Source organism: Pelecanus crispus, chromosome W (assembly GCF_030463565.1).
Source record: "Pelecanus crispus isolate bPelCri1 chromosome W, bPelCri1.pri, whole genome shotgun sequence".
Lineage (NCBI taxonomy): Eukaryota > Metazoa > Chordata > Aves > Pelecaniformes > Pelecanidae > Pelecanus > Pelecanus crispus.
Genome location: NC_134675.1, coordinates 1,673,340 through 1,745,428, shown reverse-complemented (window position 1 = coordinate 1,745,428; position 72,089 = coordinate 1,673,340). Strand labels below are relative to the sequence as shown.

Here is a 72,089-nt window from a genome sequence, read left to right as displayed (position 1 = left end):
GGTGTACAGGTCCAAGGGATTGGTATGTTCGCAGTTCATTCATTAAGGTTTTCATAGCTTCGTTATGCTCTTCCGTCCATTCCCATACCTTTCCTTTCCATAGGAGGGAATAGAGGAGTCTGGCTATAATTGAGAATCCAGGTATGTGTTTCCTCCAATATCCTAACGTTCCCAATGTTTGTTGGAGTTACTTTTTGGATCGGGGAGGCTATAAAATTTCTATCTTTTCTAAGGTATCAGGTGGAATTGAAGCACTACCAGCGATCCACCAGGTTCCTAGAAATTTTACTTCTTGGGCAGGTCCCTGACACTTGTCTAGTGGTATGACTACTCCAGCATTATTTAAGGTTTCCCATACAGAGGCAGCTGCTGTTCTTACTGCCTCTGGGGAGTCGCCCCCAATCAGAATGTCATCTATGTATTGGTAGAGGTGGGTTTCTGGTGGAATTGATACTTGTAAAAGTTCTGCTAGTGCTCCATGAGCGTTAGTAGGGGAGTGTTTGTAGCCTTGGGGAAGTCTGTTAAAGGTATACTGTATTCCTTCCCAAGTGAATACAAAACGGGGTTTATCCTGTTCTTGCAAGGGGACCATAAAGAACATATCTTTGATATCTAAAACAGCCATCCATTTATGGGCAGCTGCTTGTAGAGAGGCAGTTAAGTTTGCAATATTAGGAACTGCTGCTTTTAAGGGTGTAGTGTTGGCATTAAGACACCGATAATCAATCGTAAGGTGCCATCAACCATCAGGTTTGCGCACAGGCCATACAGGAGAATTGTATGGAGAATGCATTCTAAAAATAATTTGCCAAGACTCCAAGTCCGCAATAACAGCCGAAATTCCATCTTTGGCAGCAGCCGGCACCGGATATTGAGGAACATTAGTGAGACTGGAGTCAGGGAGTGCAGATGCCACTCGCAAAAGGTGGATGTTGGCAGATTCCACCCCGAGACTTCCAGATCCAAATGACCATATAATACCATTTGGTAGCTGCCAGGTTCGTCCCATCAAAACATCGAACCCCAATATGTTTTCATAGTGATTTTTTACTGCAAAGCGAACTGAGGTTATTCATTTTTCACCAGGAAGCCAAATTTTTACCTTAACAGTGGGGCATAGTTCGCTGCCACCATTAATGCCAGTTAATTTAACTTTAGGTCAGCCTGGTTGTAATCCTAAGGTGATTGCATTGGTTTGAGTAAGCATAGATATTTGTGCTCCTGTATCTATTAGTAATTTAGTTGTTTTTTGTTGAGGACCTACAGGAAGCATAATATAAGGGCCATCATCACTTATCCATTGATGAATATCGATTTTCCGGACAGGCAGGCCCAATAGCCGTCCAGGGTTTACCTGTTTTTTGATTCCTGTTTCTGTGATTCCTTTAACTCCCTTCCCTGAGGGGAAAAAGAATTAGGAGGTCCTGCAGAAGCTGGCTGAGGGGGGGGGGGGGGGGGCAGTAGCAGATGACAGTGCTATGTCTCACTTTTGAAAAGCTTCTATCAAGCTTAGAATAACTCCAGCCAGTTGTCTATGAATAGCAACTCTGGGAATACCCATTGCCAGAGCTTGTTTCCATAACTCATTTCTCTCTTCCCAGGCCCTCGATTGTTGATTAGTGGGTCCCGGTTCTCGAGAGTCACTCTGAGGTGTTTGCTTAACCTGTCTAACATTTCAACCTATATTTTTTGTTCCACTGGACACATCATCCCATCCCATTTCTCGTCCATGATTTATGTTGTTATGCATTAGTCCTGCCCAAGTGGGGAGGTTTCTTTGAAGCAAGGTTGCTTCCTGGTCATCTTCATCACTGACAACATCCCTTATGGCTAACAGAGCATTAAAATTTGTGTCCCTCTTGATCTCATCTCATTTTGCAATAAGATAAGGTTTGAGCATGGCAGGGGCTCCCCTTATCAATGGCTTTAGCATAGCGTAGTCTACAGTTGCAGAGATGGGAACATCAAGGGAACTACGCTCGTGCATGGCCTGAATACAGGCAGCTTTTGTAATAGCTGTGGAGAGCTCACCCAAAGATCTAATGGGTATTAACAAAGGCTCTCCTCTCTCCAATATATCTATTCCACCAGCCCAGTATGCCACCGTACTTGTTATTGAGTGGGGATCATCTGGGGGGTCAGGACCAGCATTCAAAAAGACACCAGGGCCCCAGTAGCCATTAGCCTCATCACTGTTCAGTAAAATCCTATCTCCCCCAGTAAGACACACTCTACATAGGTACTCAGTTTCAGTTTCTCCTGGCTTACGGCCATAACATTCTTGCAAATTGGCCATCTGAATCGGGTCAAAAGGGATTGTTTTGCGAGTACTTGGACCTTGCCCTCCCTGGGGGCCTGTTTGCAGTTCAGTTTTTATAATGGGTCTAGCCATAAACTGAGGAGGTTCAGGAGGATATAGGGGGTCATCCTCGTTTGAGCTGCTACTAAGAGAATTATTCCAAATATTACCATCCCAGTCCTCAGGGATATAAATTAAAGCTATATTTTTATATCTCTGTCCCTGATGGCTACTCTGGTAAAAGATAGGTTATTTGTTATTAAAATATCTTGAAAAACCAAGCTAGCACAGGGCAGATTTTTTTTCCTCTCAGCTGAAAAGCTATTAGTATATTCCTCAGGGAACAGGCAATTAGTTTGTATTGGCAATGTAGTAAGAGAATTCTCCTCTAAGCTCTCTCATTAGGCAGAAGAAAATATAGAAGTTTGCCCCAGAATTATGATGCTGGGACTAGTTAATGACTAAGAAGTCATTTGAACAGAGACGTGACAGCAAGTGGCATTACACTTTCATACTACAGCATTCCTTATGTGAGTAGCTGGGTTATGAGCATCATTACAGGTATGAATAGCAACTTTTAGAAGTGTTTGTGGACCATCTGCAGTGAAAAAGAGGGTTGCTGAAAGATTTGGCATAGTCAACACTAACAGCAGGGAACAGGAGAGTAAAGAAAGAGGGAGAAAAAAGCTAGTAGCATCATATATAATTTAGGCCTTCATTCAGTTTTGGTACTATTTCAAAGTTGTTTCATCATCACTAATTCAGTAGCTGGATCAGGTATCAAACTCACCAGTAATGGTGAGAAGTTTGGTTTCCTGTTGGTCTCCCTTGTAGCCAGTTTCTGAGCAAGCATACTCCTTCGAAAACTGGGCTTGCAAATTGGCATTCTGGAATTTGAACAAGTCCAGAAAGTGAGTTTTGGTGTGGTTAAAAACAATTAGCAGCTGTAATACTTTTTAGCTGATGGGGATCTTAACAGAAATTTTGTGGTAGACTTGCATGTACATAAATCGCAATGGAGGTTTATGAGAACAATATAGTAGAAAACAAGCAGTATAGGTTATTCATTATCAAGATAATTCTAACAAAGGAATTTAGTGTTTCTGTATTGGAAAAGAGAGAAAATGGCCATTACCACCTGGGGAACAACTTTCTCCTACCCTACATGTTCCTTTTCATCCTCATCCTGAGTTGCCAAGTAGAATGACTCAAAAAAATTGCATTTTGTATGATAAAAGCACTAAACCATCTTACATTCAAATGTGCATGTGTGACATGCAAATACAACTCTACAGTTAAATGCAGAGACAAGTTTCTACAGTCCATCCACAAATACCTTTTTTAAGTTTATACTGAAAGACCCCATTTCAGAGGGAAAACTCTGAAAAAAGTACAGCCTGAATGTTCTCTTCCAGGACACACCAGCGCCCAGAGAAGAAACCACAGGAAAATCATAGGGGCATAATTGGGAACAGGATATCATGTTGAACATTGCTTATTTGATATAACTTTTATTCTGTTCCAAAGAGATGGAGGTTGTTCTGGATGTGAGGAATGAATCAGACTGAAGAGGCTGCTGAGAATGATAAAGAGCTAAAAACCTGCAACCCTAAATGTTACTTTTTTTCAATCTCATTTTCTCCCTGGCTGTCCTGCTGAGGAGGGGAGTGATAGAGCAGCTTGGTGGCACCTGCCGTCCAGCCAAGGTCAACCCACCACAGCGACATTTTACATTAGGCCTAAAAGTATATTGTATGCTAGCGACATTTATATATCCAGCTATAGCTTAATTATTAGAAGTGCAGTAAGTAGTAGAGTGTTTGACCGCCATCTAATCATCGTCTAATCACTGTCTAAATTGTCTAAGTTATCATTTAAATAATTGCCTAATCATTGTCAAATCAGTTTAATTACCATTCAATTATTGCTTAATCACCATTTGATTACAATTTGATTTTTATTCAGTCATCGATTAATTACCATTTGGTCATTGTTTAATCATTAATAAAATCCTTTTAGTTAACCCTACAATGATGACTTCTCTTAATAATTCACCTGCGACAGACTGCGCATGGGTACCTGGAAAGAGCAGAGTGGGAAGGCATGTGCCTCGGGTGCAAACGTACCACAGGTGTTGGACACTCTAACACCATACCCCAAGAAGGGATAAGAACAATCTCTCCCACTACTGCACTGACAAAGGAGCATGACACAAGCTAGCAAATCCACCATGATGGTAATGCCAGTGGCATCCTCGTTAGAGCAGGCTGTAGTATCCCAGAGAGGGTTAGCTGCAATAATTTTGCCATTGTTAGCAGCAGATGTTCCTCATTCTGGGATCTCCAGCCTGAACCCCTGGTACTGAGCTCTGCTCTCTTCAGAGAACAACCTACATTTACCACTCCGACAGTTGCCTGCATAAATCTATTTTTGCCTTTGCAACTGAGCAAAGTTGTCAGAGTTTATTTGTAATCACTAAGTGAAGATGCCAGATGTTTGGCAGCTTTATGCCACGGGAACAAAGTGGAATAGCCTTTATAAAACACGGAACCAGTGTGAGCATCTAAGCCCAGGAGTTTAGGTTGGTGCTGCCTCCATGACCTGCCCCTGCTGGCAGGTGGACGGTGACTCACAGCAACAGCTCTGTATGTGCATGTGCTGTTTGAGATGAGCTGCTCAGGGGGTAATGAGAAAATGCAGGCAATGCTATTGCTTGTACAGCAAGAAGGGGGCATCCATATTTATTCCTCTGCAGTTAACATCAATAACAAGTTTAGAGAAGAGTGTTCCAACTTTGGAGCAACTTGGATGCCTGTGTTAAGGTGTCTGTTCACTCGATAGCACTAGAGATACGGATATCTCCTAGGAGCAGTGATTCCTAAGAAGGGTATAAAGAAGCTGACTGTCTCTTAGATGCAGGTGACTCACTCTCTCTAGGGTACCAATTACTATAGAGGCAACAGGCAAGCCTTGCTCTATTATTGTGCTAGCGCCCCTTAGATCAGATCATCTCAAGGGACAGCAACAGGCCGTTTTTGGTGGCTGTCTCCAGCACCAGTTGATTCAACAAAGCTAAGATTTGCTATTTTTTTGCACGCACTGCTTTTGCCCAGCTTTTTAAGAAAACTTTGGTGAGATTGAGAAGTGTAAGGCAGGCTTCCACAACTCATTCAAGTCAACTTTATAGCCCTGTTTGTGTACTTCTACACTGATAACTCACTTGTGTGCCCAAGCCCAAATTGTGTGGGGAGAGGAAGAAAACCAGGTTAGAAATCCATCATTTTGCCTAGCTAGGCAGTTTTCAGGACTGTTTCAGGGCATTTTATAAAACAATCCTTAAATGCCATCTAGTGGTAAAAGCTACTTTCTTTTTAGATTTCTGCTTTACAGAGAAACGCAACTGGAAAAGGAGCACTGCACAAAGTCATGGTTAGACTTGTTTGGATTTTCTGAGTTTCCTTCAGATTCTTATCCTTGAATGTAGTAAGGTCAGAAGCACTAGGAATACTGGAAATATGTTCACAGGACTTAAGCTCTGCAGTGCCGTATACTGTGGTGTCTCACTTTCGAGTGCCTCTACACAGGAGCAGGACCCCTAGTTGTTGTCCTTGCAGTAGGACAACAGGTAGGTCTCTTTGATGCAGTAGGTCTCCATGTGAACCCAGAAGCCTCAGGATGCTGGGAATGCAGACGGCTACACACTATGCAGGGACAAAAGGAACCTCACATACAGAAACTTTAAAGACAAGATATGCTTTATGGTATCTTAAAACTGATTCAAAGATGCTGCAGCTAGACTGTAGCAAGCAGTACCAAGCAAAGCACCAAGATGTAGTTTGCTGATACTATTTAAAATCCCTGTGCTGGCTCAAAACGAGCTGTCAACATCAGCTGAAACAGTCTACATAGCGTGAATTCCAACTAAAATTACTGAACTCTTGGTGGTACCTTGCAGCCTTTTGCACACACTTCCTGGTTCTGCTTGCCCCAATGTCCTCATTGCCCATCAGAACAGAGGTCACTGACCAGCTGCCTCCTGTTTCAATACGCAGTGTTTTGGGGCTGCAGCTCCACAGAAATACACCTTCCGTCTCTGTTGTGGTTTAACCCAGTAGGCCGCTAAACACCACACAGCCATTCGTTCACTCTGCCCCTGCCACCAGTGGGATAGCAGAGAGAATCGGAAAAAAAACCCCACTTAAAATTTGTGGGTTGAGATAAAGACAGTTTAATAGGACAGAAAAGGAAGGGAAAAAAATAATAATAATATACAAAATAAGTGATGCAGAATGCAATTGCTCAACACCTGCAGACCAATAAAGTAAAATAGTAATGATAATAACAACAACATGATAATAATATACAAAGCAAGTGATGCACAATGCAATTGCTCACCACCCACCAACCAATACCCAGCCAGTTCCCGAGCAGCAATCGCTGCTCCCCAGCCAACCCCCCCCCCCAGTTTATATACTGAGCATGATGTCATATGGTATGGAATAGCCCTTGGGGCAGTTTGGGCCAGCTGTTCTGACTGTGCCCCCTCCCAGCTTCTTGTGCCCCTGGCAGAGCATGGGAAGCTGAAAAGTCCTTGACTGGCATAAGCAGTACTCAGCAACAACTAAACCATCAGTGTGTTATCAACATTCTTCTCATACTAAATCCAAAACACAGCACTGTGCCTGCTACTAGGAAGAAAATTAACTCTATCCCAGCCAAAACCAGGACAGTATCCACCCCTTATTCTATACCATCTACATCATGCACAGGTTCTACCCTTTCCAATACATTCCAATTAATCACCTCCACTTTTCCTGTCTTTTGATATATACACACAGGTATCATTCCCTCTGTCTATGGACCATCCCTCTAAAATGTCCATTGAGATCATTTAGCCCAGGACTTTGGGTTCCAGCTGTCATCACAGTCTTTCAGGGCAGGAGAGATGGTGTGTGGTGTTGGATTGTTGCATGCTGAAGCCAGTTCCATCACTACTGCACTTTGCTTGGTTTCATCAAAGTTCATTCTTCATTAATCTGGGAGATTCTTACTGTAATACCATTGATGTGGCATATAGCACCCATGAAAGAGATAACATACAGTATTATATAGCAATTAACATCATACCATTCACTTCATTGGCTATTTTCACCCAAAATCAAATCCCCTTGAGGTACACATTGGACTTCCCCATCCTTTCGCATCACCCACCAAATACACCCAGGTCCTTGAGCAAAAGCAATCCCACAAATGGGTTTGCCTTTGCCTGAGGGAGGAACAACCCAGACTGTCTTCCCCATCATGTTTTTTTATGTGCACTACAAGGACTTTATCACCTTCTACAGTACGTAAAAGTTTTGACTGGGCAGGGCCAGCTCGATCGGCAGATCCCCTGGTGTTGACTAACCAGGTGGCTTTTGCTAAATGCGTATCCCAATGTTTGAATGTCCCAGCACCCATTGCTCTCAGGGTAGTCTTTAACAATCCATTGGATCGCTCAATTTTCCCGGAGGCTGGTGCATGGTAGGGGATGTGATACACCCACTCAATGCCATGCTCTTTGGCCCAGGTGTCTATGAGGTTGTTTCAGAAATGAGTCCCGTTGTCTGACTCGACTCTTTCTGGGGTGCCATGTCGCCACAGGACTTGCTTTTCAAGGCCCAGGATGGTGTTCCGGGCGGTGGCATGGGGCATGGGATATGTTTCCAGCCATCCAGTGGTTGCTTCCACCATGGTGAGCACATGGCGCTTGCCTTGGCAGGTGTGTGGGAGTGTGATATAATCAATCTGCCAGGCCTCCCCATATTTGTATTTCAGCCATCGTTCACCATACCCGAGGGGCTTGAACCGCTTGGCTTGCTTGATTGCAGCGCATGTTTCACATTCATGGATAACCTGTACAGTAGCATCCATGGTCAACTCTACCCCTCAATCACGAGCCCATCTATGTGTTGCATCCCTTCCTTGATGGCCTGAGGCATCATGGGCCCACCGAGCTATAAATAATTCACCCTTATTTTGCAGTCCAGATCCACCTGAGCCACTTCCATCTTAGCAGCCTGATCCACCTGCTGGTTGTTTGCCTGTTCTTCAGTGGCCCGACTCTTGGGTATGTGAGCATCTACGTGATGGACTTTTACAACCAGGTTCTCTACCTGGGCAGCGATATCTTGACACAATGGGGCAGCCCAGATGGGTTTGTGCCTGCGCTGCCAGTTGCTCTGCTTCCATTGCTGCAACCACCCCCACAGGGCATTTGCCACCATCCATGAGTCAGTATAGAGATAAAGGACTGGCCACTTTTCTTGTTCAGCAATATCTAAAGCCAGCTGGATGGCTTTCACCTCTGCACACTGACTCGACTCCCCTTCTCCTTCAGCAGTTTCTGCCACTTGTCGTATAGGACTCCACACAGCAGCTTTCCACCTCCGATGCTTTCCCACAAGACAACAGGACCCATCAGTGAACAGGGCATATTGCTTCTCATTTTCTGGCAGTTTATTATAGAGTGAGGCCTCTTCAGCACGTGTCACCTCCTCCTCTGGTGATATTCCATAATCTTTGCCTTCTGGCCAGTCCATGATCACTTCCAAGATTCCTGGGCGACTGGGGTTTCCTATTCGAGCCCGTTGTGTGATCAGTGCAACCCACTTACTCCACGTAGCATCAGTTGCATGATGTGCAGAGGGGACCCTCCCTTTGAACATCCAGCACCGGCAGTCGGGGTGCCAGCAGGAGCTGGGCTTCAGTACCAACCACTTCTGAAGCAGCTCGAACCCCTTCATACGCTGCCAATATCTCTTTCTCAGTTGGAGGATAGCGGGCCTCTGATCCTCTGTATCCCCGACTCCAAAACCCTCGGGGTCGACCTCGAGTCTCCCCTGGTGCTTTCTGCCAGAGGCTCCAGGTAGGACCATTCTCCCTGGCTGCGGTGTAGAGCACATTTTTAATATCCTGCCCTGCCCGGACTGGCCCAAGGGCTACTGCATGAACTATCTCCCGTTTAATTTCTTCAAAGGCTCGTTGTTGCTCAGGGCCACTTGACAGAGAGGGCTTACAATCATACTGTAATTTGGAATATGCATTCTCCAAAAACCCACAATGCCTAAGAAAGCTTGTGTTTCCTTTTTGCTAGTTGGTGGGGACATAGCTGTTATTTTGTTGATCACATCCATTGGGATCTGATGACGTCCATCTTGCCATTTTATTCCTAAAAACTGGATCTCCTGTGCAGGCCCCTTGACCTTACTCTGTTTTATGGCAAAACCAGCCTTCAGAAGGATTTGGACTATTTTCTTTCCCTTCTCAAAAACTTCTTCTGCTGTGTTGCCCCACACAATGATGTCATCAATGTACTGCAGATGTTCTGGAGCTTCACCCTGTTCCAGTGCCGTCTGGATCAGTCCATGGCAAATGGTGGGGCTGTGCTTCCACCCCTGGGGCAGTCAGTTCCAGGTGTACTGAACACCCCTCCAGGTAAAAGCAAACTGGGGTCTGCACTCTGCTGCCAAAGGGATGGAGAAAAACGCATTAGCGATGTCAGTTGTGACATCCCACTTGGCTGCCTTTGTCTCCAGTTCATATTGAAGTTCTAGCATGTCTGGCACGGCAGCACTCAGTGGTGGTGTGACTTCATTCAGGCCACAATAGTCCACTGTTAGTCTCCACTCCCCATTAGACTTTCGCACTGGCCATATGGGACTGCTAAAGGGTGAGCGAGTCTTGCTGATCACTCCTTGGCTCTCCAGTCGACGAATCAGCTTATTGATGGGAATCACGGAGTCTTGGTTTTTGCAATATTGTCACTGGTGCACAGTTGTGGTAGTAATCGACACCCACTGTTCTTTGACCCTCAGCAACCCCACAACAGAAGGGTCCTCCCAGTGACCTGGCAAGGTGGACAGCTGTTTCATTTCCTCTGTCTCCAAGGCAGCTATACCAAAAGCCCACCGGTACCCTTTTGGGTCCTTGAAATACCCTCTCCTGAGGCAGTCTATGCCAAGGATGCACGGATCTTCTGGGCCAGTCACAATGGGGTGCTTCTGCCACTCATTCCCAGTTAGGCTCACTTTGGCCTCCAATACAGTGAGCTGTTGGGATCCCCCTGTCACTCCAGAAATACAGATGGGTTCTGCCCCTCTATAGCTTGATGGCATTAGGGTACACTGTGCACCGGTGTCCACTAGAGCCTTATACTCCTGTAGGTCTGATGTGCCAGGCCATGGAATCCACAAGTTTTTCTCTGAGAGGATACCACTGGGACCTCTGGCCAACCCAAGACCAGATCAAGGCTGGGCCAGTCATCTGCCCACACTTTGAGGAATTAGATGGAGAACTCTGGCATGACATGCTTTCCTGTACTTTCAACTCCACGTTACAGCAGAGGAGCCTTTAATCGATACCCGGCAGTTTGCCTCCTGCAAAGCAGAGCCATGGCAAGAGGTAGACAATGTGATCCCAGTGGATTCACTAATGTCAAGCACTTGTTCTCTGAACAGTGACACTTTATCTGATGTTCCCACCCATAAGAAAGCTTGGTACAACACCAGAGAGCCTAGATCAGGTTTGGGGGTGTCTATTTTCCAAGCAATGTACATCCAGATGTAAAGGAGGGTGGTGGGATGGGAGAACAAGCCAGTCTCTGGATTCCCTACTGAAAAGAACTGCAGCTTGGTCTGCTGCAACTGATTTTCTCTGTCATTTCTTTTCCCTGTACCTGAGTTCTCTTTAACACATGTGCATAGGTGGTGGTGTGTACAGTAGTGTTAGTATTAGTAAAATAGGTTGTCAAGGCACTGAACTTGGCATATGTCAATGCCTGATCAAATGCTGATGAAAGAATCATTAAGTTCCAGGAGGACGTCTGAGGATTTCCCTGTGAAAATCCACAGGTCAAGGCATGTCATCACTACCTGAATAACTTTTTGGAGAACCTGCATGTCACTGCAAGGCTAGAAACAAGTAGCAGTCAGGCCCATAATCACCGCTTCTTAAGAAACCCAGGAACAGAAAAGAGCAGCCAGAGATCTGCCCCCAAAACCTGCAATGCAGTGGGGCTGGCTCCAGCAACCCACATGGAGAAGACGCACAAGGATATGGGATAATGAGCATCAAACCTAGAAATCGCATGAAATTGGAAATCACTATGTTTAAGCTCACTTTTACAACAGAGAACACGTGCATTGGCACACACATGGAACCACACTCACAGAAGCCTTTAACATCTCAGATTGCTTCAGTCAAAAGAGGCACATTTGATTGGCACATGACCTTCTACTTGAAACACCAAACAAAACCATGAAGACCCATTTCTCTTCAGAGATTCCCTCATTTTCCTCATCCCAAAGCAGCATAGGGCACAGTCAGGACAGCTAATTTGAGCCAGTGGGGAAAAAGACCAGCCTGGCTGAATAGAGAGCTTTGGCTGGAACTCAGGAAAAAAAAAGAAAAAGAGAGTTTATGACCTTTGGAAGAAGTGACAGACAACTCAGGAGGACTACAAGGATGTCGTAGGTCTTTTCCAACCTAAATGATTCTATGATGCTATACATAAAGTGACAGATAATGCAGGCAAGCAAGCTGCACCTGCACGAGTGAACAGAATGTGTGGAGGGACAGAAAGCTGAGCAAAGCAGCCAAGCTGCAAGGGATCAGCAGGGGGTCCACAGTTCATTGGCAAATGCAGATTGTATGAGACGTGCAGTGGCAGACAGCAAGAGAGGACCAAGCAGGTCCATTCTTGCAACTCACTGTAGAGGAAGATGAAAAGGCCTTAATAATTTGCTGCTGTAGAAGGACTGTGGTTTGACCATACCATGAAGACTGTGATGGCAAAGATAGCTTCAAGCACTCCTCCGCCTTGTTTGTCTCCTTGCGCTGCCCCTCAGGAGAAGCAGGAACCTGGAAACAGCCACAGATGAGGACCACATCCTCCACTGGGGTAGGGGAATGAGGAAGCAGGGACAGTGTCGTGGTTTAGCCCCAGGCAGCAACTCAGCACCACGCAGCCGCTCGCTCACTCCCCCTACCCCAATGGGATGGGGGAGAGAATCGGAGGAGTAAGAGTGAGAAACACTCCTGGGCTGAGATAAGAACAGTTTAATAATTGAAATAAAGTAAAATAATAATGATAATAGTAACAATATTATAATAATAATAATATCCAAAGCAAGTGATGCCCAATGCAATTGCTCACCACCCGCCGGCCGATACCCAGCCAGTTCCCGAGCAGCGATCGCTGCTCCCCAGCCAACCCCCCCCAGTTTCTATACTGAGCATGACGTCATATGGTATGGAATAGCCCTTTGGTCAGTTTGGATCAACTATTCTGGCTGTGCCCCCTCCCAGTTTCTTGTGCCCCTGGCAGAGCATGGGAAGCTGAAAAGTCCTTGACTAGCATAAGCAGTACTTAGCAACAACTAAAGCATCAGTGTGTTATCAACATTCTTCTCCTACTAAATCCAAAACACAGCACTGTGCCTGCTACTAGGAAGAAAATTAACTCTATCCCAGCTGAAACCAGGACAGAGAGCAACCCTGGAGCCATGCATGCTGTGCTGGCTCATCTCCCTGCAGCTCTTGGTTGTTCCTGCATGGCATCAGCCTGGGGAAAGAGCAGACAGCGTTACAGCTCTGTGTCTTCACCCTTCCTACCCCTCCAGGCCCTCCCCACAGACTTTGGGCTCCCGTAATTTGCTCATGCAGCATGCAGAGTGGCGTTTTCTTTCATGCAGGTTTGGGCTTGTGATAACTGTGTGGGGAGGAGAGCTCTCCTGGACATCTTGCCCTTAGCCGAACAGTCCGTGTTGCAGCAGCCTTGCTGTCCATGCCTCCTACGAGCCATTTCACCTTCCTTCTGCTATCCCCCACCCTTTGGTGGCAAACACCCCTGCGACTGAAGTCCTCCCCTCCCTTTAATACAGAAGGTGCAGGAACCAGGCATCTGTTTTCTGTTTAGCTGGATTGGGATGCCACCTATACTTGCAAGTGTAACTACCCCATCCCAGAGGACCAAGGAGGATGGACAGGGGCAGCTGCAATAGCAGCTCATCAGTCCATATCAAGAGCCCACCGAGAACATGGGCGGCAAAGGGGCAGGCACCGATTGGCCAGACTTTAGCTTTGTCATGAGATCAAACAAGAGCAGGGCTGAGACCTTATACCTGTGGCTGAACCATTCACCAAAAGATCTGTCTGGTAGTTGGCCAGCTGTGGTGAACAGCTGCCACCTCCTCCTCCTTCAAACTTAATGCCACTGCACATGGATGCAAATTATACTCTGCATATCCTGTTCCTCCATCTGGTCTGCTGCTATTCCCTTCTGCTGCTTCCTGACAGCAGGGCATGGTGGAACAACAGCTTGTGGCGACAGCCAAGGCATTCCAACACATTTCCCCCAGCTGGCAGGGATATACATCTCCACTCCCTCAATCTTCATCTGCTGCAAACCTTTAGGAACACGCACTGTTTTAAGTGCTGGCATCATTTTTCATCCTCTTTTCTCTCTGCTTAAACTTTATAATCCATTATTTTTTACAATGAAATATATAACTTGCAGATCAAAGGCCTGTGATTAGGCCAATCTTTTAATAAGAAGATAGTGCAATTCTCTGCACTAAATACAATATAATACAAGAGAGCGGATGAAATCTCTGCTCTTTCAGAAAGTATCTTCCTCCAACTCAGCTCTCTTGTTTATTTATACACATTAAGTGAAACCATCTGTATACAAAAAGGAGAATTACATGAAATGAAAAAGTTTTTGATACAGACAATACACTAATTCTCAGCTGGTAAGACATACCTTTCCGATGAGAAACTATGGAGGAGCAAAACTGAGCTCCGAAACTGTGATTTTGGTTTTCACATCTCTTAGGACCTACAGTCTATACTGGAGTATTATCCTCTCTTACAAAAATGCTTTAAAGCAGACAAACTACATATATGTTTTGCCCATTTCCTTTCAGTTCAGATATGAATAGATGCATATTTGCCTGTTGCCTGCTCATGTAGGCCACTCTGGATTTCAAGCATTTGGTTCTGCCAGTTTCTGGTCAGAATGGTACTTAATGAGCTGTTGTCGTGGTTTAGCCCCAGCCAGCAACTAAGCACCACGCAGCCGCTCGCTCACTCCCCCTACCCCAATGGGATGGGGGAGAGAATCGGAGGAGTAAGAGTGAGAAACACTCCTGGTCTGAGATAAGAACAGTTTAATAATTGAAATAAAGTAAAATAGTAATGCTAATAGTAACAGTATAATAATAATAATAATAATAATGATACACGAAGCAAGTGATGCCCAATGCAATTGCTCACCACCCGCCGACCGATACCCAGACAGTTCCCGAGCAGCGATCGCGCTCCCTGGCCAACCCCCCCCAGTTTCTATACTGAGCATGACGTCATATGGTATGGAATAGCCCTTTGGTCAGTTTGGATCAACTATTCTGGCTGTGCCCCCTCCCAGTTTCTTGTGCGCCTGGCAGAGCATGGGAAGCTGAAAAAGTCCTTGACTAGCATAAGCAGTACTCAGCAACAACTAAAAACATCAGCATGTTATCAACATTCTTCTCCTACTAAATCCAAAACACAGCACTATGCCTGCTGCTAGGAAGAAAATTAACTCTATCCCAGCCGAAACCAGGACAGCTGTGCATGACCCAATTGACTTTGCAGTATAAAGTAGTGTTCATGCTAAAATAACACAGCAACACACTGTGATTTTCTATCTTGCATGTCTTTGGGCTTATTATTTATTAGAAATGGGTCATTTTAACCACTTGCAAGAAGCGAGTGAATAAAGATACTTTTATTCACTACCTCAGCTTCTAACTCACAGACCGAAAGTGTTGTATTATCTGCTCTCCACAAGAGCTACATAAGGTTCAAGCTTGATTGTGTTGAGCAAGATCTAACCTGAAACCTATTGTAGTCCTATGTTGCTACCAAGCTTTATTAAGTAATGGCATGAGGCCAAAGTAAAAACATTTCAAAAGTGCCTCGATAGATTGCAGTGGCAAAAATAATCACTGTTTTGATGCAGAGACAAAAGTTTGACAGGCAATAAGCCACCCCTTTGTATTCAGCAGCCAAAAAGCAGGCCACAGAAGCATGGCTACAACTTTGTGGCCTGCATCATTACACACTGCAAACTTTAAAGCCCTCATCCCTTTGGAGACTCTTTCAGCACAGCAAGAACCAGCACTCAATGAAAGGCCAAAACAAACAAACAAGTTACACCTTGTGTATATATGAAATGTATACATTACTTAAAGTAATCAGGTGAACTCTTCCTCTAAAGGTGGTGCATTATTCAGGACATACCTGCTAGCAGTATTGGGTATCCACATATGTAATACATTCACTATTGTCAGGTTGAAAAACTATTACCTACCACAATGTACTTCTTGTTTCTGGAGCAAGGCACAAAAGTGACAAAGGATACCACGTTTACTGTTTGTTAGCAACTGAGAAACATTGTGCTCATCAACAGCAAAACCCAGTTAAGAAACAGAAGCCTGTGAGGTAAAGGTTTGAATATTATCATATTGAGATGGGGCTGTAGGGAAAAACCCCAAGAATCTTCTACAGCTGTCTCTAGAAATCTGAGTAACAGAAATTTATACAGGAGTGCAAAACTGCAATTCTCTGCACAGATTTAACACAATAGCATTGAATGCTGCTCAGACCGCTATAATTGCAATATTCTCCACACACTGCAATTTCTAGCCAGGACATAAAGTGGTTTGCCACAGTATAGACTGAGAAATCTCAAAAAAAAAAAAAACCAACCCCCAAAAAAACCCCAAAACCAAAAAAACACCCCCCAAAAAAACCAAAAAAAAACCCCAAACCACAAGCAAAAATACACTGTACTTTTGTAGAATAAGTGTACATGCTAGAATTACATTTCACTCTATCATGTGTTACAGGTGAAACCTTGGAGTACCCCAACAACAAGAAGCTCTCCCTGGCAGGACCAAGTGCAGATGTTGGGTTGAAGCCATTAACAGATTTCAAGCACTTCCAGCCCCAAGACTACCCTGTGCAGGCCCTGAGCTTAACACTCCAGTTCTCTTTAGCAGTTTCCAGGTATCCCTCAGCTTCTCTCTGACTCTGCTTCTCCATCTCGAACCTCACTAGCACGACTCTTCGAGAGTTTTTCGCCCACAGCTGGTTTTATCGGACTTGGGCCCTGGCCCGCTCCAGCGCGTCGCCTGGCAACCACAAGCTGGGGCCACATGCATGCGCACTCCCGCCAATGTCACTTCCTGTTTCTCCCGGTCCCTTCCGGGTTGCGCCGCATTTTCGCCCTGCGGGCAGGTCATCGTGCGCCGTGGGGAAGCTTTTCCCGCAGTGGTGTTACTGGGTGAAGCTTGCGTGTGTGTGGTGGGGGGTGCGCAACCCCGTTGTTGTTGCTGCCCTCGCGCGCGGCCGAGGCGCCATGACTGGGGCCGGCGGGCGGGGCCGCAGCCGCCGCTTTGTCCCATGTGCTGGGTGGCGACCGGCGGGCGGGCGCTGAGGCGGGCGGCCATGGCCTCCCCGCCCGGCGGCGAGCAGCAGGCTCTGCGGAAGCGGGTGGCGGCGCTGCAGGCGGACCTGGGCGCCTGCCGCGGGCAGCTGGAGCGGGCGCAGCGTCGGCTGCGCCGCACCGAGCGCCTCTACCGCGAGGTGCGGGAGGGCAGTGAGGCGCTGAGGAAACAGGTAGGCCCCCGCCCCGGGAACCGGCTTCCCCGCCTCTCTCTCCTCCGGGCCGGGCGGCATCCGGCCCCAGCCCTGTCAGGCATCCCTACTGCCGTCGCCCCACGATCGGGTACCCCTTGGCCCCTCCCACCCAGAGTTTGTCGAGTTCCCTCGCCGTGCCCCCTCCACCCGGAGCTGAGCTCGTGGATCCCGTGCCTCCTGGAGCCCGCCAGGCTCTCCTGGCCTGCGGGACTTCAGGAACCGGAGAAAGTGCTACTGCTGCGGGCTCTAGTTTGCTTTCCCGAGTCAACGTTTAATGTTTGGCTCTAGCAGCTTGGCTCGACAGGTGGTGGTAGGAAGAATGATAATGTCAGCCACAAAGTTGCTTTTGTGGTCAGAAGGAAAAATGACGTTTAGCAGAAGGAAAGAAGCTTAATAAAAGAAGTGAGGTAAAGGAAGAGTGGAAGAACTGTCCCACAGATGTTTATGGCAAAATAGGGAAGTCTTGTAAATGTCACAGTTCATCACCATGGAACAGTGGTTATTGTTTGAAATTCAACTTTTCAGGTTGGGTATCTTAAAAATAACCTTGGTTAAGCTTTTCTTTTTCCTCCTAAGTGCTTGCCTTTATTGTTATACCCTTTGTGAGCAGAAATAATGTTTTTCATCATAACAACCATTCACATAGAAAATAGTCTCCTGCAAATAAAGATTGATTGAAATAGTTACAATGCAATTATGTTTTGTCTGAATTATAGAATGTAAAATAGGATGGTATTCTTTTCTGACATAGACTGCTAAAATGCAGCTTTGTGTTCTGTAACATGCTGTTTTTCTTTCAGGTTGAAGAGCTTGCTAAGGAAATCCATAATAGGAAGGAGAAAGATAAGTCTAGTGTAGAAGTACAGACAGAGGACTATGCTGTATGGTCACAAGCAGGTAGAGAGCATGGTGGTTGCTTAAACAGGCATCTAGAACAGAGATGTTAACTGGTATCTTATTCTGAATTTTTTTTAATATAAAATACACTTCAAGTCTGTATCCTTAACTGCATTAAACTCAGTAACCTGACATTGTCTTTTGGACCATTTCCTAGATTTCAAGCCATTCCTTTTAGAACAGGATAAAATGTAGCATGGACTGTAGTAGAATTCATGCCATAGTTATCTCATACGTTACACACATGCATGTTTTACCAATTTTTAAAGTACATTAAAACAAGACATAATTTATTCAGTAAGAGTGGAATAAATTCAAAGTGGAGGCACTACCTAATAATTGATTCTTGTTAGACTACTTATGCATAAATTTCCAGTTTAAGATTTAGGATCCTTAAACTGCTTTGTGTAAAATATTGCTTTGCTAATTTATGCAACTTCAACTTTTTTTTTCCCCTGCAGATTATTACTCTTATGAAAATTATTACAATCACAGTGATACTCAAGATTGTGCATCTGAACTACTAGTGCAGCACAATCATGAGACTGAAGGCGCTGAACATAATTCCACAGAGGAATTGCAGATAGGTGCTAATATTCCTTTAAGGATGGATAGCACTCAAGTTGCTGAAGGTGGAGAAGAGGAAAATTTCATCCAGAATTCACAGGTTATAGATCTGTTTGGTGTTTTACCAGTTTTGAAGTCAATGCTCTATTAATATTTAATTTCATTTAAAATATGTGCTTTTGGTCTTGATGTCATTGTATGAAATGATTTTTTTTGTGATGGTCCGGTGCTGATGATAGCAGACAAACATCCTTGTGATTTGAAACTAGTTCTTTTTGTAGTATGTTCCGAGTGTAACATAGTCCTAGATTTCTTGTGGTGTGTGGGGTTTTTTGGGGTTTGTTTTTTTTTTTTTTTTAAATAGTATGCACATTCTAAACCATATGCCCAACATAGGCTGGAAGCACTTGAAAGCATGGCATTTTTTTATCAACAGAATGTTTAATATGGCCATGTACTTTTTTTTTTTTTTCTTCTTCTTTCCCCTCCATTGATATAACATATAAGGAGAAGAAAGTTGTTGGGTTTTTTTAATTTGTTTATTTGGTTGGGGGGGTTGTTCCTGCTATCCAGCCTTCTCTTAGATCATCTCACTTGCTTAACTGGTTTTGTGCCTTAGCATCTAGCAACTGAAGTGGAACAGAGAGCAGAAATCTTATTTTAGGAACATACTGAAAGATATTCACTGTGTACTTTTGATGTGAACCACTTTTGAATAAAGGTTGGGGAAAATAAAAGGCACAGGATGAAATGTTGGCCCCGCTGAAATCAGTGAGAGTTTATCAGTAAATTACAGCTAGATTTTTGCTGCCTTGTCTAATAGTTCTTGAAATAATCCAAGTCCATAGAGCGCTAATTTGTTTTATTTAAAATAGGGCATTGTAAAATGCTAAAGAACCAAGGAAGTTCTTTTTAGAAGAAAATTTAATTTCTTACTTTCTGGTCTTAGGAAGCAGAAGATACTTCAGTACCAGAGGGTTCTTTGGCAGAGAGCTTGAGAGCTGCTGCAGAAGCTGCTGTTTCACAAACTGGATTTATTTATGATGAAAATACAGGATTGTATTATGACCATAGCACTGGATTCTACTATAATTCAGTAAGCATAATTTTCAAAACCCTTGGCACTTTTTCTCTATTGCAAAAGTTTAAGTAGTAAAAGTTGATGTGAGCAGAGAACTAAGATCCAAGCTGACTTTGATTTGAAAAACATGTTACTGAAGACTAATAGTAATGGAAGTTTGTTAATTAGTTATTGAATTATTTCAGTCAAAAATATCAGGCTGAGAAATACATTTAGATTTTCATTCAGTCCTTCTTGGTGTCTCCTGGATCTTTAACTTGCTTAGCATTATAGAAATTTTATGCTCTAAAGCTGTTCTGTAACTCTTTCAAAATTAAAAGCTTAAGCTAAAAGATGACTTGTTCAGAACAAGACAGACTGCTGAATCTAAGTCAGTGGCTTCTCCACAGTGAAAAGTGTGTTGAGAGAAAATACATGAAATAGGTAATTTAGATGAGTGCTGCTACCAACTAGTTTGATGTTACAGGAAAGAAAATACTTCTTTAAAAAAAGGTGTCAGACAGTGGGTCAAAATTCTGTAATGGTTAATTTCTGCTATATGTTTTTCATGAGAGCACTGTTGGGGGGTTTCTTTTTGTCCTATGAAGTGTGTGTATACATACATGCATATACAGATAGATATATACACTGTCACAAATCCCAGTGGAACTACTGTGCTGAAAGCAGAGGTTTTGTTTGCAGCATTATATTCAACTCAATTTAAAAAAAAAAAAAAAGTATGTGGTGCACAAAACTAATTGTTTTGTTTTCAGGGATGCTTCTGGACTTAATTTTTTAAAGTCTTAAATGATGCCATTGCTTTTGAAATAGTTTGTGGATATAGTTAGATATGTAAATGTTTGTTTAGGGCTATAGATTACAGTTTATGATACAGTTACACAACAGAATAAAGTATATTTTCTTGTTCAGTAAGTGTTTTGAATTACAGGAAATGTTCTTGTATTGGGTTTACGTGGCAAGGTTTTAGTAGTGGGGCAGGGGGCTGCAGGGGTGGCCTTTGTGAGAAGAGGTCAGAGGCTGCCTAGACATAGCTGGCTCCAGCCAGCTCCACTGCAGGACACAGCTGAGCCCATCAGAGAAGCTGGTGATGCCTCTCTGAAAGCATGTTTAAGAAAGGGCAAAATGCTGCACAGCAGAGTGTGTGTGGTGGGAGGGAGTGTGAGTAACAACCCTGTGGACACCAAGGTTAAAGAAGGAGGGGGAGGAGGTGCTCCAAGCACCAGAGCAGGCAATTCCCCACAGCGTGAGGAAGAGGACTGTAGTGGAGCAGGCAATTCCCTGCAGCCCATGGAAGAGGACCATGCCGGAGCAGATATCTACACTGCAGTCTGGAGGACCCCACACTGGAGCAGATGCATTGGAGCAGACCCCACACTGGAGCAGCTCATTAAAGAGCTGTGGCCTGTGCAGAGCCCACGCTGGAGCAGGTTCTCTTGGCAGGAGCTGTGGCCCATGGAGGACCCACGCCAGAGCAGATTTATCCTGAACGACTGCAGCCCATGGAGAGGACCCATACTGGAGCAGTTCTTGAAGGACTGCATTCCATAGGGGGAAGAGAGGTAGAGGAGTTGGGAATGAAGGAGTGAAATTGAGCTTGGGGAAAAAGGGTAGGGAGAGGCGTTTTAGTTTTTGTCTTTGTTTTTCACCTTCCAACTCTTAACTGGTAATAACTTAAATTTATTTTCACCAAGTTGAATCTGCTTTGCCCATGATGGTAATTGTTAAGTGATCTCCCTGTCTTAATTTTGACCCACAAGCTTTTCATCTTATTTTCTCTCTTCCCCCTGCTCCTGTTGAGGAGGGGGGGTGAGAGAGCAGCTGGGTGGGGGTCTGGCAGCCAGCCAGGGTCAACCCACCACAGTCCCTTAGTACATTTGAGTATTTTTTTTTTTTTAAACTTAGTATGTGGTTCTTTTAACTGGGTGTGTTTTTTGAACAATGTATTTATTGAAGTAATGATAGCATTGTTCTTTATGTTTCTTATAAAGGCAAATCAACTGTATTATGATCCAGCAACTGGAATTTATTACTACTGTGATGTGGAAAGTGGCCGATACCAGTTTCATTCACAGGTGGATCTGCAGTCTTATCAGGCCTCTGGTACTCAGTACACCAAGGATAAAAAAGGGAAAAAGAAGAGAAGAGAACCAGAGTGGATGACTGAGTATAAGGTAACTTTAGAACTGATAGATAGGAAATGCAAAACCTGTTTGTGTGGGGGTTTTTGGTTTGGTGGGTTTTTTTTGTTTCATGATGCAACTTATGAGTTGTGGGGTTTGTTTTTTATTTAGAGGATGTATGCTTATTTTCTGAAGGATTCAAACATCTTTAAGCTATATACAGCAGGTTTCGAAGATGTAGTTAGTGTTAAAATAACTTTTCCATTGAGCGATTGTCCTGGTTTTGGCTGGGATAGAGTTAATTTTCTTCCTAGTAGCAGGCACAGTGCTGTGGTTTGGATTTAGGATGAGAAGAATGCTGATAACACCCTGATGTTTTAGTTGTTGCTGAGTACTGCTTATGCTAGTCAAGGACTTTTCAGCTTCCCATGCTCTGCCAGGTACACAAGAAGCTGGGAGGGGGCACAGCCAGAATAGTTGATCCAAACTGACCAAAGGGCTATTCCATACCATACGGCGTCATGGGCAGTATGGAAACTGGGGGGGTTGGCCGGGGAGCAGCGATCGCTGCTCGGGAACTGGCTGGGTATCGGTCGGCGGGTGGTGAGCAATTGCATTGTGCATCACTTGCTTTGTATATTGTTATTATTATAATATTGTTACTATTATCATTACTATTTTACTTTATTTCAATTATTAAACTGTTCTTATCTCAACCCAGGAGTGTTTCTCACTCTTACTCCTCCGATTCTCTCCCCCATCCCACCGGGGAAGGGGGAGTGATCGAGCGGCTGCGTGGTGCTGAGTTGCTGGCTGGGGCTAAACCACGACAGCAATTAAGGATGAAACCTTGAACTTGGATTCCCTCACTTTTTCAGTTTTATTACAGTACAACTGTATAGATCTCTAAATTTGAGTGTCAGTGAAGCTCTCTGATTAGCAAGCACACTGGAATGAATTTAGGCTACTGTGTAGACTGGATTTACATCAGAAATTCAGTGTTACCTCAGTGTCTTGATTTTGGGTTTTGTTAGTTGGGTTATTTGTTTATTTTATTTTTTTTAATTCACATAATGAATCTAAAAATGAAGGAAGGCTTTGAAAACTCACACACATACCCCCCTTCTCTGTGACTCTGTATTCCAAAGTTCATTCCATTGCCATTTTACTGTATCTCATTTGAGATTGATGAAATGTCTGTGAAGTTCTAATTCTTTGCATATTATGCTGTCCTATTGATATTTTATTTGGTCAATATATTTTTGTTGTCCATAGTGTGTGAATAAGCTGTACATCTTAATAAATGCCCTTTGTAATTAATTTGTATTTTAAGTTATAAAAAACATAACTTCCTTTCTGTTTTTCGATTGCTAAGCAAGCAGACTGCATAGTACATAATGAGTGCCTTGAAAAGTGTTGCTTGCTCCTAAATGCTGGAAGTTCTATTGTAACATAACTATTAAACCTCAAGAAGCATTTTCTTAATGAACACTATTATTGATGTTGAATCAAATTCTTATGGTCCTGTTCTGCAAATTTATTTTATTACTTAAGATTTAATTGAATGTTTTGATTCCTTTAGTTTGCAGTGCTCCTTAGTTTGCATTTTTTTTTTTAAAGCTATTGCTTTAACCATTGCATAATTTCATTATATAGGCCTCGGCCAAGCTGACTGGTTGAAATCCAAAATAATTGTGTTAGTGTACAAGTACTCTTACCTAATAGTTACAAAGCATCGATACAGAGTTGAAAAATTTTGTATCAGGAGTGAAGTCTTCTGAAAGATTTAAAAATGGAAGCTGTTTACATTAAGAATCAGTGAAGGTAGGTTAGATGGATGGGGTAGTTGATTGATTAGCCACAATTCATGTATAAAATCTGTAATATGGGAATTTCTACTCTTTGAGTAAATGTCACGTGAACCATTCCATTTTGAAACCTTGAGGTGGATACTTAGCAACACTAAGTATAACAATCCTTTAGACTTAAGAGAGGGGAGCTAATGTGGTCGAGGCTAGGAGTTTACCAGCATCCAAGTTCTGGGCATGCTGTGTGTAACTACTGAATTAGCATTCTACCACTCTCAAAAGGTGTTTGTTAATACAGAATTTTATTCATCATGTGTCAGGAAAGCAATGTAGAAAACTTGTAGGGATGAGCCTTTACCATATAGTACAATTAATTAAATCTCTTAAATTTAGTTCTGTTGTGAACTGTTACATATTGACCTAAATCTACAAGTGTATTTATAAAAGTTCTGTGGCATATATAGCTCTGACCTAGCAAATAATGTTGACTACTTTTTGGGATCTCATCTCCATCTGCTTCTGTCATCTGATTATACTGCAAATAGCTACTTGTCTTTAGCTTATTTTATATTGATAAAATATTTTTATGTAGATGGTCTTGTTAACAAATCTCTTGTGTGAAGCTTGCACAGTCACAAGGTAGGAGGTAAACATCCACTTTTTATGATGTTTTATTGATAGTGAACAGAGTACTTTGATTTATTTGTGAATTAATTTGTTCGACCAACAAGATAACGGGAAAAAAATTTAAAACAGATTCTATAGTGCACAGATCTTTACATCTGTAAACAGTAAGTGAAAGGTAGTGTCATAGTATGACATTTTTTAAAACAAAAAAGGGAGAATACAAAGTGAAACAATTACTTTCCACTTTAAACTTCAAAAATAATAGAAAGCCTTTTTGTCAGTGCACTTTTGTGTGAATGCACTGTTAGATTTAGAAAAAAAAAAAAGCACCTTACTGTCGTATCTTATGTAGCTGAGTTAAAATACCTTATTTTTGTTGTGTGGTTCTTGCATGATAAGAAATTTGTTCATTAATTTAAAAAAAATATTACATTAGAATAAAAGATTATAGATTTTTCTGTTGTAAAACTGAAAAAATAGTTCATTAGCTGCACAATCCAATTCATAGATGCATGGTATTTCTTGGCAGTATTGTTGTCCAGTTTTTTCTGGTATTGTTAAAGGCACTAATTAGTTCATGCTAGTTATTGTATTTTATACATCCTAAAACAAAACCAAAAAAGTCTGGTTTTAAGTAAACTTTGTAGTTGAAGTGTTGTCTATTGAAATGCTTTACTGCATGTTAATGTCCAGCCTTCTCCCTTTTCCTTCTATTCCCTCTTCTACTCTTGACAAAAAAAAAAAAAGTTTAATAATTTAATCAGTATTTAGGGATAGTTTTAAGTTGCTACAATTATTTTGAAGATTAGTATTTCATTATTGCTTTTCCCAATGGGTTACTTATTAAATTGTGCTGCTAGCCTGAAAAATGCCTCCAAACATTATCTAATTTTTTGACCAAAGTAGGTTTTACTCTACTTTCTTTTTCTACATTCAGTACAAATAGGAGAATGGTTTGGGTTTTTTTGTCTGGTCTGTGGACCACTAACAGTGGTAAATAAAGCAATACCAGGGTCTAATTCTGGGAATGTCATACACCCCCAACTATTATTATTCCTGGATGAAGGTTAGGTGGTTTATAAGAATATGCATGTGAAGCAGGGGAAGATATTGAGCAGTAGATATAGGACCTCAAGTACATAGGCACCTGTTAGACTTGTTTTCTTTCTTTTTCAATTAAAGGATTAAATGTAAACAAGTATTGATACCTATTCAGTATTACTTAAAGTTGTCAAATACAAGAAATGAGGAAACTTAGTAGCTGTGTTGTAGCTATACAGTTCTTACAAAAGTTGCGTGTGATTTTTTTTTTTAATGACTTCTATTTAAACCAAATTTAATCTCTTTTTTTTTTTTTTTTTTTAATCTAAAAAAGACAGTAACTGAGCCAATCTGTTAATTTTCTGTTTCTGGTCACCGGGGGGTTTTTTTTTAGTTGCAATTTAGTTTGTAGCCATTGTGAAGAATTTGATGTGCTCAGCTGTCTTAAATACAGTATCCATTTAGAATTAGTACTTTGGGATGCTTAACACTACGCAAATAGCAAGCGCATTCTCCACAAATATTGTAGTGTTCTTCAAAAGTCAATATAAATCTGAGAATCTAAAGAATAAAATTAATCTGTTAAAATATTATTCTAACAAGTTGAATTGCCAAACAAGAAAATACTAGTGAGCTTCTACTAAAATGAATGTACTTCTAATTGCAAAAAAACAATGGAGGGGAACTCACGTGCTTAGTATCTCCTAAGGAATGTTCCTGATTTATATAAGAACTTTCGTAAAGAGATTCTTTCTTTTCAGTCACTAAACTTCTATATTACAAATAGTTTTCTTTTAAATTGTGAAACTAAGCATGCTGTCCACATGCTTGCTTTTAATAGATGATCAGGATTTGTATTTGTCAGGATGAAGTATTAGATAGCCTATGTGCAGCTCACTTAAGGAGGATGGGTGGAATACTTTGGAACTTTTGGGCATCAGTTCAGTTCTGATTTCTTCTTGTAGTGGTAGGCCAAAAAAAGTGGGGCAAGAAATATTATAATTATCTCCTGCAAGAGAAAAACTTTTAAATAAGTAAATTTGGAAAAGTTAAAAACAAACCCAAACCAAAACCACCACCCCCAAAACAAACAAACAAAATCACCCAAAACCAACAGCAACAAAAAAAACCCCACCCCAAAAGGTGGCATAAATGATAATGTGATCCCTGGGCCAATATCAAGATCCAGCATCCAGCGTTTGCATACAGGGTGGGGAGTAGACTGTGTGCAATAGTGATCATATAGTTCTACTTGCTGGATTGGGGCTGTTTGAAATTAAAATTTATTAGACAGTAGTTTAAGAATAAAATGTAAAAATAATTTGGGGGGGGGGGGAAGTCACATGTCAGAGCCTGCATCTAAATTTTTCTACATATTTCGACGTGATGCTCAAAACTCACTTCTTGCCATATTCTTTTCCATTATAGATGCATCCTAGCTACTTCTGTAGGAAAGACAAGGTTTTTATAGTAGCATTTCCCATGGAACTCTTGAAGCAGTGACTTATTTTTTTTTTTATCACATGTAGTTTACTTTTTGTTGATATTCATCCTATCTTTAGATACATCAGTTGACAGAAACTATGGCTAATCTGAAGATTTCTTCTTTTGGATTGGCAGCTTCTGGTGAAGATAGAGTTGAGACACTAAACACATTAGTCTGTGGATGTTTACCTTTAACCTTGATATTTTTATTAAAGGAAAAATAATATCTAGTAGTTGATGTTTAGATACCTATTTTCCTAAAGGAATTAATAATTTTTTTTGCAGCTATTTGATCAAAATCAGTTCATCTACAAAGTGAGTTTGAAATATATTTGAAACACTGTATAAGTAAAACACCCAAAGAAAACTTTGACATTCTAGAATATTTCGGAAAAGGCATGTTTAGCATCTCTGTATTAATGTAGGGTGTCATGACTAAATAAACTACGTGTTCTTTAGATAAGATAAATTTATACTGCCTGTATTTCAAAGCCATCTGCCAGTGTATAAAATGGCTTCTTTATGATATAGGAAGAGCTTTACTCTTTTTATGGCTTTCAATTAGATTTTTGCATTGGAAATTTGAGTATTGTGTAGGGTGGAAGACAGTAACTAGAATACTTGTGAAATAGTGCTAGCAAGTGAAAGCTTAGTCATCTGTATGAAAGAGCTATCTTAAAGTATTTGAAAATGTTTGTTTCTTTAGTAAAATACTGAATTTCAGATTAATATTTCAAATCGAGAGAGTTGGTGCTAAAGATTTAACATTCAGCCCTTTAGATTACAGTAAGTACCCATGATTCCATTAAGTCGCCTACTGAACTTCCAGCAAACCAAGAAGCAACAGACTATTCATTTCTGAAAAGTTGCTTATACGTATGTTTTGTATAAAGTAAATTGATTTAGAAAACAATACATTTTAATTAGTGCATTTCTTAAAACTAGTTATGCTCACAATAACTTCTAAGTTCTAATTTGTAGGCATGCTGAAGAGTTGCATGAACATGCATGTCAATCAAGCATAATACAGAAAAATGAGAAGTTTTGAAAGAGAAAATGTCTTGCTCTGTCACAGTAAAGCAAAAAGTATAGTTAAATGCTTAAAACATTATTTTTTTATTATTAAAAACACTTCAGTTACTATGATTATTCATGTATATTGTAAGTAGGCCAGTCTACACTTCAGAAGATCTTTGTAATGAGTAGTTTGTGACCTATTCTTTATAAAGCAAAACCATCAGTTCCTGTCATATGAACATGATTTGCAATTCTTAAAAGATTGCTCCTCATGGGATACATAAAAATAACATGGTGATCCTGAACCATTTCATTTGCACCTTTGGCTGTCTTTGTCAGGGATGCAGAAATATTCTATTCTATTCTAAATATGAACTGACTCAACCTTGTAGTTAAGAAATAGTTTACTATGGATCAGATTCATTCCTACCTCTCAACTTTACTCATGCTTAGTGAGAGAAAAGCCAGAGATCATGTGATGATACCTAGTAGATACAAAGTTTTTTCCAAGCTGAATCACATAGAGGCAGTCCCTATCCAACATGTGACTTTAGGTCTACCGACTGTTAAGATATATTAGGCAAAGTAACAGACAAAGAAAAGTATGTGCCTAGTATCATGGTGTAGCAGACATAGTTATAATGAGTACATCCTTGCATATTTTGTGTGATCTGTCATGAGTTTGGGATAAAGAGTTAAATATCCTGCCATTGCAAAATGAAGTGCATTGTTAGTATTTGTTAGGTCATTCAGGATTATATTTACTGAATATTCTCCTTTTTTTTAAGCAGTGGCTATATGGAGGCAAGGTATTGGTGCTGTTTGCGTAGTTACGCTTTCATACATGCTACTGTCCTGGTGTCGGCTGGGATAGAGTTAATTTTCTTCCTAGTAGCAGGCACAGTGCTGTGGTTTGGATTTAGGATGAGAAGAATGCTGATAACACACTGATGGTTTAGTTGTTGCTCAGTACTGCTTATGCTAGTCAAGGACTTTTCAGCTTCCTATGCTCTGGCAGGTGCACAAGGAGCTGGGAGGGGGCATAGCCAGGAGAGCTGATCCAAACTGCCCAAAGGGCTATTCCATACCATACGGCGTCATGGGCAGTATAGAAACTGGGGGGGGTTGGCCAGGGAGCAGCGATCGCTGCTCGGGAACTGGCTGGGTATTGGTCGGCGGGTGGTGAGCAATTGCATTGTGCATCACTTGCTTTGGATATTGTTATTGTTGTTATCATTATTATATTGTTATTATTATCATTCCTATTTTACTTTATTTCAATTATTAAACTGTTCTTATCTCACCCCAGGAGTGTTTCTCACTCTTACTCCTCCAATTCTCTCCCCCATCCCGTCGGGGCAGGGGCAGTGAGTGAGCGGCTGCGTGGTGCTGAGCTGCTGCCTGGGGCTAAACCACGACAGCTACGTATGTTTTGTGTTAGTACTAGTCGTCGTATATAATGGAAAAGGATTTTTTCAGCACAAGTAAAGACCCACTGAAATGCTTTATGAATACGTTCAGCATCCCCAGGCTTAATTTTTAGACATCATAAAGATGTGCATTTCAGTACAGATCTATGAAATAATAAAGGGCTCAAAATCCATATTCTTTAGGAAAGCAATTTTTAAATCCTCAATTTTGTACAAGGATTTATAAACTTATAGCTAGAACATTCCAGGAGCTTAATTAAAAGTTTAAAGTTAGTAACTTCTTCCCTCCATACCCCCCTAAAAAACCCCTTTGCTTCCAAGGTCCTGAACTTGCAAAGGAGTCTGTTATTGTAACTCTTTGCCAGAAACAAGTTTCCGTGCTTGACTTCAGCAAAACAAAGCAGATTGCTGTTTGTGGCATCAAGGCTAAGGTTCAAGGAATCTGCATCTTGCTAATTAAAGTGTTTAAACAAGAGCTACATTATGCAGATATTCAGCTAATTTATCATATGTGTTTTGCCTGACTTTATTCCAGTTGATCTCAATAAGAGAAATAGTGGACCCAGAATGGTAGAAAATGAACTCTGACATTACTCATATTAGTTTGAATACAAGTAGCTATGGTTTCTGTAACAACTTCAGTAAGCGCTTTGTGTCCTAATTAAATATGTAAATAGGGCTGTTACCTCTCAGACTGACTTGTGGGGTTTTTTCACTTCCACAAATGTACTGGGTAATTTTGACTTGTTTGTATGCAAGATTACGGTTTAGGCAGAAGGAGTATGTGAAGATTACGTTTATATCAGTACTTAATAACGGAACTATTTAGTTTATTTGCTTTATTAGGAGTTGATTATAGTAATAGTGGAAAAAAATACAGAAACTGCTGAGAACAGGCTTAATGGTCATATTGGCAGAATGTATGTACAGAATCTTTGGTCTGTCTATAAGAGTGTTTTTTAAAATTCCTGTTTTCAACCCAGAGCAAAGAGTCTACTCTTTAGTAGGCAAGCTTTGAAACACCTTTTTATTTTCTAATTTAGAATATCTGAAGTGATGCCAAAAATGAGTATCACTGGATTCACTGTGGAGAAAGAGACGAGTGGTTGGAGTGTTATACTTGGGCATCAATGTGTCACAGTCATCTGTTGCTTTGCCTCAATTGTGATTTGAGCAGAGCATTTAGTTTCTCTGTTTTCAGACTAGATTAGCAAAACTTTGGTAGCTCACAGTATTATGGGTTAGAGATACATTTAGGATTGCAGAGCACCTTGGTATGACTGGTATTGATCTAATATCCATGCCAAATATAAATATAGACAAAGATAAATATACTGGAAAAGATCACTGGTAAAAGCTATAACCAGATTTGCCAAAAAGGCTTCTAAAAGAATTATGTGTCTGACATGTATGAACTGTAGTCTTACTTCTGGCTAGATTATTACATCTCTTATTTAAAATAAACAACATAGGCAGTGGCCTTGCAATCCTGTTCCTTTCTAGTTACAATACTTAAAGGATTTGGGGAGGAGGAGTAGTGCATTGTAGAGAAACCCTAAACAAACCGATAGTCCTTCAGTTAAAGCATGAGGTCTTTTAAAATTTGCTTGTTATTCCTGAGAATCTGCTGTCTTATTGAAAGTGTTTCAGAAGTACACTGTAAAGTCCTAGTCAATAGCTTGACTACTGGGCTGAGAGGAATTCTTGTGTTTGTCTTACAGCTGTGCCACTGATGAGTTTTTACAATTTTGAAAAGTGGAAGTACTTTAATTTCCATGGTGTTAACATTCACATTAATTCATGTATCTTGAAATGTAAAATACTCTATATGAAAACTTACTGAAAAAAGTCAAGCGTGTTTTTTATTTTAACTGCTGTGTTGCAATACCTGGTACAGTTCAGGGAAATTGAACGCATTCATTCTGAATCTAAGATGGCAAATAATTTTATAATAAAATCTGAGAATTTTTTTATTTATCTTTTAAAGCCATTTGTGTTCATTCCTCTTTTTTTTTTAAGATGGTCATCAGGGTTAATAGATTGAGAATTAAATTTTCAAGGTACTCTGCCAAAATTGATGTGAAACTAGATTTCTCAGTTCAAAAATGCTGATGGTCTCTTTTTCTGCTCATAAAATCAAGTGGCGGTGGAAGAAACCTGCAGTGATCTAATCTGTCTGGCATGCAGTGGAGAAATTTGTTACAGTAGAAAATGGATTCTCAGTAGAATTGTTCCACATAGCATAAATTAAACTGAAGTTCTTTACAGTATTTCAATATGAAAGGCTTTGTTAATGTTACAATTTTGGAAGGATGAAGAGCAGGTCATTAGGCGAGTATGGTTGGGCATTCCAGATATTCAGGACCATTGTGGAAAAAAAATGAGAAGACAAAAACAGGAGTAAGATATGATGAAGATCAGTCAAAGAACTTTTAAACAAGTTGCAAGAATTGAGTAAGAGAGAGAAAGAAGTGTCATAAAAGCAAAACTGGAAAATATTCAAGATGGTGTTGTACAGGTTTGAAAGTGAGGACAAAGATCTTAAGTTTTGTGTGAGAAAAGAGGAAGGAGTAAGTGAAGGTTAGAAGAGGAGTGCAGTCACACTTTCCCAAATAGAAAATGGTCTCAGTCATGTCTAATAGGATGTGAAAATGCTTCTACTGAAATGTTCTGTTGATCGCATGCATTAAAATTTTCTGGAAATGTAACCATTTCTTATTAGTCCTAGTGAAGGATTTCATTCCAAGCTGATAGCAGACTTTAGAATAACTCAATCTGTGAAGAATGTAACATTCCTCAAGTCTGACTTCTATAACTCCTTTCCAGGATTTGGACACAGAAGAGCAGAAATCATCTAACAGTCTGAATTGCTTTTCCACTACTGAGCAAGTAAGTTCTACTGAAGAGGAGTCATCTCCAAACATAAGAAAGAAGACTAAAATGGACACAAAACCACGAAACAGTCTAACAGCCAAAGAATCAATTTCTACAGACAATATAAATTCACATTCATGCAAATGTACACCAGATACTGCAGCATATACAGACACAGTAGACACAGAAAGTGAGCCAGAAGAAGGTGAAATTACAGATTCTGAATGTGAAGCCTACAGCAGTGAGGATGAAGCAACAAGTAAAGAAAGTGCTGATTCAGAAGACTCAGAAAATGAAGGTGAATTATTGTGGGTTTTATGTACCATATTACTGTATTTTTCCAGGAGCCCATTAAGAACACACTACAATAAAACAGTTTGCATAATTAAAAATAAATAAATAAAAAAGCATCTACCTTGAGATACTTTGAATTAAGAAGTGGTATATGTTACCAGTATTTGTTTCCCTCTCTTCTCTTGCACAGTAGTCCAAAATAAGTAGTGGTGTCTTTTACAAAAGCTGTTTAGGGGTATAACTTCCTGTGCATGTGTAGAAACCTTGGTGGTAGAATAAGATTTGTTTAGATTAGGATAGTGACAGGAGGAGAAAAAAAAAAAGTCTTATTGCTAAATAGAGATTCTAGTACAGACCTTACAGTGATTCTGTGTATTAACGCTATACATTAATTGAACAATATTTCTGATGCTGTTCATAAACAATCATGTATATTTCAATGTAAGATGAATTCACTGTGGTGAAAAGGATGAATGTGGAGTACTCAGTACTATTTGAAATCCTATTTTGTGTGTATTCCAGTGGCAATATGTAAGAAATGGGTATAGAGAAGAAACCTGTATGCTCTTAGGTCCTTAAGACCTACTCAAGAATTGAATGGTCTCTTGCACAAAAAAAAAAACCCCAAAACCAGAAACCAAACCAAACAAACAAAACCCCAAGGAAATAAAAAAAAACAAACAAAACAACAAACCAACCAATTGGAAGTATGTATATGCAAAGGATATCCTAAATCTCAAAATGAAATGCAACCTATAGGAGTCTGTACTGTAACCTCTGCCCTGCTCACAGTTAAACAGTCAGTTTTTCTTCTACTTTCATTACTTTACTTACTCGACTACTCAGATTCTGACTGATTAATGCCATTCAGTATGTGCTTGCTACCATCAGGCTTTCAGATTAAATTTCCTTCTCTTACTATTTTCTAATAATCAACTCTGCAATAATGCTGGAGTAGTAAAAACTGGAGATGGTTTCTTTCCTCCTAGTACCTTTTGAGCTAGTGTCTTCCCATCTTGCCCTGTGTATTCCTAGCTGAGATCATTGGAGACTGTTTCTGCAAATGTACATCCAAGAACAGAATTCATATAGCTGTTGGGATAGAATTATGTAACAGATACCGGGGCAAAAAAGCATACACATCTGTAGGATCATCTATTATTTCTTCTTATTTATATTGGTGCATAGTGCTAATTAGACTTAAAAATTAGTAAAAATACATTTCACAGAAACTATCAATTATAAAGTTTTATATGCATTAGGTTTGTGATGTGGGGAACAAAAAGGTGCTGCCTTTTCAGTAATCAGTTATGACTAATGGTCCATAAATTTATAGTATGCTGGAAAATTCTGTGAGTTTGTTTATTGCTATAACTAAACAGTTGTGCACATGTAAATAATCAGAATTAGGAAAGCATTCTTAATACTTTAGTGTGCAGTCAGAAAGACTTTGAAACAGTACTCATCAAAGCTTTCTCTCAGATGTGCTTATACATTTCTTTTTCTGGAAGTTGCATAAGATTCAGCTAGATAATGGCTAAATGTATATCAGTTGTTTGAAAACTATGGACTATGGGGTAAAACTGTAACTTGTTGGTAGTAACAATATTTTTTATAATTATAGATGAAAAGATCTGGCCTCCTTGTATCAGAGTAATTGTAATAAGATCACCAGTTCTACAGACTGGATCACTTTATATTATTACAGCTGTGAAACCTGCTACAATTGGAAGGTAAAACTGAATGGATTTTTTTTTTTTTTATATGTGTGTGTATATATATATATATGAAACTGTACCTGGCTTTGAAAGCTGTGGAAGCCACTCAGGATTGTTTGTCCCTACTGTCATGCTTGTCCTCCTAGTGTGCAGCAGTTGTGAGTTAGATTAGCCCACAGTAAGACATTTAAGTCATGTCACATAATGTCATTTTTGCTGTGATGACAGCACATGCAGTTGATGTAGCTCAGCAGTCATGAAAATGTTAGTGATAGCTTGATCTCGTGTTTAAGTCCTAATGGCAGCATAGCTGCAAGTCATTCTTTGAAAACTGTTGTTTTCTAGAAAGTAAGTAAATTTTTTTTCTGGGCCACTAAGGTAACTTTTTCAGAAATGGAAGAATACACTTCAGAAACTCAGGATCCCAAGAAAGCATGTCTTGGACTTCCTCACACATTCAAATTCCAGTAGTGTTGATCCATCATTTTGAAATGATAAGTTGGGTTTTGTGCTACCCTGTATGCATTCTTTCAGTCCTGATGTTTAAAAAATTAAAAAAAAAAAAAAATCTGGCTTGTTCATTATGGATGATGAATGCTTGAAGAATTTAATGATGAATTAATGCTTTCTTCAGTGTTTACTGAAAACCTCATCCCTTTTCAGCTGCTTTTAACTAATGCTGATAGATGTGTTTTAATTTGCTCTTATACCTGGAGTTTTCTAGGTGCATTTATGTGAAATTTAACTTTCCTTGCAATTTGCATATAGGTCTTTTACTAGCTGCATTGCATCTTCATCCCCTAGCATAAGAAACTAAATACACAAATCCTTTCCTCCTCCAGCAGTGATTTTGTCAAAAAAAAAAAAAAAAAAAATCTATATAGGTTACTCTTTGTATTGGGTTTGCGTGGCAAGGTTTTGGTAGCAGGGGGCTACAGGGGTGGCTTCTGTGAGAAGCTGCTAGAAGCTTCTCCCATGTCCCACAGAGCCAGTGCCAGCCGGCTCCAAGATGGACCCACCACTGGCCAAGGACGAGCCCATCGGAGACAGCCGTAGTGCCGCTGTGATAACATAGTTAAGAAGGCAGGGGGGAAAAAACAGGGACACAAACTGCAACTGGAGTGAGGAGTGAGAATATGCGAGAGAAGCAACCCTGCAGACACCAAGGCCAGTGCAGAGGAGGGGAGGAGGGGCTCCAGGCACCAGAGCAGAGATTCCCCTGCAGCCCCTGGTGCAGCCCATGGTGAGGCAGCTGTGCCCCTGCACCCATGGAGGTCCACAGTGGAGCAGATATCCACCTGCAGCCCATGGAGGACCCCACACCAGAGCAGGTGGATGTGCCTGAAGGAGGCTGTGACCCATGGGAAGCCCACGCTGGAGCAGGCCCCTGGCAGGGCCTGTGGCCCCATGGAGAGAGAGGAGCCCAGGCTGGAGCGGTTTGTTGGCAGGACTTGTGACCCCGTGGGGGACCCACGCTGGAGCAGTCTGCTCCTGAAGGACTGCACCCCGTGGAAGGGACCCACGCTGGAGCAGTTTGTGAAGAACTGTAGCTCGTGGGAAGGACCCACGTTGGAGAAGTTTGTGGAAGACTGTCTCCCGTGGGAGGGACCCCATGCTGGAGCAGGGGAGGAGCGTGAGGAGGGAGGAGCAGCAGAGACAACGTGTGATGAACTGACCGCAACCCCCATTTCCCCAATGTGTCCACCTTCTCTGGTGTGGGGTCCTTGATGGGCTGCAGGTGGATCTCTGCTCCACTGTGGACCTCCATGGGTGCAGGGGCACAGCTGCCTCACCATGGTCTTCACCAGGGGCTGCAGGGGAATCTCTGCTCCAGTGCCTGGAGCACCTCCTCCCCTCCTTCCTCGCTGACCTTGGTGTCTGCAGAGCTGTTCCTCTCATGTATTCTCACTCCTCTCTTCTGGCTGCTCTTGCACAGCAGCTTTTTCCTCCTCTTAAATCTGTTATCCCAGAGGTGCTCCCACTGTTGCTGATGGGCTCGGCCTTGGCCAGCAGCGGGTCCGTCTTGGAGCAGGCTGGCATTGGCTCTGTCTGACATGGGGGAAGCTTCTAGCAGCTTCTCACAGAAGCCACCCCTGAAGCCCCCCCCCAAAACCCTGCCATGCAAACCCAATACAAGGATGCAGAGTTTAGACTATTATTTACAGGCTTTGTATGAGATTAAAAGTTCAGATAGAAATATCAGGTTTATTGATAAAGCTGTACCTTTATTTTTTTATCTTATAGTCGTTGCTTTCTGTGTTTAGAGTATGGTTCATAGATGGAAGAAGGGACATGAAGTAAGTCTTCCCCTTGTATATATTGCAGCACAGTACTTTTACATCTGTAGAGCTCTGTAATAGTTCAGAAGAGAAATGCAGTATTAAGGTTCAGCTAAAATACACCTTTTGTAAGCCACTATTAGAACTATTTCTGCTTTGTTATGATTTATATATCAACTTGCCTTTCCAGAGAAAAAGATGCTGGGCATACACTTCAGATTCCTGAAGTTGGAGTCAGTAAGGTAACTTGTTTCTCTGTGCTGAAATGTAGATCAGCATGTGGATGAAGCTTTAGGTTCTATTGCTTTAAATTTTGCCAAATCTTAGGTTAATTTTTTTTTTAAAAAAAAAAAAGCGACTCTTAGAATCAGGTGTGGTTTTAGCCACTTCTTTGAAGTTGGAGAAAGGAAAAGATATGATATTTTACTGAATGGGAATTTAATGCAAACAGCAGTATGATTTCAAAGTCTAGAAAAGCTAATTTTTTTTTTTAATCCACAGTGCAATGCGCAGTAAAAAGTTATAATTTGAATCTTGATTTTCTTAATAATATATTTTCAAGTTCAATAACTGTGTTAGGTATTAATCATATTCTAAAATATTGATGTTAACTAGCTAGAACTTTCGTCATAAAGTAATCCAGTCCTTGTAGTTGAGCTTAGAGCAACATGTTTTGATTTGTTTTTCTTCAACTGTCTAAATATGTAAGTGATGTACAGGGAGTTTGCAAATTTAACAGAATATTTTTGTGACAGATTGTAATGGAATTTTTTTTCTGGTTAAGAGGGATTAAAGATAAATTATGTGCTCTGTTTTGCTAACTATTTTAACACAGACCATAAATACAGTACTCTTAATAAAAAAAAAAAAAAGTAAATTGACAAAGACATGTCAGCCAAACAAAAAAGAAATTGATAAAAACATCTGCAAATGCAAGTATCTGAAATACGCTTTACTGTGTCTGTTCCAGATGATAGTTCTGATTGATCAGCCATGTACCATATTTTATACTGCACAATTTCCAGATAAAATCTTTCCCTGCTGTTAATGACTTTTTCGGGCATGTATTTGAAATTGGGTGTATAAAGCAGCCAAAGTTTTTTTTGTTTTTCTGTAATGTTACCATTTTCTCCATTGCTTCTTGTATGGATAACAGTATTTATATAATAAATTATTTGTGGGTACCTGAGTCACTTTGAAATACCCTTCATTAAAATAATTGACTGTCTGCATAAGAAGTTATTTCACTCTGCAGATGAGGAGTCCAAGGCAGGAAGATAAATGACATATCTGTAGAAACAGAAAGTTACCACTGATCCACTGATTTGTTTTCCTCACTATTCATAGCTGAGGACCACTTGGGCATTTGCTTTCCTTAAATATAAAGTGAGATTTAAAGAAACAAAATTACACCCTGCAGATTTAGCATCTTAAGAAGTAGTTTTGGTTCATCCTATTCAATAAAACAGAGGTAGAAATTAAATTATCTATTGAATGAGCTAGTCAATCTTTCTACCGTTATGGGAATAATCCTATTGTAAATTTATGCTAGCCAATCTACAATTTTTTTTTTTTTTTAAATTAATGTAGCAACTGCTCTTCCTCAAAGATAAGGGATTTGGTTTTAAATGAGCACTTTCTTCCCAGGTTGACTGTTGGGGTTTTTTCTTCTACTATAGCAAAAGGCATCTTTGCTTGTCAAATTTGAAACTGTCATTTTTTAGGCTTCTGTTGTTTTTACTGGGAGTCTTAGTAGCCTGCAGAAGTTGATATTTTGGTTTCCTTAGTGGCCGTTTTTGGAGGTAGTGTATGTGTTTGTGAGTTTAGCCTGGAGTTGTGTTTTCTGTGTTCTATCTGGGCTTGGGAATAATACCTATATAGAATTGTAACAAAAAAAAAAAAATTAAATTGTTAGTCTCAATATCAGAAAGGAGATAAAAGGAACAGCAAATGATTGATAGTAATTGTGTCCTGGGCATTAAGGTGCAGGTGAAAGTGAATTACATGAAATTTACTAAAACACAGCATTTAGTCAGCTAACCTGAAACTGTAGAACGAGATCAGATTTTTTTTTAATTGCATTTCTTTCAGCATCTTTTTTGATGCATTCCAGAAAGAGGAAAAATTGAGAGTGTCATAACATACCTTACAAGAAAAAAGCCTTTTATTTATAAGAACAGTTAAAAATGCTTTATTACTGTATCTTGCAGTCCTTTAAGTAAAGCATACTTGCCACATTGGAGGTATATACCTTTTCAGTACTGAATCAGTTTATGGTCAAAATAGTTATATTATTAATAGAATACTTTAGCTCATGTCATGTTTACATTTCAAATAGATGAAATCATAAGGCATGGAATACTCTATTAACTTAGAGTACCAGAGTCACTCAGTTAAAAGGCCCCAAAATACATTCTGAAATCTTACTGTAAAATAGCATATAAATTGTGAAGTATTTGTTTAATGAGAACATTTCACTTAGGCTTGTATTTATCAGTTCCATGCAGAAGTATATTTTGACCACGATTTGCAAAATTATGTTCTTGTGGATCAAGGCAGTCAGAATGGAACAGTTGTTAATGGAAATCAGATTCTCCGGGTGAGTACTTGTTGTTATAATGCTGTGTATGTTGCAGAAAATGGTAGTCATGTGGTCATTTTAAATATGTTATGGCAAATCACTAACAACATCATTGTATGGCTTCTTTCATACATTAGTCTCTTCCTCTGTTCCCTTCTGGTTTTAGGGCCACTTGTAATACTTCATGTTTGGTTTATATTAGGAAAAATCCACTATGGTTACAGTTGCTAGAGTGAAATATCCACTGTAGTTAAATATTTGCCTGCATTTGTGAGACCAAACTGAATCACTAAATTATGAGCAGTATTCATGAAATAGAGTTGGTGCCCTTCATTAGTAACTAATAAACATGGCTGACAAAACTTCCTTTTGCTGTAGCCTAAAACAAAATGTGATCCCTACATCTTGGAGCATGGAGATGAAGTGAAGATTGGTGAAACTGTACTTTCTTTTCATATACATCCTGGCAGTGATACTTGTGATGGATGTGAACCAGGACAAGTCAGAGCACATCTTCGCCTGGATAGGAAAAAGGAAACTTCTGGTTAGTCATGTTATCACTGGATATGTCTTTTATTATAGCTCTCTACTTTATAATTACTTCAGATAGTTTTATTACAATTTTCTTGTCAACAGGGAGTAGTTCTATAATACATGATGATGTATTTTCTTGGTATGTGTCTATGTGTAATAATGTTAGAACAAAATTTCTCACAGTTGTTTTACGTTTCAAAACATTGTTACATTATTAATTAGAAATTCAATCCTGTATTCTTCCTTTTAGTTTGCCCAGCACTTAGCAAAGAAGAGAGAGAGTTAGTCAGAAGAAAAGCATTAAAACAAATACGGGTAAAATATGGTTTACAGGTGAGTTAAACGTAGAAACTGATTAAGTGTTTGAAGTCTATGTCTATTCTGTGATTCCTGTTTTAAGCCATAGACTTCAGTGAATAAGGAAAGTTTTCAAATGCATTCAAACTTGAGCCTGGTGGTTTTACTCAGGTTTGTCTTTTGTACACTAAATAATTGTTTTTTACAAACCTCTACAGAGAGAGATGATGATAACAGGGCATGGAAGTTCTGTTAAAATTTTAGGAAAAAATTATCAGTTCCAATATGTACAAGATTCCTCATTCTTTTGAGGTTAAGATTTCTTAAGACATAGCTATTTTTATTTCTGCAAATTAAGTTGGCACTAAATTGCAGTGCTATGTTTTATTTGGAAAGGGAAAAATAATGAGCAACTGAAAAAATTATGGAAGGAAGAGGGAAAATTTTTAAGATTTTATTTTAAGTCTGCTTTGCCATAGAAAAATGCCAACACGAATGTATAGGCTATATAGTATATAGGTATTCAGGTTACTTCTGTTTTAGAGATGATTTTAATGATGGGGTTGCATATAGCACTTGTAATAAGTATTCATGCAGAAAACAGAATGCCATCGTTTCTCTCAAATTTTTCCACTACTGAAATAACATTGGTACGGAATCTATACAAGTGCTTAGTTGTGTCATCTATTCTGAAGAAATAGTTGCTGAAGAACAGGCTATATGTTTAAACAGAAAGTCAGTGGCATGTCCATATGGTTTTCTGTTTAATATGGAGAGATTGATTCTTCATACCAAGAGAAGATTCAAGAGAATCTGTTTATTTACAGCCTCTGCAAAATTAATTAATTTGGCAATATTGCATTATTATGTGATGGTGGCAATAATAAACTACTGAATGAGGACTAGTTTTTTGTTATAAAATTTAGAATTAATTAAATAGGCTGAAGCTGTTCCTTCCTTTTGGAGGGAAGCAGTGAAGTTATTGAAAGTAAAGAATTTAAAGCCAGCTTTCTTTTCCTTGATGGAATTTAATCTGTTTGCAAAGAACGCAGAGTATGAAGACAAGAAAGCAGTGAAGAATCCAAAGTACAAAGATAGAGCAGGAAAGCGCAGAAAGACCGTTGGAAGTGAAGGAACCTTCCAGAGAGATGATACTCCAGCTTCTGTCTATATGTAAGTTTGTTGGGGGGATCCTCTGTGTCCTCTAGTGAATCTTAAAAAATTATGATGCAGTAAGTATCAATTAGTTACTAGGATACAATTTGTTAGATTATGAATTACCTGTATATAATGTGTTAGGAGAGCTAGAAAATACTCAAGTTATTCTCACTTCCCAGTTCATATGCTATTTTTATTAATTCCTCGTGTTCTATACAGAATTCAACTTGGCAGTAAGGATGCTTTGATCACTTTCTTACCAACTCAATCAGGGAATTCCCCAGCAGCACTATTGACACCTTCAGTAGTGTCTGTTTTTCAAGTGCCTCAGTTTCTATTTTTTCTATCTAGTCCCAGCAATAGCACATATGCAAATTTTTTATCTGCAGTTTCTTTCAGTGTCAATATCCAGCCTATCATAGGACATGCATTTACATACCTCTTAAATGACAGTTATTTTAATCTTCCTCTTTAATTATTCCTCTGCTTCTGTAGTTGTTTTTTTGTTTTGTGGCTTTTTGGGAGGTTTTGGAGTTTTTTGTTGGTTGGGGGGGGTTGGTTGGTTTGTTTTTAAGAAACATGAACTTGTAGGTGCTTGTAAGTTAATAAAAGGAAGTGTGAGATAATGAAATATGTGTGTTAGGATGATTTGGTGGTGAGGTAGTGATAATGCCTTTTCCCTAGTGCAGTTGATTTGCACCCACCTATGCTGTATCTTTTAACTCCTAAAGTAAGCAAGTAGTTCAGAGGGAGTTTTAAGAAAGTTGGTATTGACCGGAGGCTTGGCATAGCTTTGGTAACCGAAGATATTAACGGAAGAACTTGCAAAAGGTGGCACTAGGGTCTTCTGGATAGGTCTTGATGGGAGTATGAGCAGCATAGTAGTTGAGTCCTGGTTTCTAGAGCTGCATATACCTGTGCATTTCTGTCCTTCAGTATGTGAGTAGAGAGCATACTCTTTGTATTAACTGTTGCTTATCAGTTATCTTAAACTTTCTTTAAAGTGAAATCAGCAACAGCAACAAAGGACATAAAATGTTGGAGAAGATGGGATGGAAAAAAGGGGAAGGCCTGGGCAAGGATGGTGGTGGTATGAAGGATCCGGTAGGTCTGTCTGGTTTTTACTTGGAGCAAAAAGAAAAATAGAAATACATTTGCAGTAAAAAATGTCTAATTGTAAGCCACTATTCACTTGAAACATTTCAAAATCCTAGGTAGGAAGGAATAATCTCAGTAGGACTAATCTCAAATCACTTTTGACTTCATTAATGAAGTATTTTGAAATTTTTCAATTATTTTGTCTCTTCAGTGGAAAATGCCAGTAATGTTTGTGGTTGTTGGGAAACTAAGCAAGGGAGGACAGACAGCTTCTAGCTGTTGAATTAATAATCTCATATTTGAATACAAAGTTTAGAGGAAGATTTAAATAATTTTAAGTGATGTAAATTCAAGATGGGCTAATGGTGGAATCCTTCACTTTCTGTGAGGCTGATGTAGCACAAAATTCAAACTAGATGATGCACCATGAGAGAGGAAAAGCTGGCTGAAGTCACTTACTGTAGCCACCAAGTTCTAGGCCTCTGTGGCAGTCAGCCTCATTTTTGTCACCACTGTGGTCGTGTCTTTTGGCAGTAGCGCTGCTCAAGAGCCACACCATGCCTTGTGTTGTCAAACTATCCAGCACAGGGCTCATACACTATTCATTTGGTGAGGAGCACTTCATAGTGATGTTAGTGGCAGGTGACATCAGCACTCTAGATCGTAGTTCTAGAGGTGGTGATTTGACACATTGTTTTAACAGTACTTTAGGTGTCCATGTATGATCTAAGTATATTAGAGCCTTAAACAAAGTGCTGGGGGGGGGGGGGGGGATTAGTATTATATAAAATAGGATTTGAAGTATTTAGAATACCTAACTTACATTAAATATTGTTGTAACTGCATTTGACAGATCCACCTTCAGTTACATAAGATGCACGCAGGTTTGGGTACAAGTAGACCAGCCTCAATTGAAGATGTTCAGATCATCCAGAGCAAGAATAAAAAGAACTGGGATAAAGCAAGAGAAAGGTTTGCTGAAAACTTCCAGGAACCTAAATCACAAAAGGATAGACCTAAGATTACACCTTGGGTTAGAGGGACTGTAAAGTATCTGGTCCCACAGCAGGGTAATTCTTGTGTATAAATAGTTGGGAGATAATTTATTTTTATTCTTCTTTCTTTTGCTAAAGCACAAGTTTGGTGATATGTAAAGTACAGTTGTGGAAAAAATTATGCAAGATTAACTCTTACGTTAATTGGTTTTCTGTAGTCTTCATGCTTTTATTAAAACATTTTTAATAAGAAATTAATGGAATTTAGAGGGATATTCAAATTTAAGTACTTGAAAGTGATTCTCATCACGAGCAGGAACTTTCTTCAGTTGTGTTTTTAACACAATACTTCATGGAAAGTCAAACAAAACATCTTTTAAATATGATACCTTTACCTTTTGAACAGTGGTTTAAAAGCAAGCAGAAACAAACAAAAAAGAAAAAGAAAATCCCCCAAACCCTACTAACAGAGTATCATATTGCCTTTTCCTCTGTTATATGTTTATTCATGATTGCCATGAAATGCTCAGCAAGAGGTACACCACTCTTAAATTCATACAGTTCAGTACTAGTCACATATCTCAGCTTACCTTAAGGGGAAAAAAAACTTGGTTTTAAATGATCCATCAGTACTGTTTAAATACTGTATTCCATGAAATAAGCTACCATCATTGGTGAAGAAAACAATGTTCAGAGGACAGCTTGTACCAAAATTTTCTTCTGTGAAGAACTTGCTCGAGACTTGTTTAGTAAATCTGTATCGTGCCTTTAAAAGAGGAGGTATGTTTAGAAAACTGCTATCTGTGTGTATTATTTATTAACTTCTTCTGATACGTCCCTTGCTGGCAATGGAGTTTATGCCAGGAAAGAAAAAAAAAAAAAAACCACAACCCTAACCAACCAACAGTTTTTTGGTGGGAAAGGATTGCCAAACTGAAGCTAAAAGATTGGTATTTATTGAATGTTCCTAAACACAGTAAATCATTGTCAATTTAAGCAGTGTGCTTCTTGATACTATCTTGCGCATATGCTGGATATGAGTCCTCTTCTAAAATGAGAAAAACTTAATCCCATTTTAGTCAAGTTAAAGTTCTGATTCTTGTCCAAGTAAGGGAAACTTAGTAGTCTCACCATCCTATTGGATCATGCAGGCAACTGTCAAGCACTGTTGAGTAAAACCAGGACAAGTTGCTAGTTATTTATCTTAATATATCTTTAGACGCATACGATATAAAGCAAAATATTCAATCTATGTTATTTAAATCATTAAAGCACGCAGCTTTTTTTTTTTAACAACCTGAAGCACGCCTTACTTCGGCAGTATACAGTTGGAGATACAGCTATTAGCAATGCCTGTGGCAGTATTGCTTAATTTATTTAAAATCAGCTCACTGTTTGCCTTTGTAAGCTGTTCTCTTTTCACTGTTTTAGTGATAGTTACGAATTATTGGCTTACTTTGCCGATGCATTCCTTTACATCGGCAACAACATTTTCAGAGGCTACCTATTTCTAGCTGTGAAAAAAAATTGTTCTGTGTGAAAGTTACATAGTAATTTTTAGTTCACTGGGTATCTAAAAAGGCACTTCTGCTAATAGGAGGGGGGGAACCTGTATGCTAAAAGAAAGGGTTTTTTTTGCCTTTTTTTTTTTTTTTTTAAGTTGACCTCTATGGTCTTTGATAGTAAATCAGACTACAAATCTTAAAATGAAGCAAGCCATCTTGTACATGCCTTAGTAGGAACCTTGGCTTTCCCTCTCCCTAATTATTCAAGTAACAGCTCTAAGAATAGTCAATCACTGGTTTATTGTTGCCATGCAAAGAAGAAACTTGAAAGGATTTAACTGAGTTTGCTGACTTTGCATTTCATAAAGTTTTTTGAAGACATCGTTCACCTTCTGTGAGAGGCATGGTCTCATGCAGTCAAGGACTGACTCTGCTTTCAGTACTGCAGCTTCCTCTTTCAAGCAGTTGTGTGCCTTTATTGAGTAGGAACACTTGTATTGAGCTAAATAGGGCTTTTCATTCCCTACCTTAGTGACCCCTTAGAAAGTTTTAAGTACAAATGAGTTAGGTGAAAGCCACCAATGGTGTGCAAGCCTTATGTGCAAATGCAGTATTGCTTTCCCTCATGTCAGGAGGGGAACATGAATTGCTGTCACGCTATTCTAATTTTGGAGGCTATAACCAGTAAGATACAGCGTAAAGTTTTAACTGTCTTACCTTCTCAGTCCTCCAAACATCCTGTTGTCTTTTCCAACTTATCTTACTTAATATTCGCCACTTAGGCAAAATTGCTTCTTTATACATCCACAGTCAAAAGTTTTAGCAGTTTACTGTGTATGTATAATATTGCTAATGAATATATATAATCTGTTATATATTTAACTGTTAAGAATAACATTACATTAATCAGTTTATATAAACAAATTATTTTCTGTAGTCCTAATAGTAAATTTTGCAAAGCACCAACTTACCAAACAATTTCTGAAATTTAAAATAAACTAAGAAGAGTAGGTACGTTCATATCTTCAGTGCTGAACAACCCAGCAGGCAAGTAAAAACAGAGCACATTGATCATTGTGTGAAAGCCACTGGACTAAACACCTATGCCAACAGGGGCTCTGAACTATTGTGTACATATAAAAATATTTTATAAAATATACAATAGATGAAACTGGAGTTTTTTGGTTTTGGAAGAATGGACCCTTTGCTACTGCAACTGGCTGTATCAAATGTACCTGACATAGGCTTTCAGCCAGTAGATAACAAATCCACAGCAGCAGGAAGAGATGTCAAAAATAGCATCCTGTTATGAACAAGATGCATTTAAGAGAACATGTGCATACCAACAGATTTTGTTTTATATGGACTTTTTATAAGTGCTGCATATCTTTGTGACCAAAGAATATGGATTTTTTTTCCTCATCCAGTTGCTGCCTTATAAATGTTTTTCGTCTGCATCTTATTTTAATCTGGCAATACGTCTCTGTTGATGAACATGCCTGCATATCAGTTTCTGTTGCACAGCTAGCATTAATCTTGGTACAGCCCTACAGTGTAGCAGGGCACCATCCGCTAGCATCCATTTGTGCTGAAGTGTCTCTGTTATTTCAGGACTGCAAACAGGGCGCACGGTGTCTCTGCTGCTGCTCCTCAACCTCCTTGATTAAGGCCGGGGGGAGAGCGTTAGCGCCTGCCTGGCCGTCCCACTGGCAGGGCCCTTCCTGCACGCACACGCAGCTCTGCCAGGGAGGCCGGGCAGCAGGCCGGGCCCGGCAGCAACTCCCACTGCTTCCCCCACCTGCGCTGAGCCAGCCACCCGCATCAGCCTCCCCCTCGGGTCCCTGGGAACCGCGCGGCCCTGGCACTGTCCCGGCCTGGCCCGTGACGAGCGGCCTTTACCTTCCCGCCAGATCCGCCGATGTCTTGTTTCGTTTCATCTCGTCCCATCCCACCAGCGGTCGCGGCATGGCACTCTCTCAGCCTGGACTCCGTGCCTCGCATTCGGTCTTAAAACTCCTTCTTTCCCTCCACCTCCTCCTCCCTGCGTGTCTCCCGCCGGGGCCGTGCGTGGGCTGCCCAGTTTTGCCATGTGCTCAGGAGCTCAGGGAAAGGCAAAGAACTGAGATGCAGGCATGTGCAGGTCAACCGGGGATCAGGCCCAGCCAGCACGGGTTCATGAAAGGCAGGTCCTGCTTGACCAACCTGATCTTCTATGACCTGGTGACCCACCTGGTGGATGAGGGAAAGGCTGTGGACGTCATCTACCTGGACTTCAGCAAAGCCTTTGAAACCATCTCCCACATCATTCTCCGTAGGAAGCTGGCGGCTCGTGGCTTGGATGGGCGTACTCTTCGCTGGGTAAAATACTGGCTGGGTGGCCGATCCGAGAGAGTAGTGGTGAATGGAGTTAAATCCAGTTGGTGACTGGTCACAATTGCTGTTCCCCAGGGCTCTGTTTTGGGGCCAGCCTTGTTTAATATCTTTATCAATGATCTGGATGAGGGGATTGAGTGCGCCCTCAGTACGTTTGCCGATGACACCAAACTGGGTGGGAGTGTCGATCTGCTGGAGGGTAGGATGGCCCTGCAGAGGGACCTGCACAGGCTGGACCGATGGGCCAAGGCCAACTGTATGAGGTTCAACAAGGGCAAGTGCCGGGTCCTGCACTTGGGTCACAACAACCCCATGCAATGCTACAGGCTTGGGGAAGAGTGGCTGGAAAGCTGCCTGGCCGAAAAGGACCTGGGGGTGTCGGTCAATACCTGGCTGAACATGAGCCACCAGTGTGCCCAGGTGGCCAAGAAGGCCAACAGCATCCTGGCTTGTATCAGGAATAGTGTGGCCAGCAGGAGCAGGGAGGTGATTGTCCCCCTGTACTTCAAGAGGCACTGGTGAGGCCGCCCCTGGAATCCTGTGTCCAGTTTTGGGCCCCTCAATACAAGAAAGACATTGAGGTGCTGGAGTGTGTCCAGAGAAGGGCAACGGAGCTGGGGAAGAGTCTGGAGCACAGGGCTGGTGGGGAGTGGCTGAGGGAACTGGGGTTGTTTAGCCTGGAGAAGAGGAGGCTGAGGGGAGACCTTATCGCTCTCTACAAGTGCCTGAAAGGAGGGGGCAGTGAGGTGGGTGTTGGTCTCTTCTCCCAAGTAGCTAGCAATAGGATGAGAGGAAATGGGCTCAAGCTGCGTCAGGGGAGGTTTAGATTGGATATTAGGAAAAATTTCTTTACTGAAAGAGTGGTCAAGAACTGGAACAGGCTGCCCAGAGAGGTGGTGGAGTCACCATCCCTGGAAGTGTTCAAAAAAATGGGTAGATGTGGCACTTTGGGACATGGTTTAGTGGACATGGTGGTGTTGGGTTGATGGTTGGACTGATGATCTTAGAGGTCCTTTCTAACCTTAATGATTCCTCATTTTTACTTTCATTAAAAAATAATCCAGCCACCAAGCCAGGAAACATGAAATTGCTACTCTACCCTTAATTGGTTTAGTGGTGGACTTGGTAATGTTAGGTTAATGGTTGGACTGGATGATCTTAAAAGTCTTTTCCAACCTAAATGATTCTGTGATTCTATGAGTAGGGAATCCATCACAGGAGGACAACATGACTAGGGGCTCAACAGCCACAAAAGAAAATGAGATCCATAGATACTTCTTTAAAAATACATCTAAATTACTGTTTTGAACATTTAGGATCAGAATTGATCCTAAGAAAGAATGGGTAGAGTCTCAGGAGTGATCCTGAGAAAGAAATGCCAGGGAGGAGCCAGCATAGAAGTAGCCTCAGCCAATTTGTGGGCCAGCAGAGCACCTCATCTCCTGAAGAACTGGTTCAATGTGCTGTTGCTGTTCCCTGCCCTTCTGTTGTAAATGTCTTACAGCCCCTGTTGTTCAGCCTCTTTCTGCTCACTCTGTGTTTCCTCCCTTTTCTAACCAAGAACATTGGTGGACTCGCCTTGTCTTAATACGTTTAGGTCAAGCCTGGTTGCTACTGCAGACAGTATGCTTTGGCCAAACCTCAACTGTTGGGCTATGTGAGCCTAAAAAGTCTGCACAGGTGATTAGACTAGAATTTGTAGCAACTTGAGTCTTGCACTAAAATCTGTTCATCTTCAGCCTTTTCCCCCTGCAGTCCTTCATTTTCTTTCCACCCCTCCAGCTCTTTTTTTTTTTTCTTTTAAATCATCGGGTTTTTTCATTTAGCTACTTTCTACCCACTGAAAAAAAAAATCAAACAAACTGCTGATTAAATAAAATTGAGATACTTGGTTGAGTTACCATCATCACACTTGTCACTGGATTTGTTTCTTTTCATCCTTTTATCTTCTTTATTCAGCCTGTAACACCACAGGGCAGGAACAGACTCTGAAGTGCCCAGCGATGTTGAGTAAGGTTTAGCGTGAATCAAAATTATAGTTGCAGTTCCTTAACTTCCTTGGCAAACCTCTGATCTTTCTGTTTGATTCTTTATCTGCACAGTAGGAATAATAATGCTTGTTTTCACTTCCTCCTTAGAGATATTCAGAAAACATCTAGACATGGTCCTGGGCAACTGGCTCTAGGTGACCCAGCTTAAGCAGGGGGTTGGACAAGATGACCTCCAGAGGTCCCTTCCAACCTCAACCACTCTGCGATACTGTGATTACCACAGAAGGTGCAGTGAAGAACTGATTGGCAGTTTGATACTACAGGGATGGAGGCTACAGACACATCTAGGCAGGCAGAAAGAAGTCTTGAACTAACAATAGCAAGAAAACAAAAAAGAGCCTAAGGAGAGTGGCCAATTCAAGACTTAATGGAAAGAAACAATCTGCTGTCCAGCCTACCCTTCACCAGAGGAACTCGCTTCTACCAGTTATCCTTGAGGTTGGGATTCATGACCCAGAAGAGGTTAAGCTGTGAGAAGAACAGCAAGCACATGATGAGTTTGAATGGTAAATATTAAATAGGAGTTTTGGAAGGTACACAAGTGGTTATTCTTTAGCATAAATGCCAGCCTATGGATTGGAAAGGCTAGAACGAAACTCTGCCAAACCTTGCCTGAAGCAGTTTGTGCCGCCACGGCAGCAGGCGCTGTAGGCCAACCACCCTCGTCCAGCTTGGCAAGTCCAGCATTCCTCTGCGCAGCATAACGAAGAAACAATGGGTTAAAAAAAAAAAAAAAGGAATACAATACACGAGTAAGTGGCACGGCGCTGGGCCGTTTTGGCTTTTTGAAACATTGTCACATGCTTTATAAAGAGCAATTCTCCGTTGCCTGACATTGTGCAAAGTCCTGGCGTTCCCAAACTTTTGCTCAGAGGCAGGTCCGAATAGGACTCTATTTGTAGACAATTGCTTTGTATGACATAGGTGTGCTGATCCTCCACAAAGGCAGTGGCAAGGAAAACACTGCTGAGGTGTTTCTGAGGTATGTTTTCTGTTTGGAGATTTTTTTGAGAGATTTTCTGATTTGTGCCAACCAAGAGGTTGGGGTTTTTTGGTCTTGATTGCTGTGGGAAAGCAGAGCTTCTGGCTGGGTGGGTTATTCGATCATGAGCAGTTGTTAAGCTTTCTACTGAGGAGGTCTGTGTGATGTGGAAATGATAGCCAGGAAGCACTAGAGATGGGCTTCTTGTGTTTGTTCTGGTTGACCACAAGATAATTGGGTGATCAAGGCCCCTCAGGAAAATAACAGGAAAATTTCAGGAGGAAAATCACAAGTTCTTTAAAATACCTTTATCCAGTACATGTCTTTAGCGTCAAATTTTGGAGGTATTTAAAGAAGGATAGCTCTTTAGGGTGAATTTGCAATATTTGGGGTCTATTATGGATTGAGATATTCCGTGTATGTTTTGACTTGGCAGAGAAATATATGTGAAAGATGACCGTGAGTTTCAGCTTTATCTGCTTTCCCACATGTCTGTACATGTGACACCCTGTAGAGATCCTGCCACTGGGTTAATGGTTGAAATCGGCACCTTACTTGCTCAAATGCCCATTTATGTTGAATTTTGCCACAGCCAGAATTGAGCGAAAACTGAATGTGGTTTTAAGCTTGTAATCATTCTCACTTTGGGTAGCTGCTGCTTGTTCTTCCTCAGACCTTCTGCAAAAAAACTGGTTTCTTCCAAGGCTGGAGTTATTCAAGGGACAGTGGAACATTGCAAAAATGTTTTAATAACTGTTTACAAAATGTGATGTGATCTTCACCTGTTTCCTCACTGTCCTATGACCTGCATTCAAGAAAGTATTTCCTTTCCTCTAGACACTGCTAACACCTGGCTATGGTAATATTCCAATTCCCAGTATTCACCATTAAAACTAATGAACTGTTGAAACCTAGATAAATCACTTTAGCTGTTACAAATAAAGATTAAGAAGGTTTAACTGAGTGTAAGGCTGATTTTAAAAATGCTTCAGTGGATGCATTGTCAGGAGACCTTTAAGTTTTGAGATCTCAGTACACTTGAAGAGGCCTCCTGTAACAGCTGGCAGGATTATTAATAGCTGCTACAACTGATTTAGGTAAAGACTGTGTTTTCTTGGGGGACTTTAACTAATGAGTTATGTCATTTTGTTCACCTTAGTTTTTATTTGTTTTGCTTTGAAAGGAAGAAGTTTTTGTTATGCAGACACGGATATAGACAGTGTGCCTGGGTTTGAAAGCTTGGAAGAGCAGCCTACAAATTCTGGAATATAAGGGCAGGAGTCTTAACTGGGATGTCACCGTGTCTTCAGAGAGTGCATGCTAACTTATATCAGCTAATTATATGGCCCCAGATGCTCGTAGGCTAGTGTTAGTAAATAGATAGTAGCATGGGTGTTGGTGCAGAAGTCTACACACATATGCACATGCCCTAACTCTTCAAACTGGAGGAGAAATTAAAATGTTTGTTAGACATCAGAACAACAACATGATCCCAAACTCAGAAATGTGTCCCTTTTTCACAGCACCATCCTCCTGTCAAACTGTGTATGTGGCACCACAGCAATTAGCTAAGGAAGATCTTTCTATTATCATTCATTTAGAAGCCCTGGTATGTTTGCTCACCTAAATGAAGCGTTTACCCCCTGCTTGGATTCAGCATTTTGGATGACAGCTGCACTAATAGTTGGTGTAATCATAGTGCCAGCCAAAATGCAGCAATGTTACAGGTGTCAGGATGCTTGATTATTTTCAAAACACTGCACATTTCAGATTGTGCATTTCTCATTTGAATAATTATATGGTTTATATTCTTTTACATGCCATTAAAAATAGTCCAGAGCCTTAAAATCCATAACTTTTGACAGCTGCAGTGGTGTGATTTTTTACTAACTTCAGTTGGAGTGACTCAATCATCTGACAATTAGCGATGATTTCACAAAGCATATTTTAGAATCTACAAAGCTCATTTAGAGTAAAAAAATCATTTTCTGCAAAGTGAAGATAGCAGTCTTTGCTTTAGGCTTTCACACCGGTATTTTTCACTAGCTACTTGCCACTTTAAGTTCCTATTGATTATGTAAGAATAGGATATAATTTCATTGATGCTTGCATCAATTTTTTATGACAGCACCTCTTCTAATTTCAGTGTAGTTACTTGGAATTTACACTAGTATTAATAAGAAGAGAAATAGGTCCCCAGCCCTAGATCCTCAGAATGGGAGGTAGTAACCAAAACATATCTGAGCACACTGATATTTATATCACACACAAAATCAACATGATAAGTACGTTGTTAACATTGTACTCAGGCCCTCAAATATTGCAGAAATGCAGGAACTAGAGTTGCCTGAACATTTATCAGAATTTCCAGCTGTTGAATGCTTAACTGCATGATGCTAACGGTGTTGTTTCAATGCAGTTTTCTTGCTTCACAATTTAATATATAATTATATTCTCATGCCCTCTTTACTTCCAAAGGGCCTCTGTGGTTTTTATTGCACAGGAGGGAACGCGCTTAGCTAGCAAGCAACTGGATCAGAGTTTTTCTCTTCACTTTCCCTTCTCCTCACTCAAAACTCTTCTTCACACCTTCTGGCCTGCACAAAAAACCCCATGCTCTCCCTTTGACTATCCCTTCTTTTCATCATTAGGATTCCCATGCTTCCCACACTGTACCATCCATGCTACAGCAGTGCAGTTACAACTAGTGCATGACATGAGGCTGAAGAAGCTGCAGCAAGTGGTGCTGATAGCTGAATAAATGACTCTCTTATGATTTCAAATTTAAGCACATCAGTCACCTACTGTTTTCAAGTCCTGTTGGTTATTTATGTATTTAAAGTCAATCACCACACCTCAGTGCTTTGATATCCAAAGCCAAGCTTTGAAGGCTCTGATCAGTACATGGCCAGTGTCTTACTGTGCTGCAGTCTTCCAGAAAAGGTGAAAATCCAAGATCTTAACTTCTTTGGGCTGTTAAAATTTTCATAAGGTTTTCAGCACACATAAAAGTATTTTGACCAAATTCCAACCTTGAGAATAGCAGCTCCATATGGATAAATTTTCCCTGCGCTTTCTGATGGCTAAATTTTCTCTACACTTTTCATTGTTGCTTCTTGTCAGAAGTGGTCATGCAGTAGCTGTGCACTGGCATACCATTGCCTCATTCTTCTAGGGCAGCAACAGTATTACTAGGAGTGCAAAAGGTGGAGACCACTTTATCTCCAGCATGGCTACATCAATGGGGATTGCGATCAGAGCAATGGCACAGAAGAGTGCATCTGTACAGCATCTCCCAGGCACAGAAGAGATTTCTGCACTGGCCTGACATGGGCCGTTAAGGGGAGCTGAGCCAGAGGCAGACTGAAGGAGTTGTGGTGGGTTTACCCTGGCTGGATGCCAGGTGTCCCCCAAAGCCACTCTATCACTCCCCCTCCTCAGCTGGACAGGGGAGAGAAAATAAAATGAAAGGCTCATGGGTCGAGATAAGGACAGGAGATCACTCACTAATTACCATCATGGGCAAAAAAGACTTCACTTGGGGAAGTTAATTTAATTTATTCCCAATCAAATCAAAGTAGGGTAATGAGAAATAAAACGAAATCTTAAAACACCTTCCCCTCACCCCTCCCTTCTTCCCAGGCTCAACTTTACTCCTGATTTTCTCTACCTCCTCCTCCCAAGCAGCAAATGGGGACAGGGAATGGGGGTTACAGTTTGTCCTGGTTTTGGCTGGGATAGAGTTAATTTTTTTTTCCCCTAGTAGCAGGCATAGTGCTGTGGTTTGGATTTAGGATGAGAAGAATGCTGATAACACACTGATGGTTTAGTTGTTGCTCAGTACTGCTTATGCCAGTCAAGGGCTTTTCAGCTTCCCATGCTCTGGCAGGTGCACAAGGAGCTGGGAGGGGGCACAGCCAGGAGAGCTGACCCAAACTGCCCCAAGGGCCATTCCATACCATATGGCGTCATGGGCAGTATAGAAACTGGGGGGGTTGGCTGGGGGGCAGTGACTGCTGCTCAGGCACTGGCTGGGTATCAGTTGGCAGGGGGTGAGCAATTGCATTGTGCATCACTTGCTTTGTATATTCTTTTATCATTATTATTACTACTTTCCCTTCCTATTCTGTCCTATTAAACTGTATCTCAACTCACGAATTTTACTTTTTTTTTTTCTTTTTTTTCCTAATTCTCTCCCCCATCCTACTGGGGTGGGGGGGAGGGTGAGCGAACGGCTGTCTGGTGTTTGCTGGGTTAAACCACAACACGGTCAGTTCATCACACGTCGCCTCTGCTGCACCTTCCTCCTCAAGAGGAGGACTCCTCACACTCTTCCCCTGCTCCAGCATGGGGTCCCTCCCACGGGAGACAGTCCTCCACAAACTTCTCCAACGTGGGTCCTTCCCACGAGCTACAGTTCTTCACAAACTGCTCCAGCGTGGGTCCCTTCCACGGGGTGCAGTCCTTCAGGAGCAGACTGCTCCAGCGTGGGTCCCCCACGGGGTCACAAGTCCTGCCAACAAACTGCTCCAGCCTGGGCTCCTCTCTCTCCATGGGGCCACAGGCCCTGCCAGGAGCCTGCTCCAGCATGGGCTTCCCATGGGTCACAGCCTCCTTCAGGCACATCCACCTGCTCCAGTGTGGGGTCCTCCATGGGCTGCAGGTGGATATCTGCTGCACCGTTAACCTCCATGGGTGCAGGGGCACAGCTGCCTCACCATGGGCTGCACCAGGGGCTGCAGGGGAATCTCTGCTCTGGTGCCTGGAGCCCCTCCTCCCCCTCCTTCTTCACTGTCCTGGTTTTGGCTGGGATAGAGTTAATTTTCTTCCTAGTAGCAGGCACAGTGCTGTGGTTTGGATTTAGGATGAGAAGAATGCTGATAACACACTGATGGTTTAGTTGTTGCTCAGTACTGCTTATGCCAGTCAAGGACTTTTCAGCTTCCCATGCTCTGCCAGGGGCAGAAGAAACTGGGAGGGGGCACAGCCAGAATAGTTGATCCAAACTGCCCCAAAGGGCTATTCCATACCATATGACGTCATGCTCAGTATAGAAACTGGGGGGGTTGGCCAGGGAGCAGCGATCGCTGCTCGGGAACTGTCTGGGTATCGGTCGGCGGGTGGTGAGCAATTGCATTGTGCATCACTTGCTTTGGATATTATTATTGTTCTTATCATTATTATATTGTTATCATTACTATTTTACTTTCTTCCAATTATTAAACTGTTCTTATCTCACCCCAGGAGTGTTTCTCACTCTTACTCCTCCGATTCTCTCCCCCATCCCCTCGGGGTAGGGGGAGTGAACGAGCGGCTGCGTGGTGCTGAGCTGCTGCCTGGGGCTAAACCACGACCTTCACTGACCTTGGTGTCTGCAGAGTTGTTTCTCTCACGCTACTGTTCCACCGCAGGTTTTTTTCCCCTTCTTAAATATGTTATCACAGAGGTGCTACCACTGTCGCTGATTGGCTCAGCCTTGCCCAGCAGCGGGTCCGTCTTGGAGCCGGCTGGCATTGGCTCTATTGGACATAGGGGAAGCTTCTAGCAGCTTCTCACAGAAGCCACCCCTGTAGCCCCCCCGCTACCAAAACCATGTCATGCAAACCCAATACAAGAATGCAGAGAGTCTGTTCTCACCAGTCTGGTGGCTTCAACACCCTTTATAATTGCAGTGGTAGCTGGAAATGCAGCTGCTTGTCTGGCTGATGGTCAGAGGAACAAGAAACTTGGGTTTCCTTAGGTTGGAAGAGTGTCTCTGCCCTCATGCATCCTCAAAACCAAAGTCCTTTGTCTGCGTGTAGGAGGAGTGCTAGAAATTCTGCAAGGCTGATTTCACCAGATGAATGGCAAAGGTTTTCCTGCTTTTTTATGGCTTCATCTAAATAGCCCTATCATTCATTTTGCCTTCAGAAACCTCTTTTTTTGTGAATCCCCACCCCTACCCTGTACTGCCAGAAGTTGGAAATAGTCTGGAGGACCATAGCAAGAATGACTAGAGGACTGGAAAACATGGCTGGAAGTCAAGCTGAAGAACTGTGTTTGTTTATCAGAAAAAAAAAAAAGTGAGTAGACATTGACAATGGACACAGATGTTGGATGCATGGTGTTGAAGAGGATGGTAACTGTTGTCCAAAACCGATGCTGCTATAGATGTCCATTGTAAGGCCCTACCCTAACTATGCTTTTGTTTAGTGAACAGATTGTCCGAGAGCAGAAGTCTAGGTGATGTATTACTGACTTGATCAGTAAACCGCGAGAAGTTACTTAAGATCTGCCAAGAAGGAAATTAGGGGAAAGGTAATTCCGGCAGGGGGAGATCCGTGACCACCAACTCATGAGCCCCCTACCACAATTACACCCCAGACTCAGATTGAAAGACAACTGAGCATGCTCACTAATTTACATACTAGGCAAAGAGATTTTAACCAGTCATAGCACTACATATGTATTAGGGAATTAAATATGGTAATGAGTGTGTATAAATAGGTGCTGACTTGATGATTCAGTGTGCTAGCTTTGTGGAATTAACACCTAGCACCCATCTGCACGCAGAAATGAAATAAAACAATCTCTCGTCTCAGTGTGTGAAGATTGGCTTATTGCACACCAGGTAAACGAGCCCTATTTGGGACAACATAACCTATTATCTGCCTTATCTGTGAGGGAAAGAGCAAGCATAAATGAGCCTAATATGCAGCAAAAGACAGTCAAGTTTGGAAAACTTTCCCCTTCTATGGGCCAATGTCATAAAATCTCCAGGCAGACAACTGTTGTGAATATGATTTTTTACATGGCTTTGGTTTAGCAGCAATTTAGGATTTATTAATATTTTTTCAGATAGATCACAAAATTAGGTTGTATAATTATTAACAGTACTTAAGCATCAGCCAATTTAACAGAGTAATTCAATGGGATTTGTTACAATCAAAATAGCGACTTAGTTAAAGATTTGAGAATGGCAAGGGTCACCCAAAACTTACAGCAGGGTTGCACACAAAGATGGGGTTTAAATCAAATCACACACACACGCAGACAGACCAACAAACAGATCTAAATCAAATCGCGCACACACAGACAAACAGTTCTGAATCAAATTGCACACACGCACACAGAGGTTAACTTGTGATTAAAATTTCCCTTTTTGTGCGTTTCATGAATTACTCACTTTTATGTGCCGGCATTCATCAACGGATGGTCGGTGAACCTCGTGAAATCAGGCCTTTGAGTCCTCATGAAATTGTCGACGGACAGTCCTTCAATCCTCGCGAAATCTACCCCGAGAGGCGTCCCAGCTCAGGGGGAGATACTGGGTCACACAGCCCGCTGAGGTCCCAGAGAGCTCAAAAGGTCTCCCTTTTGGATTGCTATCTATAGGATCTCGAGATGATCGGCTTTGGTCAGTATTTTACATTCTGGCCACAATTCGTGCCGAGTCATTCTGGTATGCAATTCAGGCAGCAGATAGCCCAGGTGCGGCCAGAGGGTGCCTGACACCCAAGTCACTGCACTGGTGACCAAGATAACAGCACAATAGGGCTTATCCTGGCATCTCAGAGAGGCCCGGGGGGCTGCACCACCACAAGAGCAAGTTTATGACAGCGAGTTGGACAGCTGTCCCCTAGGTGTCCTTGTCTTGTACCAGATCCTGCCTCCAAGAAGGCAGCCAGGATAGATCTCCTGGAGCTTCTTCTAGCCCTATCCTCTCTGCTATTTCATGCTGCAGGGAACACGTACAGGAGCAACCTAGAAATGTTGTTGGATCACTCAGATAGGGATCAGCTTGTGGGTCAGGTAGGTGTCAGGTCAATTCATCTCTTGAAGTGCTGTCTACCCTTAACTGTAAATTTTAAAACACTTGTGGTTTGTTTTTTTAACTCTCCACTTCATCCTGTTGTTGGTACCTCTCTCAGGCTCTGTCATTACATCCATTTGCAAAAGCTACAGAAGTTTTTACTTTTCTGAAGACTTTTTAAGAGTTAAATGAATTCATACGATTTCACTGGCTTCCATACTGTGCAACCTTTGCATCTTGATGGAGTCAGACTCCCTGTTTTGCATTTCATTTCAGTGCATTCTGTGAGATTAACTAGAACTTACTAGGAAATTGGGTTTTTCTAAATGATTTTTCTGATTTATCTCCCTTGATCATGTTTTCCATTTCTTCTCCCATTTCACATCTCTCCATGTTCTTGGTCTCAGTTTTTCTTACTGATTAGTGTTGACTGCTGTGCAGCATACATTTTTCCTACAGAAACAGAGCTAGAATGGTAAATGTTTCTCTTCAGTCTTCTCTTTGCATTAAAAAAAAAAAAAAAAAAATCTATCTTCATATTAATCAGGAGAGAATGTGTCCCCAGCAGCCTCTCTTCAATCTGAGCCTGACATGGAGGTTGATATAACAACTTGCAGTACTGATTTAAGTGCCACATCTGTTACTGAGAAATAAAAACCTAGTAAGTGAGCATCCCTCCATGAAATGTTAACCCTTTTATAAAGACCTATTTACACATCTAAAACCCCGAAGGCATTTTTAGCTGATGTAAATCACCATAGCCCCAACTATGTGGTTTTATACCACCTATTCTGTTTTACACCAGCCACTCTCCTTCACATTGACAATCTTACCTCTGACTATGTAGAACTATAATCTGTAGATCTGTGGTGCCCACATCTGGATTGGCACCTGTGGACGTGGCCAAGCAATCCCCAGCAGGGGATTGCTGAACAAATTGAACAAATTTATCTTCTAATAAAGCTGCCAGGACTCATGTTGCTGAAGTCCTCCACGAACCTAAAGCCCCTTCAGACTGTTTACAGAAAATTGGAAGTGAATTGCAAGAAGTGGTATTGCATATGGTAGCCTGAAGTCCATCACCTCTACAAGACCTGGGAGCAGGTTCTGTCTGCACGTAATTGAGGTGGGTTAGTTAGAGCACTGTAAGCCTATATGCAGACCGTACTTTGGGCTGAACGGCATATTTCAGCTTAAGCCTGTGCTTGTCTGACCTAAACCTAATGAAAATAAGCTGGGTTTAAACTAAAGGAAGACTGATTTTCACTGGCTTTTGCACTAAATCAGCTACATCAGGTTTTAAATCACACTTTGAAAGAAGACCCTACAACTCTGCATGCAGGCAAGCCTTTAAGCTTCAATTTGTTTGTGATACACAGACCAGAGAGTACAAAGGGTATCGTTCTCTCCCCAGCTCTGATCCACACATTTCTTTCTTTCTTCACTTGTTATTTTCTTCTGGACCCATGAGGTCATCTCAGTTTGACTGTTCGCTTGTGACTGCAATAATAATTTTTTAGAAGATGTCACATGTGGTGAAAATACCTGTCCTAATACTGTTAACAGCATGGTGAAAGACAGGCAGATCTTCACCTGGCCAGGGCTGGAAGCAAATTCTGGAAGTGCTGTTTTCCTTATCTGGGACTGATTTCAGTGTCAAGCCAATTTGCCAACATGACATGCCATCAGATTTCCAAAATACTCTAAGGAAAGATTTGCACTTACAGCTGCACACTGATGAGTGCCCCCTCTGCTCCCCCAGTTCATTAACATGCATGTCTTCCCTTATTAGTGTTTGTCATTATGTGAACAGCTAGTAACTGTTCTGTTTTCCTTCTTGTCAAAAAGAGAGCTTCTCAGCTATGAGGAAAATTAGTATTAGGTACAAGCAATTTTTAATACTGACTCCAGGTCCATTAATATTTTCATTATCGTTATCATCATCATCATCATGGCAAGGGTGGGCAGGTAGGCTGTGGGCCTGATTCTCATCTCACTCGGAGGAGTATAAAGGGAGAGAAACTCTTCCAAAGGCAGCAGAGTTACACCAATGCAAACCAGGGTAAGTGCAAATCAGGGTCTGACTCTCATTACATTTTTTTCATGGCTGCCTTTAAAATATGATCAGTTTCTCTTCCAAATCCATTTTAACTGTAATTAACTGTAATGAAGATTTTTTTTCTGCTTGTATTTCTCAATATGTGCTCCATCAAAGATTTTAAATGACCCCTCTGGCTGCGTATCTTATGATCAAAGTAAAAATTATTTCTCTCGCATATGTAAGGAGAAGATGAAAAAGTAAGAGATAATTGGAAACTAGACATATTTGCTGAGATCTTCACTTTGATTTTTCCCTCAGTAGATCACTGGTTAAGATGGAATATGCATTTAGTGGATCATGGCTGTATTCAGGACTCTGAGCAATAGTCAGGTCACAAGACTTTGTGGAATGTCTGAAACATTCCAGAATTTAAATCTCCACCTTCCAGGTGGAAGACAGTTTTGGAGTGATATTTTACCCTGGATTATTTAATTACTTAGGACAGTAATTGTTCTCCGTGCCTTTCATCCAGGACATAAGTTCTTTTCCATTTTCCCTTCTCAAGCCATAACCCTGAGAATACACTTATTTTCCATAGGAATCAACAGCAATATACTCATCTACAATTTTTCCCTGGTGTGGGAAACTCAGTTACATAAGTGTGGTAGAGGTGGACTGTGTTTTCCACACTCCCCATGGAGGAAAAAAAAAAGAGGGGGAGGAGACAAGAGTCCTGGCACTGAGGACACAGCCTGTTGAGGGTAAAGGATGTCTTCAGCTATGTGATTATTTAGAGATATGCCTCCATTCACATGTCCTCACACAAGACAGGAGCCCTTGGGGATGCAGTCTGACAGAACTGCCTTTCACCTTCTGAAGTGACCTTTTATTGTTATTGCTGGCCAAATCTGGTCACTTGGCAAGACAGATACTGAAGATAGACACTCAACTTCAAAAAAAATTGTGTGAAAGAGCAAACATGAAGCATATTCTGTGCATATATAAAATTAATTTTAAAATTTTCCTGAAAAATATTGAACTATACAGCTGTCATCTGTGATCACTGCATGATTACACCAGTCTCCACTCCTTTTAAATACAAGTGCAAAATAGTGAATAGCCTTGTCTTCAAACCAAACAAGTTCTTCAGTATGTATCTGCAGTTAAGTTAAAATATACCTTGGCACCATGAGGACTGGATATCAGTTGGATTGACTTCTGTTCCCTCTGTATCTTCCCTCTGTATTGTTATACTGGCTTGTTATTTTTCATTTGACTCTAATCTCCCATTCCAAAGAAAATGAGTTTAAAACAAATTGACAGAATACTTTTAAATGACCAGAAGTCTTTAACCAGTCAGAAGACATGAAAATTAAAGAAATGCTGGGGGCACAATGCCAGAAGATAAATAACGAAATCTTTTTTTGAATGTTGAATTACTTACCTGTCTTCCAAATGGAAACGCACATACAGCAATTAATTGTCCAAACAAAGTCAATGAGACACTACATCTTCTGCTTATTTTTTCCCTGTAGGATCACATTTTCATCTCTGGAGCTGTTTATTCTCAACCGTGCACCACTAGGGGGTGCTCAGATAGCAGTATTACTGGGAATTTATAAATCATCGTTTCTGGGATTTTTGGTTTTTATGCAGCTAGTTGTGGCCTTGTGATGGGTGCACTCCTCCTGTTTGAAGTAACTGAACTTTGGTCCAGGCACATGCTCAGCAAGTAGGCCTAACCAAAGTTGATCCTATTGTGTGAGGCTATCAGCGAGAACCCAGCAACACAACCAAAAAATCCCTGCTTTGGCTGGAGACTGGGCTGATAAGCAGCCAAAACTGTATGAACACAGCAGAAAATCTGGCTACAAGTCAACCACTTTACACTATAAATACCTGCAGCCATCAGGGCCCATTGAGCTCTCCCTCCGTAGCAGCTGGCTGCACGGCAGGGATCTCCCCTTGAGTAGGGACACCTCTCAAGGTTACCCCTCAAGGCCGAGAGATCCCTTACCTGACACCAGGCATCGATGGGTTGGTAAGTGAATGTTACAGCTGTGCAAACAATGTCAAGATACATATATGTCGTGGTTTAGCCCCAGCCAGCAACTAAGCACCACGCAGCCGCTCGCTCACTCCCCCTACCCCGATGGGATGGGGGAGAGAATTGGAGGAGTAAGAGTGAGAAACACTCCTGGGCTGAGATAAGAACAGTTTAATAATTGAAATAAAGTAAAATAGTAATGCTAATAGTAACAGTATAATAATGATAATAATAATAATGATACACGAAGCAAGTGATGCACAATGCAATTGCTCACCACCCGCCGACCGATACCCAGACAGTTCCCGAGCAGCGATCGCTGCTCCCCGGCCAACCCCCCCCAGTTTATATACTGAGCATGACGTCATATGGTATGGAATAGCCCTTTGGTCAGTTTGGATCAACTATTCTGGCTGTGCCCCCTCCCAGTTTCTTGTGCGCCTGGCAGAGCATGGGAAGCTGAAAAAGTCCTTGACTAGCATAAGCAGTACTCAGCAACAACTAAAAACATCAGCGTGTTATCAACATTCTTCTCCTACTAAATCCAAAACACAGCACTATGCCTGCTGTTAGGAAGAAAATTAACTCTATCCCAGCCGAAACCAGGACAGTATCCACCCCTTATTCTATACCATCTACGTCATGCACAGGCCCTCCCCTTTCCAATGTGTTCCAATTAATCACCACCCCTTTCCCTATCTTGATATACACACAGATATCATTCCCTTCGTCTATGGCCCATCCCTCTAAAATGTCCATTGAGTTCATTTAGCCCATGACTTTGGGTTCCATCTGTCATCACAGTCTTTCAGAGCAGGAGAGGTGGTGTGCAGTGTTGGACTGTTGCATGCTGAAGTCAGTTCTCATTCCAACATGGTTTAATCAAAGTTCATTTTCCTTAGGCTGGGCAATTCTTACTGCAATACCATTGATGCGGCATATAGCAATCATAATATATAGTATTATATACTTAATATTAACCTACTATATTATTATATTAACATGCAGTTAAGAGATAACATATAGTTAAGAGATAACATACAGTATTATAAAGCAATTAATATTATACAATTCAGTTCATTGGCTATTTTCACCCAAAATCAAATTCCCTTGAGGTACACATTGGGCTTCCCCATCCTTTCGCATCACCCACCAAGTGCACCCAGGTCCTTGAGCAAAAGCAATCCCACGAATGGGTTTGCCTTTGCCAGAGGGGGAAGTAACCCAGACTGTCTTCCCCAGCATATTTTTCATGTGCACTACAGGAACTTTATCTCCTTCTACAGTACGTAAAAGTTTTGATTGGGCAGGGCCAGCTCGATTGGCAGATCCCCTGGTGTTGACTAACCAGGTGGCTTTTGCTAAATGCGTATCCCAATGTTTAAACGTCCCACCACCCATTGCTCTCAGGGTAGTCTTTAACAATCCATTGTATCGCTCAATTTTCCCGGAGGCTGGTGCATGGTAAGGGATGTGATATACCCACTCAATGCCGTGCTCTTTGGCCCAGGTGTCTATGAGGTTGTTTCGGAAATGAGTCCCGTTGTCTGACTCAATTCTTTCTGGGGTGCCATGTCGCCACAGGACTTGCTTTTCAAGGCCCAGGATGGTGTTCCGGGCGGTGGCATGGGGCACGGGATATCTTTCCAGCCATCCAGTGGTTGCTTCCACCATGGTGAGCACATAGCGCTTGCCCTGGCGGGTCTGTAGGAGCGTGATGTAATCAATCTGCCAGGCCTCCCCATATTTATATTTTAGCCATCGTTCACTATACCCAAGGGGCTTGAACTGCTTGGCTTGCTTGATTGCAGCGCATGTTTCACACTCATGAATAACCTGTGCAATACTGTCCATAGTTAAGTCCACCCCTCGATCACGAGCCCATTTATACGTTGCATCCCTTCCTTGATGGCCTGAGGCATCATGGGCCCACCGAGCTATAAATAATTCACCCTTATGTTGCCAGTCCAAATCCACCTGAGCCACTTCAATCTTAGCAGCCTGATCTACTTGCTGGTTGTTTTGATGTTCTTCAGTGGCCCGACTCTTAGGTACATGAGCATCTACATGACGAACTTTTACAACCAGGTTCTCTACCCGGGCAGCAATATCTTGCCACAATGCGGCAGCCCAGATTGGTTTGCCTCTGCGCTGCCAGTTGCTCTGCTTCCATTGCTGCAGCCACCCCCACAGGGCATTTGCCACCATCCATGAGTCAGTATAGAGATAAAGGACTGGCCACTTTTCTCTTTCAGCAATATCTAAAGCCAGCTGGATGGCTTTCACCTCTGCAAACTGACTCGACTCCCCTTCTCCTTCAGCAGTTTCTGCGACTTGTCGTATAGGACTCCATACAGCAGCTTTCCACCTCCGATGCTTTCCCACGAGACGACAGGACCCATCAGTGAACAGGGCATATTGCTTTTCATTTTCTGGCAATTTATTATACAGTGGGGCCTCTTCAGCACGTGTCACCTCCTCCTCTGGTGATATTCTAATGTTTTTTCCTTCTGGCCAGTCCATGATCACTTCCAAGATTCCTGGGCGACTGGGGTTTCCTATTCGAGCCCGTTGTGTGATCAATGCAACCCACTTACTCCACGTAGCATCAGTTGCATGATGTGTAGAGGGGACCCTCCCTTTGAACATCCAGCCCAACACCGGCAGTCGGGGTGCCAGCAGGAGCTGTGCTTCAGTACCAACCACTTCTGAAGCAGCTCGAACCCCTTCATATGCTGCCAGTATCTCTTTCTCAGTTGGAGTGTAGCGGGCTTCGGATCCTCTGTATCCCCGACTCAAAAACCCTAGGGGTCGACCTCGAGTCTCCCCTGGTGCTTTCTGCCAGAGGCTCCAGGTAGGGCCATTCTCCCTGGCTGCGGTGTAGAGCACATTTTTAATATCCTGCCCTGCCCGGACTGGCCCAAGGGCTACTGCATGAACTATCTCACGTTTAATTTGTTCAAAGGCTTCTTGTTGCTCAGGGCCCCATTTGAATTCGTTCTTCTTCCGGGTCACTTGATAGAGAGGGCTTACGATCTGGCTGTAATTTGGAATATGCATTCTCCAAAACCCCACAACGCCTAAGAAAGCTTGTGTTTCCTTTTTGCTAGTTGGTGGGGACATAGCTGTTATTTTGTTGATCACATCCATTGGGATCTGACGACGTCCATCTTGCCATTTTATTCCTAAAAACTGGATCTCCTGTGCAGGCCCCTTGACCTTACTCTGTTTTATGGCAAAACCAGCCTTCAGAAGGATTTGGACTATTTTCTTTCCCTTCTCAAAAACTTCTTCTGCTGTATTGCCCCACACAATGATGGCATCAATGTACTGCAGATGTTCTGGAGCTTCACCCTGTTCCAGTGCTGTCTGGATCAGTCCATGGCAAATGGTGGGGCTGTGCTTCCACCCCTGGGGCAGTCGGTTCCAGGTGTACTGAACACCCCTCCAGGTAAAAGCAAACTGGGGTCTGCACTCTGCTGCCAAAGGGATGGAGAAAAATGCATTAGCAATATCAATTGTGGCATCCCACTTAGCTGCCTTTGACTCCAGTTCATATTGAAGTTCTAGCATGTCTGGCACGGCAGCACTCAGCGGCGGTGTAACTTCGTTCAGGCCGCGATAGTCCACTGTCAGTCTCCACTCCCCATTAGACTTTCGCACTGGCCATATGGGACTGTTAAAGGGTGAGCGAGTCTTCCTGATCACTCCCTGGCTCTCCAGTCGACGAATCAGGTTATGGATGGGAATCAGGGAGTCTCGGTTGGTGCGATATTGCCGCCTGTGCACAGTTGTGGTAGCAATCGGCACCTGTTGTTCCTCAACCTTCAGCAACCCTACAATCGAAGGGTCCTCTGAGAGACCGGGCAAGGTGGACAACTGTTTAATTTCCTCTGTCTCCAAAGCAACTATACCAAAAGCCCACCGGTACCCTTTTGGGTCCTTGAAATACCCTCTCCTGAGGTATTCTATGCCAAGGATGCACGGAGCATCTGGGCCAGTCACAATGGGGTGCTTTTGCCACTCATTCCCAGTTAGGCTCACTTCAGCTTCCAGTACAGTTAGCTGTTGGGATCCCCCTGTCACTCCAGAAATACAAATGGGTTCTGCCCCTCTATAGTTTGATGGCATTAGCGTGCACTGTGCACCAGTGTCCACTAGAGCCTTATACTCCTGTGGGTCTGACGTTCCAGGCCATCGAATCCACACAGTCCAGTAAACCCGGTTGTCCCTTTCCTCCACCTGGCTGGAGGCAGGGCCCCTCTAACACTGGTCACAGTATTCGTTGTTCACTTCCTGTAAATGTGAATCAAAAGTTCCCTGATCAAGGTCGGAAGTAAAATTAGCCCTCTTACTCTGTCTCGGGAACTGCTCACTGGAAACTGGAGCTGCAATTTTCCTGGGAGAACCGCCTTTTCTAATAGTTTTTCCTTGCAATTCACGCACCCGTGCCTCTAAGGTTGAGGTGGGTTTTCCATCCCACTTTCTCATGTCCTCTCCATAATCACGCAGGTAAAACCACAGGGTGCCCCATGGTGTGTATCCTCTATATCCTCTCTCTTGAGCATAGGGACGTTGACTCCTAATGGCTGAGACACTGGTCCGTGCAGGTGGGGAGTAGGACAGATCCTCTCTGAGTTGTTGGAACTCTTGGCATATTTTTTCAGACAGTTTTTCCACAGCCGAGACACAGGCCCGTAGGGAGGAAGAGAGCTTTTCTTCGTAGTCCCGGAGTTGTCTAGCCACTTCATCCACCGTTGGTGCCTCGTCGTCTTTCCAGGCTAGTATTGCCAACGAGTTGGAATACGATGCTGGTGCGCTCCGTACCACCTTCCGCCACATGGATTGTGTGCACCTGACTTCATCTGGGTCTTTGGTTAACCGCTCATCATTCAGGTCACTGTAAATCACCTGCAGCACGCCTAATTCCCTCAGGTACTGGATACCTTTCTCTACGGTGGTCCATTTGCTTGGGCGGTATAAAACATCCTCCTTGAAGGGATACCTTTCCTTCACGCTTGACAGAAGTCGCCTCCAGAGGCTGAGCGGTTTTGCCCCTTTTCCAATTGCTTTGTCAATGCCCCCTTCCCTGGAAAGGGATCCCAGCTGCTTGGCTTCCCTACCCTCTAAATCCAGGCTACTGGCCCCGTTATCCCAGCATCGGAGCAGCCAGGTGATGATGTGCTCGCCTGGATGACGACCGAAATCTTTTCGCATATCTGGCAGCTCACTCAGGGATAGGGATCGGGTGGTCACCATCTCATTTATGGGTTCTTCCTCCTCTGGTTCTCGTGATGGCCCTGGTTCATCTTCATCCCTTACTAAACGAACTGATTTCCTCGTGTATTTTTTCTTCTGTATAGGGGCAACTGATACCGGCGCAGGTTGGTTCTCTGGTTTAGCCGCAGTGTCTGTCACTGGGGTTTGAGTAGCCGCAGTGCCCATGGCTGTGGTTTGAGTAGCCGCAGTGCTCATGGCTGTGGCTGGAGTAGCCACAGTGCCTGGGGCAGGGGTTTGAGTAGCTGCAAGGCCTGTAGTGGGGGTTGGAGTAGCCGCAGGGCCTGTAGTGGGGGTTTGAGTAGCCACAGTGCTTGTTGTTTTGTCATCAGATCCAGAGACCTTCTCTTTCTTTTGAGGGTACTGATTAGCGTTGACCACGGCTCGATAGGCATGGGCCAGTCCCCAGCATGTTGCAATGATTTGTGTCTCTCTGGAGCTACCAGGGTGACAACATACTTCTTCCAAATACTTTACTAATTCTTCAGGATTCTGCACTTGTTCAGGGGTGAAGTTCCAAAACACTGGAGGTCCCCACTGCCCTAGGTACTTGCGCATACGATCCCACACACCCTGCCACTCATAACTATCCAGCCTTGGGGTAGATCTCTGGATGGTATTTTTAAACTGCTTACTGACCTTTATCAAAATGGAAACAACATTCCCAAGAATTATCAATAGAAGTATCTTAACTGCCCAGGGGTGTTCAAGATACAGGAAAGTTGTTGTAATGAAGGAGGAAACATCATAGAAGAAAGCAGCAAAGGTGCCATTCTGTATTTCCTCCACAACAAGCCTCTCAGAGTAAGAAGTATAATTGCTAACTCTCTCTATGAGGTAGTACCCGAAGTACAGTAGTGACTTCTGTATGAAACCCAAATACCAAAGAATGCTCAAGGTCAGGGCTTTGATAAGGAGCCTCCCAAGCAAAAGATCATGAATCACTGCAGAGCATAGCACACTACACAAACTGACAGCAAGCTTTAACGCGTGCTGCAAAAAAAAGAACATGGTGCAGATCAGAAGAACTAATATCGTGACCGGCAACTGTTAACAGACTCCTTAATACACTCTGATTAATCTGTTGTTATCTCAAGTCCCTGTTCGGGCGCCAAAAAGGACTGTCGTGGTTTAGCCCCAGCCAGCAACTAAGCACCACGCAGCCGCTCGCTCACTCCCCCTACCCCGATGGGATGGGGGAGAGAATTGGAGGAGTAAGAGTGAGAAACACTCCTGGGTTGAGATAAGAACAGTTTAATAATTGAAATAAAGTAAAATAGTAATGCTAATAGTAACAGTATAATAATGATAATAATAATAATGATACACGAAGCAAGTGATGCACAATGCAATTGCTCACCACCCGCCGGCCGATACCCAGACAGTTCCCGAGCAGCGATCGCTGCTCCCCGGCCAACCCCCCCCAGTTTATATACTGAGCATGACGTCATATGGTATGGAATAGCCCTTTGGTCAGTTTGGATCAACTATTCTGGCTATGCCCCCTCCCAGTTTCTTGTGCGCCTGGCAGAGCATGGGAAGCTGAAAAAGTCCTTGACTAGCATAAGCAGTACTCAGCAACAACTACAAACATCAGCCTGTTATCAACATTCTTCTCCTACTAAATCCAAAACACAGCACTATGCCTGCTGTTAGGAAGAAAATTAACTCTATCCCAGCCGAAACCAGGACAATATAGTAAGCTTACGCAATAATCTTTGTATCCCATACTAACTTTAACTGTAGTAAATAGTAGAGTATTGACTGCCAATCCATCTGTACTTATTTTACATACCTAAAATTACTGATTAGAACTGAATAAACTAACTACTAGCTCTGATTTGTCTGAGTGATCTCTGACTCTTCTTAAGGCCTTAATTCTCATCTTCCTAGTTGTTCTGGCTGTTTTGTTTGTTTGTTTTCCCTCTGTCTCTTTATTTATTGCTTCTGCAAACTGGGAGATTCTGGCTGAATGAGTTAGTAGTTCATCATCTGATGCTATTTTAATGGCATTTGTCAGCACAGCACAAATAGTCTCACTGCATCGCTCCTCACATCACAGCCAAACTTACCACACCACAAATGTGAAACCAGCATTAAACAGCAGCTTTCAAGTGATTAAAATAGATGCGGTGGAATCCAGGACTGTTTCAGGGTAAGCAAACCTATAGTACTTGGCTCACTCCCTCCTCCATCCCCTCCCAAAACTAAGCATATTTGTATTCTCCAGATTTACCAACTTCCATTTCCCATGCAAGGAGACATTCCATGCCCTAAAATTACTCACTTTGTTGCCCATACTAAAAAGCCTAAGCAAATACACAACACTTGCCTCCTCCAGGGGAAAGGAGAGGAAATTTTCCATAATCAGGAAAGCTGAATAGCTAGCAAGCAGCCTCATAGCTGCACTAGGCTTTAGCAGTAATAAGTAATCTGTGGAATACCACATACCTACACAGTGCCAACAAAACCCAAACAATGTTATATTTTTCCATTTCTGCTCCAGTCTACAAGATAGGTCAAGACATGGTAAAGAACAATTATCTAATTAAAGGTAGGTTTGAGAGATTATAGCTGGGGAAAAAGAACAACAAACTTTTTTTAGGGGATTCCTAGAATGAATGGATTGGAAGGAAAGAGAGCACCAGATGGACAAGAACAAATGCATGTGTGACTGTAGGCCATTCGCAACATTCAGAGATGGGTGGGAAAAAGGAGATAAAGCCTCTGTAAAGAAAGAGGTCAGGAAAAATGTCTGACCACCCTGTGGATACTGAACTGAGTGCCTTTGCTGTATACAACTCTGCAGGCATGTTGTAGATGAAATTGCTCCAGAGTAAACCATAATTTTTACTTGCTTGGGCTAAGAATGTAATCTTTCAGGGACAAAGACAAGGAGTTTTCTTAGTGTTTCAATGAAGTCGCTCCCTTGGATGCTGGATTGTGCATCCCTTTCTCCATTGAAGAAGATAGTTGTTGCCTCTCTGTAGAACAAGGTATCACGTTTCTTCAGGGAGATTTTGTTGACCTTCTGCTGAAGCAAACATATCTGTATAATGGTGGTCGTCTTAGCTACTAGCTGATGCTGAACTACTCCTTGTAGAAAGGATGATGAGAAGGCAATCCACCTGCCTTCAGTACTTCCTATCAGTCATTTCGGAGCCATGTGAGTGAAAGAGCAGTGGTAAGCTGTAGATGATGACCTTCTTGCAATGGACAGGAGTATCATATGAATGCTGTTAGATTAATTTCAGATTGATCATCCTGCTACTCTTGGCCATGAGATAGGATGAGCATGCGATGATGGTCACAGATAGGAAGAGGCAGAACTGCTTTGGGATAGTTTTGCTCCCTTTGTTGTATTTGTTCATTCCTTGTTTCCAATTGATCTTCATTTTCTTGTATGTAGAATCATACTTCTGGTTGTGCTCAGGCGACCAAGCAATCCTGATTGCTCTGTGAGCGAATGGTCACTGTCACTATTTACTCTTCCAGTGGTATGGGGGATTCAGATAGATGGAGAACATCATCAGCCTTTAAAAGCACAATTTGATGGAATAGAGAGAAAGCATAGGCCAGAGACCTGATTTAAGGGGTCACCATTTAATTACAGGAAAATTAAGTAGAAAGAGCGAACAGCATAGTCCACAGTCTTGGAGGTGAGAGAAGGATGGTGAGAGAAGGCAGTAGTTTGAAAGCCAGTTATTTCCAAGGAAAAGTTTTTTTTTTCTTCTAGAGAAGATTTTTATTTCACACTGCTTTTAATATGAGTTTTCTCTGCAATTGTGAAATACATTCTGGAAAACACCTTTTTTTGAAGACACAGCAGTACAAGTCAGGAATTACTGGGTTACTTAATACTGCCTTCCAATTAGCATCCTTCATCTGGTTTTATTAGTGGCACAGTTTATTCCAGAGTCAGGAGAGGACCATATGATCCACCAAAGCCTTGTGTTGCCTAATGACAAGAGAAAAAGACATTGTTTTCATGTGAACTTCACTGACAAAAGGACCAACCCTTAGGTGTCCTAAATATACTCTAGAGAGAGAAAATGAAATCACTGTCATCTCCAGCAATGTGGACAGCGTTTCTTGTGGTGGGTTGACCTTGGCTGGATCATAGAATCATAGAATGCTTTGGGTTGGAAGGGAACTTTAGAGGCCATCCAGCCCAACCTCCCTGCAGTGAGCAGGGACAGCTTTAACCAGATCAGGGTGCTCACAGCCCCGTCCAACCTGGCCTGGAATGTTACCAGGGATGGGGCCTCTACCACCTCTCTGGGCAACCTGTTCCAGTGCTTCACCACCCGCATTGTAAAAAATTTCTTTCTAATGTCTAGTCTAAATCTATTCTTCTGTAGTTTAAATCCATTATTCCTTGTCCTGTCACAACAGGCCTTGCTAAAAAGATTCTCCCCATCTTTCCTGTAGGCCCCCTTTAAGTATTGGAAGGTCGCAATAAGGTCTCCTCGCAGCCTTCTCTTCTCCAGGCTGAACAATCCCAACTCCCTCAGCCTGGCCTCGTAGGAGAGGTGCTCCAGCCCCCTGATCATTTTGGTGGCCCTCTTCTGGACCCGCTCCAGCAGGTCCATGTCCTTCTTGTGCTGAGGGCCCCAGAGCTGGATGCAGGGCTCCAGGTGGGGTCTCACCAGAGCAGAGGGGCAGAATCCCCTCCCTCGACCTGCTCGCTACGCTGCTTTTGATGCAGCCCAGGATACGGTTGGCTTTCTGGGCTGCAGGCGCACATTGCTGGCTCATGTCCAGCTTTTCATCTACCAGTACCCCCAAGTCCTTCTCCGCAGGGCTGCTCTCAATCCCTTCATCCCCTAACCTGTACTGATACCAGGTGCAGGACCTTGCACTTGGCCTTGTTGAACCTCATGAGGGTCACACAGGCCCACCTCTCCAGCTTGTCCAGGTCCCTCTGGTTGACATCTCGTCCTCCTGGTGTGTCAACGGCACCACTCAGCTTGGTGTCATCTGCAAACTTGCTGAGGGTGCACTCGATCCCACTGTCTATGTCACGGATGAAGATGTTAAATAGCACCGGTCCCAGTACGGACCCCTGAGGGACCCCACTTGTCACCGGTCTCCATG

The 72,089-nt window shown here is 42.0% G+C and overlaps 1 protein-coding gene and 1 non-coding gene across 2 annotated transcripts; one reads left to right on the top strand and one right to left on the bottom strand.

Annotated features, from left to right (window-relative positions):
- The first annotated feature begins 16,831 nt into the window (after positions 1-16,831).
- Positions 16,832-43,016, top strand: LOC104024866 (angiogenic factor with G patch and FHA domains 1). Its single transcript, XM_075725746.1, has 14 exons — positions 16,832-17,002; positions 17,824-17,920; positions 18,382-18,587; positions 19,437-19,583; positions 21,557-21,739; positions 31,923-32,268; positions 33,889-33,997; positions 36,452-36,503; positions 38,759-38,860; positions 39,221-39,386; positions 39,627-39,709; positions 40,719-40,846; positions 41,836-41,935; positions 42,783-43,016. The coding sequence occupies exons 1-14, from the start codon at positions 16,832-16,834 to the stop codon at positions 43,014-43,016; spliced, it is 2,124 nt and encodes a 707-aa protein (XP_075581861.1).
- Positions 43,017-45,031: 2,015 nt separating this feature from the next.
- LOC142596593 (small nucleolar RNA SNORA47) lies at positions 45,032-45,161 on the bottom strand. Its single transcript, XR_012831842.1, has one exon. It is a non-coding gene; the product is annotated as a small nucleolar RNA SNORA47 (small nucleolar RNA).
- Between the last annotated feature and the right edge of the window lie 26,928 nt (positions 45,162-72,089).

Coding starts and splice junctions, on each gene's coding strand:
- LOC104024866 (XM_075725746.1), top strand. CDS start 16,832: ATGGCCTCCCCGCCCGGCGGCGAGCAGCAGGCTCTGCGGAAGCGGGTG. Junction 21,740..31,922: donor AGTGGATGACTGAGTATAAG/GTAACTTTAGAA, acceptor ACTCCTTTCCAG/GATTTGGACACAGAAGAGCA. Junction 33,998..36,451: donor AAACCTGCTACAATTGGAAG/GTAAAACTGAAT, acceptor TTGCCTTTCCAG/AGAAAAAGATGCTGGGCATA.